Raw genomic sequence first — 71479 nt, forward strand, 5'->3', positions numbered from 1 at the left:
AATAAAAGAGATGACAAAAATAAACAGATAAATAACTTTATATTATCTCTATAAGAAGATATCTATGAGATATAGACACAAATTGCTAATATTTGTAGACTAAATTTTGCTTCAGAAGTAACGGCTATCAGTAACATTTCTTTCCAAATTCAACAGCTTATTTGGTCGTTCTTCTGCGCTGGCACTTTAATGAAAATTATGGCTAGTATTTTTTACTTATTGGGAAAATTCTCTATTTATTTATTTTTGAGTATTTTTAAACGACATTTTTCGAACTCTATACAAACTTTTCTTCTTTAGGTTTTCTCTTACGGCATTTCTCATACATCCACACAATTAGATAGAAATACGACAAAAATGCATTTTTTGAAAAAAGAATCAAAATATTTCGCACGACGTCTCGCGCTTTTAACAGTAGCTGAACGAGCTCTTGGGAAGACTTAGTTCTAGAGATATCCTGCTCGTTTGAAGTAGGATCTTTAGTCTGGTCACCCAGCGACACAACCGGAAAGAGTTAAAGAGTCAGGGCTAAATGTGCGACTTGTTTTAGGGGGTTTGACTGCAATTTATTCTCAATCTCATACCTTTACAAGTATTGATAATAGTACAATGAGCAAGATATCGTTATTTTAGCCTTTTTACTGTAGCGTCATATATTCATTGATCATCGTTTAATTCAGTTGGAACGGCTTTTTATAGTTTCAATTGGACAATATTTGCATATTCGTATCTGATGCTGAAGTGGTTTTCCAAAGACATTGACAGAATGTACTTTTTTTGAGAATTGCACTTTTTGGGGGGAGATGTTATCAAAAATAATACCTCGTTGGAAAGGTAATTTTAAGCAGATTGATGTAAGATTTTGAGAATATTTTGAAAACTTTAAAATAAAGATGAAACTTTTTATCGTCCATCTGAACCATCTTTGAGGCCTGTGATTTTTAATCCAAAAAAGATATAAGAATCTGAATACACTTTTGAACTCATTCGAAAAAGCATAAAATGAACATTTGTTATGAATTAGAACAAATCTTCACTTTTTTCATCTTCATTTTTCATTTTCATTTTCAATTTTTTTAGAAGATTCTTCAAAGCTTCCATTAATTCACAAAAATTAAATTCTAACGAGAATACTTTTCATTATATTTTTCCCTCGAGAGAACTATTCGAAAAAGTACAGACTGTCAATTCTCTTGGAGCAGACAACTTTAGTTTGTCGAATATTAGTCGGATAGTTATCTTTGCATTAAAAGAATATTATTAATTTATTTTTTTAAACTTTCAACGCATTCACACTCTAGTTACAAGTTTACATTTGTTTCATCAACAGAGCATAAAAAGAAAACGAGTGCTAGGCTACGTCATATTTTCTTTCGGTTCGAGCATGAAACTCCTACACATCGGGATACGCGCATTGCTCTTGTTTTTAATATTGAAATTCTACATTTACAACGCATGCGCACTGAAGAAAAAGTATTCTACTAATGTATTGGCATTTTGCATTACTCATACCTTTTTCCTCCAAGGGACCCTGGGAACAAAACTTTTTTACACCAAATACTTTGATGCGAATTTTTAGAAACTTTCTTTTAATCTCCTATTCCTTAGTTCCATAAATATAAATTGAAAAAAAACCCCAATGGAAAATTAGATGTAAAAATTTATTTAAAAAGACTTGCACCTCAACCAAAAAAATGTTACTACGTTGCGTTGGCGGAATCCCGAAAAAATTAAATTAAGAAAAAATCAAATTAATGTGGGCACAAATATTTGAACCATGTAAATAACAAAAATTTGTTTTGAAAACGTTCAGAAAGCCTCAATCAAAGATGTGTTTTTTTACTGAAAAGTAACGTCATGTGCCAAAATTCGAATAGACCTTTTCATAAATTACGTCACGAACATTGCTTGCCTCGTATTCAAACAATTACCATGGTGATTATCCCAGTAAGTAGTTTTAATAAAATCTGCTGGTAGTTAATCAGCATGGCAATAATTTCAAAACAAGGCAAGTGATGTTCATGGCGTAATTTATAAAGGGGTATTCTAGTGAAATTATGGACTAGGAGTAGGAAATAACAAATGATAAACACATCTATCGGCGTATTTAGGTGATTTACGTCTAAACAGTGGAAGATAGAACAACTGAACTTTCTCGTTCCCAGGACGGAAATCTTTGGCCATTAAGATCATGTTCAGACGTTACTTCTTCGCATCGTTTCGGTATGGCTTTCGTTACGGATCGAGTGTCGAAACGTTTCGGAGCAAAAAAACAGAGAAGTTTTGTCCCGATGAAAATAGTGGAGCGAAACCGTTTCAATCTGTTTTTCTTCGTAACGTCTTCTTTTTTGACGTGTCGAATTTTGTTGTTCACACAATAAAACGATACTGAACAGTAATGTCTGAAGTCCTTGGTATGAACATAGTCTAATACTCTGCGTCGTTATAGAAAATGCCAGTACATCCAATCATTGGTGAGATGCCGGGAATGAACACGGAAAGTTTTAGCTAGGAAAAAAATCTTAGTTGCTCTTTATCTATCGAGTGAAAAATATTCACATACTGTATCTTTAAAGAAAATATCCTTTACAAATGTATCAAACTATTCAGTGCTTTATCTATCCTTTAGGAGACAGTCGGGATTTATAAAATACCACACCATACCAATCGAACATCAAATGGCTTGAGTCACAGGATGTTCTAACTCACTTTATTATAGCACCACACTTTGTCTACTCTAGACGTGCAAGCGTGTGCCTTTTTCCTGCCTTCGTCACATGAAAGCGGGAATAGTGCTTACAAAGAGTTCTTATAAAAAAGATAAATTATCCCGCTTCCTCCATTATGTCACGTGATTTCTCTTAAAGCGAAACTATTGAATTGCGTTGTGGAGCAAGGTTTAACATAATGGCATCGCAGCTGTCAGAGCAGCATGACTAAAAAAGATGGCTGCTTTTTTCGAGAACATTATGTTATTTTCTTTTCTTACATTTCTTTATGTTGTAACGACCAGTTTTTCAATAAGCCATTCAAGAAGCTGTTTGATTAAAAGACAGATAATGGATAAGGTTAAGTAAAGACAGTGATTTGGCATTAGATTCCACTTCCTGGACGAATTTTCCAGAAAATTTAAGCTGTTTTTCCCTGGATGGCGCGGCATGCCATGAGATTGGAAAGGGTTTTTTTCTAACAAAGGGATAAAAGGTATCGAAAATCTTGTGAAGGAAACTTGTACCTAGCTTCTGAAGCTCATTTTTCCAGTCTGGAATGTTTGGTGACTTCCTGTATGCTGTCGCCAGTCAGGAGGATAATTAAAAACATACCTGATCAACACAACCAAACACCAAACCTTCTGTCTTGTGTTTACTTTGCTTTCCTCTCCAACAACTTTCGCTTTTGCTTCTTTAAGTTTTCATATCCATATGTACCGTGAGTGGTCCTATATCCGATAGCCCTGCCTAATTCTGACCCCCAAATAACTGTTATTAAAAAAAATTCTATGTTTACAAACATTCCCTGCTCTCCAAGTTGAAAAATAAACTACGGTGAGATTGGGTAACTTGCATCAGTGGAGGCTAGTTCTAGTTCTAGTTTTATATTTGCATAAGACAAATAAATGCCTAATCTCGCAAATTCTACGTAAAAATACAAAAATGAAAAGGTTTAATAGCTAAGATAAAGATATAAAAAATTAGAATAAATAGGTAGTTTATACAATTTTAAATTAGATTTATTAGATTAAAATTCATAAAAATTTAGAAAAGTTAAAAACAGTACAGTAATAAAAAGTGTGTTAAAAATAGTACACTAATAGGGGACGCACAATTAGCAGGGTCACATGAGAAAGGTGTTCAAAGCTGACATGCATAGCCCTCAAATGAATGACCTGGCTGGTTATTAAAATACAAAGTTAAATCAAAACAAAAATGGTATATAGAGTAGAGCTGCGAGCAGTTCTACGTAGTTGTATTTTAATGTAGTTAAATTTTTCAAGTTTCTAATGCTCTTTGGCATTGCATTGAAAAGTTTTGCTCCTTGTATAGTCAGGGTACTGTCACGTAATTTTGAATTGTTTGGACCGGCGTATTTGCTAAAACACATTCGTCCTAATCTTGGATGTTCTTTATATTTGAAGCAATCATTGATATTTGGCACAAGATTTTCCAATATTTTCCAGGTGTATATGATCCTGTAGCGTTCTCTCCTTCTTTGAAGTGAGTATATTCTAAGCTTCTTTAGACTTTCCCAATAATTTTGGTGTGTTCCTTTTATTTGTTTTAAGAATGATTTCTGGATCTCTTCAAGTCTTTGAATAAGACTAATAGTACTGGGGCTCCATAACGCTGAGCAATATTCCAGTATAGGGATCACAAGTGATTTATAGAGAGTGATCATGGTATGTGTAGAGCGGGAAGTGAAGGTACGTAATATCCAAGAAATGATGTTTTTGGCTTTTTTCAATTATTGATTCAATTTGATGTTTAAGGGGTCTTCGACAAAAAACTTTCGAATTTTTTATCGGCATTGGGCCGATAAGGGGGTAGGGGGGGTCCAACTACATACCGATAAAAAAACAAGTATTGAGACGGAAATCCTTTCAGCCAAGGAGGGGGTCTGAAGCTTATCGGCCCAATGCCGATAAAAAATTCGAAAGTTTTTTGTCGAAGATCCCTAAATAGACAATCATTGGACATAAGAACTCCCAGGTCTTTAATACATATATTCCTTTCCTTCAATTTTATCTCCTGATGGTGAGGTATAGTGAGATTCATTTTTGATTTCTGTATTTGAGCCATAATGTAGCAATTCAAATTTTGCATCATTCAATTTCATATTGTTTGCGATTGTCCATTGATATAAAATCTGAAGGTCTTGCTGCAATATTTTTACATCTTCAGTATTCTTTATTGACTTTATAAACTAAAATAATTTAGCGCACACTGTCGTTTGCGTAATATCAATAATGTGAAAGAAAGTCCTGACTGGCTGTTGCAATCAAAAATAATATAAGGTCACAATCGCAAGTAACTTGTATCAGCGGGTCGTTTATTTTAAAGTTCCGATAGATTTGATTTCTGCTCGACTCATATTTTTTTTTGCCAACCGACTGACAGACTCATTTTTTAACTCAAAAACGACACAAACACAAGTTATTTGTGAATGTGGCCTAACCAAACTCACAAAAAAATTATGTTTGCATCTTTTTTTACCGTTTTTTGTCTAGATGATATACCGTCAACTGTTCTAACTTGGGACGATTGGTCAAAACATGGGATTGTTAATATCTGGCCTGTATTTTCACTTACTATTAAATCTCTTGGACAACAAATTTGTTTTGATAACTTCACCAAGTTTATCAATCATACTTTCTGTCATAACTTGTCACAATAACTTTCACTGATAGCACACTCTTTTTTAACTTTTTTGTTTTCATTCAAAATGACCAGATGCCGATCAGAGAATTAGAGAACGCCCGCCGCCTGACCGCCTATTGCCCGATGGGATTAACAAATAATGAGTGTGTAACTTGTTGCACAGGTGACGTCAAACGCTCCATCGTTTTGCCACTAATATGGTCTTCTTCATTCCAGACATTCGTGTGTGTCCCACTACGGATTTTTTTCATATTTCGATTTAAAAGCCTACTTGGTGCGAAAGAGAAATCTTGTATTTTTCAATACGCCATTCATTAACTCAAATCAAATGACTTTGGAGGTTCGGTGAAATAGTGGCCGAATTGCAGTCCCATGTTTTGTCAGATAGTCCCAAGTTAGAGCAGTTGACGGTACAAGGTACTAATTTTTTTATAGTCAAATTAGGCACCATCACCCAGATATGGTTTAGTAACCTCACTTATTATTTATTAGTGGTAGAGTGATTAGTTGTAATTTGTTATTGTCTTTAGAAAAATACATCTTATGAAAAAAGCTCTTGTAGTGTTGACTTGGTTTTCCACAAGTATGATTTCATGTTCTCTAAAAATTTCACTTTATTTTTAGATTCTGAAAAATAATTGTTTTATTCTATCTGACTTCATAAACAAGTTTCACAAAGTTCACATGTAATAGAATGGGTTTAAAAAGGTAAATGTATAAATTCATACAACTTAAATTTTATTATAGAGTTAAAGATAATGCAATCATCAACAATATTTCAAAAATTGAAGCCAATCTGTGTTCCTTTGGTGAAAAACCCGTCTTATGGAAACTTGCAGCGGTTTATTGAAGCAATCACATTTTTAGATAATGACTGCATCGGTGAAGAGTCGTTATTTGAGTATGCTTTGTTTCCGTTCAAACTAACTTTCCGGCAAGCAAAACTATGTGGGAACGAAGAGATTTTATTCTTCCAATGTTTATCAGCTTTGTGCTGTAAAGCAGCTGATAAATCGATTGGAGTTGAAACTGTGATATGGATGCTGAATACATTCTCAATTTACTTCACGCCAAAACAAATGTGGGATGGCAATGTCACAGTTGACAATATTCTAGCCTCGAAATCACTGGTAAAATCAGAAGAGCATATAATAGCAGCATTAGAAATGATCAAACAACTATTGAATAAAACAAATCTTGAAGTTCTGCAAACCATATACAATAAAGAGGATAATTTACCGCTCCTTGGTCATGTGTTGTCGATTATTTTAAAATTTCTAGAGAAACAAAGAAATAAAGACTTATTGGTGACAGCTCTTGATGACATTCAACTTCTAAGTGGCGGAAAGTTTACCACTTCATCCCTTGCTAATACCGTTGCATCATTTTATCCAGGAATCGCTTTAGCATTGAATACATTCTTCACCTCAAATACTAACCAATCAACAAAATTATTGATCCCAGCTTTGCAAATGTTTGGTAAAGTTACTAGCTTGGTATTGAATGATAATGACTTGCCAAAACCTCCAAAACTGTCTTTGGATAATATACAGCAATTGCTTTTGGTCAAAGTTGATGATACCAACGATGCAGATTCCTTAAATAAATCCAGCAAAGACGAAGACTCTCAAAGTATACAAAAACAACGCGATAAAAATTGGTACAAAACAACTTCAGCACACGTCAAAACTATTTTACAAAACGTTCTTCCAGTGTTGATATTACATAACAACCCCAAAACAAGGTTAGCATTGGTTGATTTTGTTGGAACACTGCTGAACAAATGTTTATTGGCATTGAAAGATTCGATTCTCATTCTTATGGATTCGCTTGCCAAATTTCTTAGTGATGATATAGATGAAGTGAAAATGAAGAGTCAACATTTGTTGGAACAAGTCAAAGATGATTTCAAAACTAAAGGTATTAGCTTTTGATGAAAAAGCCTGCTTTTTTAAATGATATTTTTTTTATTCTTTCTTTTGGGTTTGATATTGTTTATTCAGCACCAATTTAGCCTTAATTAAACTTATTAAACATATGTTTTAAGGTTATAATTGACAAAAGTTGCCTTTAAATGATAAATAATAATAGGAAAACATCCACTCAACCACATACTGATTAGGAATTGCTTTGCAAAGGGTAAAAATATTCTGATAAGAACTAATTTCAGAATTGAAACACCAATTTTTTAAAGAATGTTTCCTTCCGTTTTAAAAGCAAGCTAGGTGTACAAATTTCAACATTATTGGTTTAGTTGTACAATCTATACCTATACACGTTTTATTAAACTAAGACAAAATCTTTGAATACCTCAGGTATACCTCTTTGCATTTTAAGGCAAGCTTAGAAATTTTCTTAAAAAATGTTCTTCTTTTCAGCATTTTGTATTGAGTATCTTAGTGCAATTATTTCAAAACAAATATTTCAAAAATCTCAAGCCCTAAAATGTGCTTGAATATTCTTAAATTTTGGATCTGAAAGTCTAGCGTTCTTAAAGATGAAAAACGACATAATTGTTTGAATGTACTTCAATTTTTGGCCTCGAAGTCTGAAGTGTTCTTATAGTATGTTAATTAAGAAAGTTGAAAATAATTTTCAACAATAACAAAGTGCTCTACCAGAAGGAGCCTTGTATGTTACTTAAAAACACGTACTCTTTACCCGTTTTTAGGTAGCCTTGATATGACTGGTATTCTACAAAACAAACTCCATTCCATGTTTCTATCTCTGCCACGGATAATGCATTCTGGGAACGATGACGTCAAAGAAGCCCATCTGAACATCATCAAAGGATATTTAATAATCTTTGGTGACTCATTCGAAGATTTCTTATCGTCCTCCTCGCACTTGAAAACATTCTTCTCTGCTCTGCTGCAGGTATTATTTACGTTAAGTTTTTTTCAATTATTCAATTTCAAAGTCTGTCTAATGATTGGGCTAATTTGAAATTGGGAGTACCCTTCTACGTCAAAGGGACGTAGCTTAATTCATGATATGCACCAATGGAGAGTCTTCTGAGAACTTCTAAAATTTTCCACCCAATACGTCGCTTGAAAAATAGAAAAAGTGACGTATGGGGTGGAAATTTTTGAAAATTCTTGGAAGGCTCTCCAGTGGTGCATATCATGAATTTGTAGGCCGTCATTGCAATGAAGTTTAAAATCGTCAAGCTATCTGACGTTATTGAAAACTCTCAAGAGATCGTTTGAACAAAGAAAGGTTTAATCATATTTATCGTATTTCCTTTTCTCTTAGCCATGCTTAAATAATCATTTTCTTCCGTACTTTTAAACATCGCATACTCAAAGAATTGTGTGATAATCTTTGCGCAAACACGTTGAGATGAATAGATGATAATATCATTGCCAGGCTTCAATTTCAAAAATCATGAAAGCTATTCAAAGCAAGGAAATTCTGACTGGCTTAATTATATTTTTTCTGATCTCTCTTCAGCGTTTCGAAATAAGATGTGGTTCATTCCAAATACGCCGTGTTTTGTTTCAATTTTCAACTTTTTGTGAAGCGAATTATAAGTGAAGCAGTTTTGCTATAGAGTGTGCACTACCGATCGAGAAAAAATTGGAACCTGGGTAGATTCGATGTTTTATACTTATAGACTATACTTTCCAAAAATGTATGACAAGTGTTTGACTAAAAATATTGAGCGACCTTCTAAAAACTGGATTTTATAACAGGTCTGCACAAAAAAACCTAGTGATTGGATCGAGTGGATGCATCATTGTAAAATTTGGTATACATGTTGCTAATAAGATTATGGTAAAAGTCAAAATGTTTCAGAATGTCACAAAATGAGCTATTAGCAAAAAAAGCAGCACGGCGGTGGAAAACACCTTTAATAAACATAGCGTTAATGCATTATAACTCAATCAAACGAAAATTATGAATTTTTTTTTCCGAAAATAATGATATATTTCGAGTATGAGTAGCAAGATAAAGTTTTCCTAACATTACAAAAAAATAAGTTCTCAAACACCATTCCCCTTGAGAATTACAATATCAATGTCATGTCGTGAGATGAATTATTTTCCATAACGTTTGTTGTGAGGGTATGGACGTCCGTCAGGTCCGTAAGGGTATCCGCCGTATGGGTAACCCCCTCCGTATGGATATCCACCTGGGTAATAAGGGCGACGTCTTCGGAAACCAAGTCGTCTTCGGAAACCGTGTCGTCTTCGACGTCTTCGTCGGCGACGTCGCCAAAATAGCAATGGTTTCGGATCGTTCAGGTCTGCTGTATTGAAATAATTTCAACAAATTTGTGAAGTCAGATCTCACAATAATCAACAAATAAATTCTCTCGCAAAACTTGTGATGGGCACCGATCAGTAAAAAGATCATCAGTATAATCACTTCCAAGAAAGAAGAACGATGTAAGATTCAGATTCTATAGAAGACAAAAGCCAAGCTGATCCTTAAGTTGTAATCTAAGTCTCATCTACGTAGAGAAAGCAAGTGAACATGTGAAGAGGCCTGGAAACCAGGGAAAATAGAATAAGATATGAAACGGAGCAAAAAACTCCATCAAGTGGATTATAGGATTTGCAACATACCTTCTTCATCTTTGATTTCGTCCAATGAGCTTTCATCTTGCTCCAAGATATCTTCTTCATCTTGTGATGACGTCATCATGTCTTGTGATTGGTCGTCTTCTTCATCTTGTTGTTGTTGATCGTCGAGAGCATTGTCTTGTTGTTCGCTCTCTTCGGTACCTGAACACAGAAATAGAAAAATTAAATTAAATAAGAAATATAATTATTACGACAAACATGATATATTCATTGTCTTCGCCTTGAAATGGTATCTGGTCTGTTAACGACAAGTTACAAAGATTCGACATTGTAAAACTTACAATGCACTGCGTAGACACAAAGTGCCAAAATCAGCAAAACTTTCCAAATCTTCATTCTGTTGATTGCCTTGCTTGCTTGAGCAAGTTGAATGATTTTCCAACTCAATAATTCTGACTTTTTATACTGCAATGAGACAAGGAAGTCTCGACTTTAATATGCAAAAATAAGACTTCTCAGTGTCTCTCATTTCCGTACTACATGCCATTGGGAGGATATACAAGAACTCATTTTAAAGATTACTAATTACTGCTTCCTTGTACAAAGATTTCATAATTTTATCACTTTGTAACGCTTAGCCTGAATATTCAAGCTGTGAAATATTTTCTCTTTTGATATTTCTGCTATTTACAGCCTAGTCTACCTTAAAAATGCTTGTAAATAATGGGAGCTTATTAAAAAATGTTTTTATAATGTTAGCAAAACTTTTTTAGTCACTCATACTCGATATTATGTATCATTATTTTCGAGCAAAAGATTTCTTCATAATTTTCTTTTGATTGAGCTACAATGACTTATACCCTATTATTATCAGGGCGATCTTTTCCATCACCCAGCTGTTTTTCTTTCTGAAACATTTTGACTTTTACCATAATCTTATTAACAACATGTATATCAAATTTTACAATCATGCATCCACTCGATCAAATCACTAGATCAGGTTTTTTTGTGCAGACCTGTTATAAAATCCAGTTTTTTGAAGGTCGCTCAATATTTTTAGTCAAACATTTGTCATACATTTTTGGAAAGCATAGTCAATAAAAAATCGAATCTACTCATTTTTTTCTCGATCGGTAGTGTATTTTACAGACCAAATTAAAAATTGGTGAAAATCACTAAAACATCTGAAAAATGTATTGGACGTAGACAAAATTTTTCACCCATGTAAAGGCTAATAAAGTACACAAATTTGCAAATTTTATTCCCATACCTCAAACGGAGACTATTTTACGGACCAAAATCAAAATATACGTTTTTAGTCTGTAAAATCGCCATTTTTCAAAAATTTTCTTTTTAATTTTAGAATTCACAATGTAAATCTTAATTTTAGAATTCAAAAGAAAATCATAATTTGTAACTTTTGTGAAAATTTGGCATAATTTGCTTCATTAGATCAAAAATTTTGAGTCGCTCGGTCTAAATTATATTTCCAGATAATTAAAAATGGAAAGAAATGATTGATCTGGAAAAGTATTAAATTGTGAGCCACAAACACTCAAAGAAAAGTACCTCCATATCATTTTGACGTCAAATCTTGTCTACATCGTACTGACGTAGACAGGCTACAGTTTTTCTTCTTTGTGAATTCGAGTAAAAGAACTGTTTGTTATCATACATTTTTTTAGCTCGAAGCTTCACGCTCTTCGACATGATATCAATCATTTTGATTTTGTTTTGACTTTAGAAAACGAGATATTTTTCTAGCCCTCATTCCCTTGCATTTTTCGCATGCGTCACTTTTTTGGTCATAAAAATATTCTCCAGGCTTATCTATTTCGCAAAACATTGTACTTTCGTCTTGGCTAAACCTATAAAATATGTTACGAGACCCCGGTGCTGAGCCCCCTGCCTGCTACTGCTACAGTTTCTTCATTGTTACGCGTAAAGATGAAGTTGTGTGTACAATCCAAAATTGGTATGCCTGTTCATCGGTCAATCTTTTTACTGTTCAAAAGGTGGCAAAAAAGCTTTTCGAGATAGAGGGAATTTAAAGCATAGTTTTTAAAGCACTTGTTATATATTTAGCTATTTTTGTTATTTTGTTATTTAAGACCAACCAGTTCTACTGTGTTTTGACTTCAAATCTTGTCTTGATCGTACTGACGTCGCTATGTTTTTGAACTTCAAGCGGCTGTATTTCTTTGTGTGTTTTAGTCAGAGAGTTGTTGTAGTACATTTTTTTTGCTCAGAATTGATCTTTCAAATGATGATTTTCGTTTATTTTAACTTTTAAAAATAAACTATTTCTCTACCTCTTATTTTCCCTTGCAGTTTTGCCTATGGCGTCACTATTTTTGTCATAAAAAGTTTTCCCGGGCCAAATCTGTGTCCTCCCTCAAAAATATCTTTTAATATACTGTTTTTTAGAATAGACTAAAATGGAGGTCGTAAAAAGGATGTCACGGGACCCCAGGCTTGGCCCCCTACTATGAGAAAAGAAGTTGTTGCATATTTTTGGAAAGCTCTCAAAAAATTAAAAAACCCCCCTACCATTTTCAGAACTTCGAAAATGACGGCTTGTTGTTCCGACTATATGATTAACATTCTGCTTGCTTTCATTCACCATTTATTTTTCCATCGGTGCACTGAATAATGTATCTTGGTTTATCTATATATTGTGTTAAAACGTGTTCTAATTATATTATAGATATTTACATAATCATCTGATTATTGATGTGATAAATATTCTGACAGTTCCTTAAGACAAGGAAGTTTTAATCACCTTTATGGTATTTTCCTTGTCTCTTTTCCGTGCTTCAAGCTTCCCTTCGTCCTAAAATAAATCACATTCTATTCTAAATTCCAATTTCAATTTTCGTTAACCATTGCACAAAAATGAAACTTGACATCGGATGCAATTAAAATCCTGAGAGCTAATTATAACAAGGAAATTTCGATCAGGATTATTATATTTCCTCTAATTGTTATCTGCGTTATTTTACTAATTGCCTGCTTAGGGGTAAGTTTTGTTTCTTCTTCGTCGAGCTTTGTCTATATCACTGTATTTCAGGGATGAAAGAAATTCGACTCAGTTAGAGGGAAGGAGCACATTGGATTGCTAGTCATTTAAACTTTGCTGGTGATAAGCTTATTCAATTCTTAAAATTCTTTGCACAAATATGTGTCACAGACCCTCGAATGTGATTGGGCCCGATTTTTGAGAAACAAATTCTGGTAGATTTCAGCCAGAAAACGGCTAAAAAAAGGATGTTTGGGCTTTGTGAAAAATTGCATAGTTCACTTTTTCTGATTCTTTCCAAAAAATAGGGATATACCATTATAGGTAGAAGGCTGACGCAGATTTTTGAAATCAAAATTTTCGCGGCTCAACACATGAATCTTTAGCTATAAGAATCATCATTTTTAAGCATAGGTAAATGTTCTTCATCCTAGTCACGCAATTCTTTACTAACTAAACACATGGTCTCAGCTTGTGAAGTTGCCATTTTGGATAACATTTATATTTGCGCATGAGATTTGGGTTGATAAATATTTGATAAGCTTTTAAAGAAAAGTAACAAGTAAAGGGGAACCCTAAATATAACCGGAACCCGACTTAAGGAACAAATTTTGGGTCCTAATAATCGCTGAGATAAATTTGTCTCGAAAATTATTTTTAAGTCCAAAATTAATCTCTGGCAAAAAGGCCCCAAAAATTCACAATGTATTTGAAAATATATTTGATTACCGAATTACTAAATCTTTTGAGAATCGATTTGAATCCTTCCCAAAGTTTTGTAAAGTTCAATTAAAGTCTGTTCCAAAAAATAGCATCCACACATTTTGATTTTAATACATTGCTCTTGAAGGAGAAAACATAAAATGTAATAAAGTAATACCTCGTTGAAAAACTAATTTTAAGCGGATGATTCTAAGCCTTCAAAATTCGAAATCACTAATAGACCAGCTCCTGGAGTGCGGGGTAGCACCACCTAGAGGCGTCCTAAATTACAATACGATTTTCGTGTTGCTTAACATCTTTAGTTTATGGAATGGAAAGGTAAATAGCGTTTAAAGGGGGCTTTTGGTCTCCAGAGGGTCTGAAGTAGGGGGTCCTTAAGCGCCAGTGTAAGGAATTACGATGGAATAGCCGTTTTCCTGTCAACAACATCATCCTATATCTTTTGAACTAGCCAAGGAAATGACTTGAAATTTTGCAGAAATACTCAAATTAAGTAGTACAACTATTTGAAAAAAATATTTTCAAAAAAAATTTTCCAGGGGTTTGCCTGAAGAAAAATAGGCAAAAAACAGCCATTTTTACCTATTTTTGGCCTGTTTTGACCATTTGAACCAAATTGAAAACTTCAAAATGTTAAAAAACTCCATAAAAAATATGGATAACGTTGGACTTTATCAAAATCATGAAAAGATTTCAGTTTATGACGTCGTTATTGGCACTTTTTAGGGTTTCAGGGGGTAAAAATTGCTATTTTTCCTCATTTTTCACCTATTTTGATCATTTAAACCCATTGAGGGGCACATAAAATACTCAAAAAGTGTTCAAATATAGAAAACGTTCGACTCTATCAAAACCATGAAATAATTTCAGTTTGTGACGTCATCATTGGCCCTTTTTAGGGTTTCAGGGGGTAAAAATTGCTATTTTTCCTCATTTTTCACCTATTTTGATCATTTAAACCCATTGAGGGGCACATAAAATACTCAAAAAGTGTTCAAATATAGAAAACGTTCGAATCTATCAAAACCATGAAATAATTTCAGTTTGTGACGTCATCATTTCGTCATCAAAATCGTCAACCTTTTAGGGTTTCAGGGAGTAAAAATTGCTATTTTTGCTCATTTTTCACCTATTTTGATTATTTAAACCCATTGAGGAGCACATAAATCGTCAAAAAGTGTTCAAATAAGTGGAAGATTTTGGACTTCATCTATATCATGAAAAGGTTCAGTTTGTAACGTCATCACAAGCATTTCAGGGGGTAAAAATTGCTGTTTTTGTCTATGATTAACAATCCATATAGAAATAACTAACAAAAATAACAAGAAGGATGGTACTAATTAATCTAAAATTCATCGTCATCATCGTCAGATGGTTCATAACTGTCCTCCTCAGGGTTGTCACATCTTCTGTGTATACTTCATGAAGGAGTATTTTCTAGACATCATTTGGAAATACTTCGTCTACCCATTTAATACTACCATCCTCATTCCAACCATGAAAGGCGATATCTGGATAATCTTTCATATTCTCCAACGAACATTTCCATACTTTAGCCACATAGTCAGCTCTTAGTATGTGGAGCTTGAGAACAGATTTGCAGGGTGGTAAGTTTGCTAGGTCGACAATTTTTCCTTTTTTTATTTCTTTTCGAAGATCTTCTTTCACACGTTGTTAATATTTGATTCCTTGTAACATTATACAGCTTACATACGAAACTTTCAAGTTGGTCGCCGACATCCTCCAATAAAGACCAGCTTTCACCGAGTGCTGCAAAAGCGTCAAGAAACTCGCTGTTTTCTTTTATCACATTGAAACATGTTGCCTTGCCCTTTCGGAAAAACGACGGGACATAGTCATTCCCCGTAAAAGAATGGAATCCGAACTTTTGATTGGTTGAGAGATGGGGATCTTGTTGAGATTAATCGTATTGCAGTTTTTCCCAACTCCATAATCCAAACACAATCTCGGAGATGAAGATACAAGGGCAACGGCGATTACAAATATATCTGTATCACCGGAAGGTGACCGAATCAGGACGGAAACCTTTGTCGATTTGATAGCATCGTGATCATGCATGACTACCTAGAAATATGAAAAATAACTTTATCTAATCTAGTTTAAAGTCCCCTTTTTCACCCTATACGTTTGCTTTTCTAACCACGATGATATATGATATTCAAATTTAGTAAAAGTAGTAGTAGTAGAAGTACCTTTGTGTCTGCTTCTTCCTGGTTTGAGGACAAGTGTGTAGTTAACGACGGTGGTGAATTTTTTTTCATCTTGTAAGTAGAATTTTCCTTAGAGAAGTAAATCGTGGAACATTTCATTGAGTTGCAAGCCGTTTTGCTGTTGTCTTGAATGTGCTGAATGTTTTGTTTTCGCCATTTTTCAAAAAGTTGTTGAAATTGCTTGCTATTCTTGTTTTTGACGACTTGTACGTGTCTGCGACTATGTCAACTCGTTTAAAATTCTTCGGAAAAGTGGCTAATAATTTGTTGAATAAATCTTCCTACGTTTCGGGGATGGGACTAAAAGATCGAATAGCTGTCATTAGATCGACAATGTAAGTTAAATCAGGCTTCGGGTTGTTGTTTTGCTTCGGATCGTCGTGAGTAATCTTGTATTGGGCAAAAATCGCTTCTACAAGCTTACTTTTGTTGGATTTTCTCCGTATACCATTAGCCGAGCAAATACTCAGTGGGACAGGCGACAATGGATAAGTAAGAGCAGTATCCCAATCAATAGCTTTTTCATACTTCGCAGAGAAGGAAAGAAGTGATCCAATGATGTCACTGTTGTTGATTTGTCATCTTTTTTTGACTTCTCGAGTTGCTGAAGCTGTTTTGAATGACTTGATTTTGTTCCTGGTAATTGGGTCGTGAAACTTGGGGTCTTTTTTCTTCTTGGATTTCTTTTGGTTCGACTCAGTTTCTTCTGCTTCGCTGACATCTTGACCAGATTCCACGGAGCTCTCATCTGATTCTTCTTCATTATCTGTATGTGCTTCTTTTGATGAATTTTCGGTCGATAATATCAAAGTAAATTTCTTGTAACAGTGTCATTTGAACTCCATGATTTTCTGCTATTACTTCAGGTATACTGTCACACTGAGCTTTATGGTGGTTTTCGCCTTTCAACTCCTCTCTTTTTGACTTTGCCTCCAAAATACGTTTCTCATTCTGTTCATTAACTGTTTTTATTTCTGAGTATTCACCCAAACCACTGTAATGTACTATGCATTTTCTTTTCTTTCTATTATTCATTTTTACTTATCTAAAAAAGAAATCACAAGAGTTAATACTCTATAACTTGAAAAATTTAAAATTATATTCTTTTAAAACTGTTACACCATGGAATTCATCGAATTTAAGTCACTTCTAATTACTATCATCTGCATTTTGAATTATCAATCTTGAAACATCTCTGAAAAATCTGCAACAGTTAAAAACAAAAGTCTTCTTGATCGAAAAAAGCTCTCTGATTTGTTTTTGTGTGAATATTTTCGGCGGGAACTTATCGAATGTTTTTGTTCCAATCTAACGTTCGGATAAGATTTTCGAATAAAAAGATTCAAAACTACATAGAAAAAAATACGGAAAAATCTCGGAACGCATGAAATATTACTCGTATTGCACTCGAAGTCATGCGACTTTTTCTTGGGCTTTTGAGCATTTATGGGCTCTTCCATGAGTTTTTATGGTCAAATAGTTGAAAAATAGACAAAAACAGCAATTTTTTTACCCCCTGAAACCCTAAAAAGTGCCAATTATGACGTCACAAACTGAAATTATTTCATGGTTTTGATAGAGTCAAACGTTTTTTATATTTAAATGGAGTTTTTGACGATTTATGAGCACTTCAGTGGGTTTAAAAGATCAAAATAGGTGAAAAATGAGCAAAAATAGCCATTTTTACCCCCTGAAACCCTAAAAAGGAGCAATGATGACGTCACAAACTGAAATTATTTCATGGTTTTGATAGAGTCCAATGTTTTCTATATTTAAATGGAGTTTTTGACGATTTATGAGCACTTCAATGGGTTTAAAAGATCAAAATAGGTGAAAAATGGGCAAAAATAGCCATTTTTACCCCCTGAAACCCTAAAAAGTGCCAATAATGACGTCAGAAACTGAAATCTTTTCATGATTTTGATAGAGTCCAACGTTTTCCATATTTTTATATGGAGTTTTTTAACATTTTGTAGTTTTCAATTTGGTTCAAATGGTCAAAACAGGTCAAAAATAGGTAAAAATGGCTGTTTTTTTGCCTATTTTTCTTCAGGCAAACCGCCGGAAATTTTTTTTTGAAAATATTTTTTTTTCAAATAGTTGTACTACTTATTTTGAGTATTTCTGCAAAATTTCAAGTCATTTCCTTGGCTAGTTCAAAAGATATAGGCTGATGTTGTTGACAGGAAAACGGCTTCTCCATAGTAATTCCTTACCCTGGCGCTTTAGGACCCCCTACTTCAGACCCTCTGGAGACCAAAAGCCCCCTTAAAACGCTATTTACCTTTCAATTCCATAAACTAAAGATGTTAAGCAACACGAAAATCGTATTGTAATTTAGGACGCCTCTAGCTGGTGCTACCCCGCACTCAGGAGCTGGTCTAGTTCATTCTATATTTTATGTTTTGTAAGCATATATTGTTGTATTGTTATTTATGTATAACAGTGCTTTTAGTCCTTTTACAACTTTCATGAGTGTCATCCTTGTCAAATATTTCATATTTTGTGTCAAATGTTCAATGTTCTATAGATTAACCAGGTGGGTCCATAAAAGTATTTCTTGTTTATGAATTTCGCCTTGCGAAGTTATTACGATAGCCTTTTGTGGCGGCGGTGGTGTCTAATAAGATTTAGAAAACGAAAGTACTCGATACGGTGGACGAACTTACTAAATTTAATTTTTATTTACTAGTTAATATAACCACGCACGCTATTTTAGATTATCAAACTCTTGTTGGTGATATACGTTTAATTGTTCTTAATAGGACCTTAATATGACATTTTCGAGCTGAAAGAGGTTTCAGTTTCAATTTTGTAATATTCATTTCTATAATCGATACATAAAAATATTTCAAGGTATTTTTACAAGGAAGCAGCAATTAAAAAAGTTCAAAGTTAGCTCATGTATATCCGGCTATAATAGATGGGCCGGATGTGATATGAGGAGAGATTCTCATTTTAAAGATGGACACTTCCTTGTCTCATTGCTGTATAAAAAGTCAGAGTTTCAACTTCCAGAATCATCCAACTTGCTCCAGCAAGCAAGACAGTCAACAGAATGAAGATTTGGAAAGCTTTGCTGCTTTTGGCACTTTGTGTCTACGCAGTGCATTGTAAGTTTTACAATTTATTTCACCTTCCAAATCCAATCTTTATAACTTGTCGTTAACAGAACAAATACTATTCCAAGGCGAAGAGAATAAATGTTTTTAGTCATTTCGAATCTCTTTGTTTACATTTGATAAATCAAAAATCATGTTTGTCGTATTAACTATATTTCTTAACAATTTCTGTGTTCAGGTACCGAAGAGATCGAACAACAAGACAATGCTCTCGACGATCAACAACAACAAGATGAAGAAGACGACCAATCGCAAGACATGATGACGTCATCGCAAGATGAAGAAGATATCGTGGAGCAAGATGAGAGCTCATTGGACGAAGTCAAAGATGAAGAAGGTACATATGTGGCAAATTCTGTAATCCATTTGATGGAGTTTCTTTGCTCCGTTTCATCTCTTATTCTATTTTTCCCTGGTATTTAGGCCTCTTTACATGTTCACTTGCTTTCTCCACTTAGATGAGACTTAGATTACAGCTTAAGGATCAGCTTGGCTTTTGCCTTCTATAGAATCTGAATCTTACATCGTTCTTCTTTCTTGGAAGTGATTATACTGATGATCTTTTTACTGATCGGTGTCCAGCACAAGTTATACAAGAGAATTTATTTGTTGATTATTGTGAAATCTGACTTCAACAATTTGTTGAAATTATTTCAATACAGCAGACCTGAACGATCCGAAACCGTTGCTATGGTGGCGACGTCGCCGACGAAGACGTCGAAGACGACACGGTTTCCGAAGACGACTTGGTTTCCGAAGACGTCGCCCTTATTACCCAGGTGGATATCCATACGGAGGGGGTTACCCATACGGCGGATACCCTTACGGACCTGACGGACGTCCATACCCTCACAACAAACGCTATGGAAAATAATTCATCTCACGACATGACATTGATATTGTAATTCTCACGGGGAATGGTGTTTGAGAACTTATTTTTGTAATGTTAGGAAAACTTTATCTTGCTACTCATACTCGAAATATATCATTATTTTCGAAAAAAAATTCATAATTTTCGTTATGTTTATTAGGGGATGTTTCCACCACCTTGGTGCTTTTTTGCTAATAGCTCATTTTTGACACTCTGAACCATTTTGACTTTTACTTTAATCTCTTTAGCAACGTGTTTACTAAATTTTTGAAATAAAAAATTCTTTGAAAAAATTCACTCATCAATTTTATTGGTATTTTAAAAACCGGCAAGTATGTTAAAATATCCTTTTTGGTCTTTTGCATTGGTCAGCGGTAGGGGATAGCTTTACGATGGCGTCATTACCTTTATGATGACGTCATCAACCCAAATATTTTTAACTATTAATTTCTTTCATGGACTGGAACATTTCTGCCAAGTTTCAAACCATAGCACCTCTAGATCAAAAGTTATCGAGGCTGGTGGAAACCAGGGAGTTTATCCTTGATATTAGGAACCCCAAAAAAGATTGATAATAATAAGGTTAACGATACTTTTTTAATTATGAAGGATCTAGAGAAGCCACCCCACTCGTATCTCAGGATTGAGGGCCGCTATGAAGTTGAGTTTTTGTCCGGTAATAGATATTAAACAAAATGTTATCTCAGAAAATGATTTACAGCAGCATAATTTTTTGATCCAACGGAATGAATTTGGTTAAATACTAATCACATTTTAAGAATTTTAGTCTTTTACTATTTTAAAGATTCATGATATAACTTGTATATTCGTGACAAGAAAGACTTCCTCGTTCGAATGTTTTGATTTTAGACTCAAAAAGGAAAATTTATCAAAATTTCTCAAAATTTCTCACTGTATTTGATCAATAAAAACACTCAAGAATAGTTTTAAACTCGACAATTTTGATTTCCTCAGTACTTTTATAGGTGCCTAATAAACGACCCCACCCCTTGTTTTTTATAATTTTTAGGACCCGTTTAGTAATATTTGAAAATATTTTTAGCTGTCAAAAGGCGGCTGGCCCGGCTAGGTAAAATGGGATAGATTTTCGAACGTCACGTGTTCTATTTTTAGCCATTTGATTCGTCAAAGCTGTGACGTAACGTTCGAAAATCCCTTATACCTCACTTAGCCGGGCCAGCCTACACCCATATAAACAGTTCCTAACAACCCTCTAGACTCGAACATCCAACTAACCATGTCATTCCTTGCCATTCGTGACCTTAAAAAGATTTCATAAATTTCATGAATTATCTTCCGTCTCCTTCTTCTGATTAAACTACTCAACCAGAATTAATGACGCTTCAATCCTTAATCCTCATACAATTCTTCGTCTTCATCTTCAATCTCTTGTGATGACGTCATCATCATGTCACGTGATCTGTCCCTTTCTTTATTTGATTCAATCTTGTGTTGATGAGAGTCGATGAAAGTGCCTGAACATGAATAGAATAGTAGGTTATGATCACTGACCTTTATATCCCTGGACCAAGCTATATCCGCCATCTTTGATCGAAGTTTTTTGGAAGTTGGTAACCGTAAAGAAGCCATTGTAGTGAAACTTTGCCTACCGACAAACGGCGCTACATCACTAGTGGGCGAGCGAAATAAGAACTAGCGCTCTCTCCGCGGGTACCAATTTCAAAAAAACTCCGATCATAATATTTTGCTTGGTCGGCATTGAGTAACTTGGTCTAGGGATATATGAAGGTCAGTGGTTATGATATACACCTTTCGACTTTTAAAGCGTGAGTAGACTGGGTTAAAGTGAAAAAAACGTCAAATGTGTCTGAAGTTGTATGTATCGTCGATGGATGTTTTTCTTGTGTGCCTTACTTAAAAGACGCCACAGGTGGTTTGCGTGATGGTGTGATTGGATCTTTATTTTAAAGGGGATGGCGTGGTCTTTGATTTTTAAAAACGTGATACGTTATAGATGAAATGAAATGAAATTTAACCTTTGTTCACCAAATTTGGACCAAAAAGTGTCTAAAGGTTGTGTGTGAAATTGCTTCAATAGTTGATTTTTTTGCATAAAGATAAAGTAAGGTTTAACAAGGGATATCTTAATAACGGGTTTCAAAAAAGTTTTTTCATTCCTTCAACAGATCTTGGAATTCGATACAAATGACGTCACACTTGTGGAAGAGAAGACCCAATTTTCACACCTTTCTCTAACCAACCAATCATACGACGGCAAACAGAACAATGATTTCACCGAATCTAAAAAATATTTCAAATACTTCAGCAGTAAAAACATACGGTTAGCAGGTAAGTCTTTATTAAGGCCGTCCTAATAAGCGGGCCCAAGGTTGTTAGTAAGTCTGCGACCGCAATCTGAGGCGACCCGACAGCTCCTCTTTCCATAGCTATCTACCCAAAGGTAGGGAGGGCGCCACTCTTTCTCTCTGGATTTCTCCACTTACCCTTGATCCTTCTCTTAATTGCTGAGCATCAATCAGAGAGGCATGAAGTACCATTTTGAGAATCTTTGGTATGACCCGGCTGGGCAGCCGCGTGGTTGTTAATCTTTCGATTTTCTCCATCCCCCAGACCTTACTAGGATCCCCCGTCTATTAATTTTTGAAAGTATTTTCAGCTGTCAAAGGAAGAGTCCCTTATTTTGCTCTATATGACCAAGGTTTAGTCCTTATTCGTGGGGGCACATTTTCCAACCCCCCCTGTAATTTGGTCTCTCCTTTTATTTAATTTTTTTGAAGATTCTCCAACCCGGTTGTTAGGGCACTTGAGGGTAACATCGAAAAAATCTTCAATTTATGCAATTTTCGGGTAAAAAGTTTTCCTTGAAGGTACATAAGTAAGTTAAGAACTAAGTATAAGAAAATCCGAAGGCTTCAAAAATTTTGGGAAAATTTTACGAAGAAAAAAAACGATCTTATAGTTCGCTATGTTTTATTTCTTTCATCTCTCAAAGTGAACGATATCATCCACCAAATGGTGAAAAATTGTAGTATTGACGTCATCATCGACCATTTAATTGGCGAATGTATTGAGGATCACAGATGGAAACTACAAACTATTTTCGTTTTGAATGAAGTCATCAAATCTAGCCAGCAATTAAAAGGTTAATACGTTTTTTATAACAACAACATAGAAAATAGTCTCTTTAACTCGAACCTCTTTTACTCGAATGCCTCCTTAAGTTGAACAAGTTTTCTAGTGCCTTCAGTTAGCACGACCTTACTGGATATATCGAAATTCCCTTGACTTGGACAAATTTGTGTTCGAGTTATGGAGACTCCACTGGAGCTGTAGCTGTATGAATTCTGACCCTTTTTTGTATGAGGTTCACATTTCAGAAATAGTTTTGACTAAAATGATATAGATTTTTATTCCTTTTTCAGTATCTTGGTATAAAAAAGTAATTTTGGAAATTTCTTTTGGAATTTCAAAGAGGTTCGGTTGATAGATGGAATTTCTGGAACTGGGACTGAAGAATAAGTTCGAATTATAGAAAATTGAATTAATTTAGGCTCGAATTAGCAAGTCACACTTTCTTTGTTATAAAGGGTGGCAGAAAAATAGTTTGACTAAGTAGGAATTTAACTATCATTTTCATCAATATTATTTCATACTTCTCTGTTCAATCAAATTATGTTACATAGCTTTCTAAGGTTAACTAGACAACAAGAACACGTTAGATGAACTTAATTATACCCCTGTCTCGCCAGAACACATTATTTTTAGCTGATTGATTTTCGAAGTTCTGGTCAGAATAAATTAAAATTTCTAGCTGAAACATATGCTCTCAGAACACAACGGAAAAAAAGGTCGCCTCGCCGGCTGCTTTCGCGGACTGTTTCTCTGAAAACCCCTCTGATTTTCGTTATCTGGAACAATTTTCAGAGTGATTTTCATATTTTACAGGAAAAAGTTGGGGGGGGGGCGAAAACCCTCTCTTTGAGGGTATTTCAGAGCTTTCGAATAATTTTGAGTTTCATTTTCGTAAAATTTCGTAAAATTTCGAAAAATTGGATAAAAGTGGAAAGTTTCATCGAAATTGGAGAAACTTGATTTTTGGGTCATATTTTGCCCCAAAAGCCCAGATTTGCCCCCCTAAACCCCCCTTTTTGAGGGTATTTCGGGACTTTTGAAGAATTTTAAGTTTCATTTTCGTATTCTACATGAAAAATTGGATAAAGGTGGAAAGTTTCATCGAAATTGGAGAAACTTCATTTTTGGGTCATTTTTTGCCCCAAAAGCCCAGAATTGGGCCCAAAATCCCCAATATTTTACCCCCTATAAGACCCAAATACACAAAAAACAATATTGCCATTCAATTCTACACCATTTAATTGTGTTATATCCGTAATTTCATTAGAGTTGGACAACATCGACTTTTTTTTTGCTTTTTTGCCCTGGGGACACTCATCGGGGACGCAAAGTCTTAAAGGGTTAATGTTTTAATTATAATTCCTAGACTGGATTCATTACCAGTATCTCAAATCCAAATTTGAGAGTAATTGGTGTAATATTTACTTATTATAAATATCTTTGTGCCATTTCCTACTTTTAGATTTCAACGCTGAGCCTTACATCGACCAAATCTCTTCCATTTATTTACAAGACCACTTATGGAGGGTTCCCATCTCAAACCAGTACCTTCAATTTATCGAAACTCGACAAGAACAAAAAGATGAGGCTAAAAACTCTGTAACTTTTGAGAGTTTATCACTTACCGACATCGACAAGCCTCAAAATGAACCCTTTTCGTATAAAAACAGCCTGACCTTACCCTTTGAAACCATTAATCATAACATTCAATTGATATGCTTACTGTTGGAAGGCTTTTCTACACACTCGTATATTTTAAGGACCAACTATAACATACACCTTATCAAAACGCTATATCCTATCCTGGAGAAGGTTGGGTCTACCAATGCAACTATCAACAAAACAGCTTTAAGAACTTTAAACAATCTTTCGATGTATTGTAACTATGATTCGCTATCAGATTTGATCCTATTCAACTCTGATTATCTCATCAATGCAGTGACCCTCCAGTTCCGTCACATGATGATCGACTCCGCCGCGCCGGCTGTTTTAGCCGTCATCCTGAGACTCTGTGATAAAGACATTATGCCGATAGTATGTGATTCTGCCGCTGACGTGTTTCGTCTACTTGATGAATACCAAGAAGAAATTGCTATTCAAATGTTGGAGGTTTTAAAGCAGTTTGCTTTAGCTGTCAACAAATGGTTTTGCTCTGAGCAAAATGAAACTGGTTCAAATGTGGACTCCGATATGAAGGTATTAATCCTTTGGCTGCCGTGCGTTTTTTTAAGATTCGACCTCTGTGCCACGGGAAAAATGAAGGTTCGACCTATTTGCCACGAAATAAATTGAAGTTTCGAGCTGTTTGCCAGATGTCGGGATATGTCGACTTGAGTGGCTGCAGTGTACACCCATCACATTTAGCTTTAAGTGATATGGTGTTTTCTTTTGAGAAAAATGTATCATGATCATGAAATCTTTCAAATATATTTTGATTATTGAACTTGGGCATTCAATGAACTTCCAATTAAAAACCGTGGCAAATAGGGTGTCAAGTCGGCTATGCCGTCATTGGCAAGTAATTGGAAAGTGCTCATGTCGGCAGATGCCGACAACTGCAGTTAAAAGGTTAAGGTCCACTCCTTATGACTCGAACCTTCATAACACGAACCTTGAGTCATCCTTTTGCCCTTATCTTATTTTCCCCCATATCTCAAACTATGTATAAATTCAAACTAGGTGTGTCAAACACAGAGAGCCATTGGCCCCGCCGAGCCGAGCCGTTTGAAGAGAGCGGGAAGGAGTCCACTTTCTAAACACCATAAAACGCTGTTTAACTGCATAAAAAATAGGATTTTGACTTATGAGTGAAGGTAGAGAGTCTATCACCATATTTCCCTATCACCCTCCCTGGAAGTGCTTGGGATTGGAACACAGTCCATTGTGGTGCAAGTCTGTCATAGAAACCTTCACACTACCAATCGACAGAATGTTAGTGAGACATGGTGATAGCCTTATCCAGATGGTGAATGAATGTATACCGACTTTATCGTTCTACATCTGCAATTTGAGCCTTACTAAGTTCATTTGGATTTCGACTTTTCAAAAATTTTAGTATGTAAAAGAGTGAAGGGTCCATCAGAGCTAGTAATTTAAGATTCTTCATTTTCATTTCCAGCAGAAGAACTTCGAACCAACGGACGTGCGCAATGACGACACCAGTGCAGTAGATTTCTTCACACAATACACAAAAGTTTTACAACAAGCTCACGGGAATATTGAAGATATTGACGAAGAAGCAATCAATGGAAATGATGATGTTGATGATGATGGTGGTGAAGGTAAAGAAAAACAGGAAGAAGAAAAAGAACAACAGATTCCTCTTCATTTTGATATTCTGATCAAGGTTTGTATTATTCTAACGTCCCGGATTAGTCGGTCGGTCGGTCCAAAATATTACAAACAGGGAGACTTAATTGCCAGAGGGAGGGTTGGAATTTGTACCCCTAAAAACCACAGAATAAGATGATTATGGAATAAATCCAGGTTATTAAGAGCAATTCAGCTTTTGATAGTTTAAGATTTTCAAAAAATAAATCGAAAATTAATAACCGGGGTCGACGTTTATTCGGGAACTTACTATACCTCAGAATTTTAAACCATACCAGCGTAGTTACCAGACTGGTTGTGGCTTCCACGTGATACAAAGACGCATTATGTGATTTCATATGATGTAACCTCTAAATGTTCTTTAATTAAAACTGTTCTGAAATAATTTGTAAATATGATTTCCATTCTACAGGCTTTGGAGAGATGCACCTATTTCAACTCAGCCCATCACCGTGAGATACAATTGAAATCGCTAGACGTCACTCAACACTGCGTCATCGCGTTAAGACAGCGTGAAAATGATTTGCTGCCGGCTCTCCACAAAATCTGGCCAAGCGTCGTTACAAAGCTTCATTCAAAAGATATGGTGAGTGACGTCAATCTCTGGGAAAAAAAGCTTTGACGAAGAAAACACCATCTTGATTTACGTGACACAGAAACAGGGTAGACCTCTCAGAGTCACTGAGGGAGTGTCTATGATCTGTTCATAGCCCCCCTTTCGTGGAAACAATAGCTCGGTTGTCTAAATGCTGTATGTGTATGTCTATAATTGTGTACAGTTGACTCTCTCTAATTCGATCTTCAAGGGACCAAAAATTTTCTTCGAATTATAGAAAGAATCTAATCATAAAGAGTAATTTAAACCACCTCCAAGCTGAGGGGACCAATATTGTTGTTCGAATTACAGAATAATAGAGGTTCGAATTAGAGAGAGTTGTTTGTCTAAAAATAATCTTTATGACGCGGTCTTTGAGCTAAACTTTATTCTGTTCTTCTCAGGTCATTGTGCTTAAGAGCCTGGATATTGTTTCGTGCATGGTCACACACTCTGGAGATTTCCTACGTAAGCGTTTGACCACGGAGTTCCTTTCAAGGGCAATGCAATTCTTAGAAGAACACAACCAAAGTTTTTCCAAAAACAAATCTAGGTTCACGCAAATTCATAAAGCCTTGATCAAGATGATAAGTTTTCTTGCTGACACTGCAGTTTCCTTAGATGTTGGATTAAAAGATTTTTGTAACGTTGTCCAAATATGTGCCAAATATTTGAACTGTCATCTACACGAAGCTGTTCAAAAGGTATCATTAGCTTTTTATATCCTTTTGGGTCTCTCAAAAGCTAAGAAAACCATGAACATTAAAAAAAGTATGGGTTGTAGGTTTATGTTAAGGCTCAATTTATGTTTTTTACTCCGGGGGGAGTGTTAAATTTTCACCCTATTAGACCTCTCCTGTGAAAACCAAAAAAGTCACCCGAAGGGTAGAAAGTTTTTATGAGGCTAACTTTTTCGTCAAAGTCTCCAATGGTGTCAGTGTTTGAGTTTCGTTCTGAAGATTGCCGTCATTCTCCTACCTGTCTCATATCATAGATTGTTTGACCTACCTGGAGGTCCTATAAATTAACCTGTGTGCGTCCGTCCGTCCGTCTGTTACCAACTTTTCTCGGGATTGAATAATAGGAATCTTTTGATTTTTGGTACAAAGGTGCAAAATGGTGGTGGGCAAAATGTGACGGAGCCCGATTTTCTAAAAAAAAAATTTTTGGGCAAATTTGGGCCAAAAAACGGCTAAAAAACGGGGTTTTTTGGACTTTGTGAAAAATTGGATCATTAATTTTTTCTGATTTTTTGCATGAAAGTAGGGTACCATCATAGGTAAAAGATGGCTGAAGCAGATTTTTGCAAAAAAATTTTGTTGGCTCAAAATACGCATGTTTATCTATAAGAATCACTTGTAATAAGCATACATCAATGTTCTTAGTCAAATTACTCAATTTTTATATGAGAAAGATGTTTTTTTTGCTCATGAGGCCTTACTGTTGAAGAGTATGTGTGTTTAGACAGGAAATTTGGGTTGCTTGGCGTGTTTTTATAAAAAAAATGGCCAAATTCGATATTTTTTTATAAGCACATTATCAATTCCTTAGGTATTAGCTTTTCTCGAGATTGGCTCTTTCATTCTTTATGATTTATTGCACAAACATGCATAACTATAAACCCTCGAATGTAACGGAGCCCGATTTCCGAAAGAAAATGTTTTGGGGCAAATTTGGGCCAAAAAACGGCTGAAAAAAGGGTTCATTAATTAATTGGATCATTAATTTTTTCTGATTCTTTGCATGAAAGTAGGTAAAAGATGGCTGAAGCAGATTTTTGTAAAAGAAGAATTTTTCAGCTCAAAAAAACGCATCTTTATCTATAAGAATCACTATTAATAAGCATACATCAATGTTCTTAGCCAAATTACTCAATTTTTTGATGAGATAGATGTTTGTTTTTGCTCACGAAGTCTTGAATATGAAAGAATATTTCAAGAGCATGAAATTTTGGTTTCTAAACGTTTTTTTACAAGAAACAAACGACTAATTTTAATAGATCGTCACTATTAGTGTTCTGAATGATTGTTTATTGGTCACGTCACGTAGATATCAATTATAAATGTGTTAAATGCATAACCAGGTAGGTCCATAAAAGTATCACTTGTTTTTTCTTTAAAATGCTGTATTTTTCTCTACACTTTACTAGACTAGCAAAGGATCTCAAATCAAAAGCGAATTAGAAATAAATTTTCTTATCAAAAGTAAATTTAGTAAGATCTAACGTGGACATAGGAAACATAGTTAGCGTCCGTATTTGAGACTTAGACGGTTGGGTTTACGAAGTTTTCACGGGGAAGTTAAAGACGCCCATTTCGAAAAAAATGGTGATAGTGGTCTGGGAAAATTAACTGAAACTTTTTTCTGATAATTAAAATTCATATAATTTCAGAGTGCAGTTGAAGCAATTAGGAAATTACACACGTACAAACCGGAAGCTACATGGCTATTATTAAACTCATTTGCAACACAACCAGAGATGATTGAACCACCGAAGCTGATATTCCCAAAGATTAAATTCTCAGAAGATGCAATGAAAAGGAATGTTTATTCAGACAATGTCAGCAGAATTCTTATGGGTAAAGGTGATTAACTTTTGTATAGCTTTTATAAGTAAATATTTTATTTTTAATTACAACTATGATCGCACAAATATGGAATCAGTTTTACAGTCTGTCCTTAAAGAAAAAAATAAAACTTAACTTATGCCGATTTTTACGGCAAACATTGTTATTCAATTTTTACGAAAACCTTCCAAATCCGAATACTTTTTGATTGATTGAGATAGCGAGTGGAGCATCCTTTGCCTAGATCCGCACATGCAAGACGTAAAAATTTGGTTGTATATGCTTGAGATCCGATTGAAAAGTCAATTAGGTTACCGCGTGAAATGTCGTCACTTTGCTAAACGAAAGCCAAAAGTCATGAATCGAAACAACCATTTCAAACTCTCTCCGTGTCCCTTCCAATGAAACTAGCCAACCGTGTTTGCATGAATTCCAGATTTCTTTAAAGTATAGTTTCCAGTCACCAAACCACCACTCTCCTGTGTAATGACGAGCACAGTTGCTACTCTTCTCTCTTTTCTTGTTAAGAAAAAAAAAATTCATCCCCCGGCTAATTAAATTCGAATAATTCAATATTTTATTACAGTGTAGAAATAGACCTTAAACTTGTTAAAAATTGATATCAGTTTAAAAAAATTCTGTCTTTAAATTACCCCCCCCCCTCTATTCCACCCCCCCCCCCCGGTCTATTCGGGAGACGTGGACGATAAACCACTGTGTTGAATAAAATCCTGCTGAAATTCACCCTCTCTTGCTGTGTCCGATGTTAATTTATATTATATTTAGTAGATTCGTGCTCGACACGAAATCCTTCAAATCGTGCGAAATTTTCTTCACCACCAAACGTTTTGCGCCCCAAATCAACAAAATCAGCTCCTTGTTCTCTTGTTGTCAATGAATGTATCAAATCAAGATCTACCCAGTATTCGCCTCTAACCTTTTTTGGAGTCGGATTTTCTTATTTGGGAAAATTCCCTTTTGTCATTTTTAGGGATATTTAGAATTTCTCGCGTTTGACTTGTTAATTTTTTATGATTTTTTGCACACTGATGTAAAATGGTATTGTTTAAAATATCTGGTACAGCCCGATTTTGAAAAACATTTTTGGCCTTAGTTTTAGTAGTCAAATTTTGGGCCAAATTTTGGATTTGTGGAAGCTGCTTCATTAAGTTTTGTCTTTAAAGATTTATCTTTACATGAAAGAAAGGATTATTTTTGTTTGTGCCCAAAACTTAGCATGGCTTCTTACCTCTAAAACATCGGAAATCCAGTTTCATCAGTTTTTTCAAGCTTATCTATCTAATGCTATGCTGTTATCTTTTCTTTTTCGTTCAAACATTTTCATCTTCATTCAGCATGTTTCCCACTATCCATCTCAGGTAGGTCCATTTAGCATGTTGCTTGTTTTACCCTGACTGAGTTTTGTGTGCCATATTTTTCGACGAGTGCTTCATATCAAGGTCCCAAAAAAAAGCAATGTATACTTGAGCCTAATTTCGGTTTTAGTCACAGAGTATGACTTCTTTTATAAGAATCAAAAAGTTCTTATTGAGGCCCGACGGTTCTTATCATTTAGCGAAAAATTGTTGTTTATGTCCTGGTCTTATTTTCAGGGCAAAATTGGTGTATTTTAGGCTTCAGTGCCCTTTATTTCCCCTACTAATTTGCCCCTTTTGCTTTTCTTTCTTTTGCATACCGTATCTAAGCCTCTATATAATTGTTCTGATAAAAAAATGTGTGTTGAAAAATAAATCATATTTTCATTTCAAAAGAATGCTATATAACCTGATGAGATGACGATGTCAGCTGGTAGACACGACGGAGTTTGCGAGAAAACGTAAGATTTCCTTTGCCGGGCCTTTTTAAAAACACTGAAAATCTTCTAACCGATCAACTGTAAAGTAAGAACTTGAAAGTGGTTCTTTAAATCGGTTTCGACGACAGCTATGTAGCCGTTGCTTAAATTTTCTAAAACATAATGTTGAACCAACGATGTAAAAATAATAGATAACCAACTACCTCTAGACGGCACTTCTCCCAAGAGAACAACCATTGTTTTCCTATTGAAATGAGCACTCCTTTAAAAAGCTCTGTGTGCAGTGCGTGTTATGCTTTTAGCTAGATTTTGACACACTTTTTGATATCCACTGAATTGATAGAAAATATGAATTGTTATTTACTGCAAATTTTGGAATTGTTTTCAAAAGATAAAGGTACCAATCTTTAGACAAATTGACTACGGATCGGCCTGATACCACTTAATCTTCATCTGGATAAATAAACGCTCATAAAATGATGTTATCTGAAAAATATATGTGTGATTTGAAGTGTGATATCTCACGAATGAAAAGTGCATGAAGGTTGCATGATACAAAATAAACAGATGAATGTTTATAGAACAATAATATCTAATTAAAAAATTCCTTCTGTGAGGCTGCCTATAGGAAAATACACTTTTTCTAACCCAAATTTTGGAAAAATATACATCACGTGATCGATTCTGTCCAATAGAAGGTTGCAAATGAAGCAAGTTTTTATTTAATTGCACTTTTTACGATGCAAAATGTCATTAATATTTTTACAACCGTAACACGGATGTTTTTTGAGAATCAAGGCAACATTTTGGCTTAAAACGCAGTGGTTCTGAGCTATTTCGAATTTTTAATGTTTTAATTGCTAAGAAATCATCAATTCCAGACTCATTGTTCTGAAAATTGTTCTTTTTTCTCAACGATTTTGAGCCTCATTGTTCTTATTAAGCGCAATAACAATGAACGTTTTATCTCATCTGTCACAGCCAGCCCAACTCATCAAATATCATGTTTATAATCCTCATCATAATATTCTTGAACAAAAGGTGAGATTTCTCTTTTAATGACATGGAATTATTGTCGATTATGGCTACAATTTTGGATATTATATATCGTCATACTGCGATGAGTTTAATCTTTGTTTTGTAAATAAGGTATGTTATATTCACTTTCCATCATCTTTGTTTTAAGGCTTGGGACACGAGAAGTTTTTTTCGCGCTGGTACAATGCAACATGTTCCATCCCACCAACACAAGAAAAAAGTGCGTGTCTCCTGGTTTCTTTTTTTGTTTCATGGGACAAAAAGTGAGGGAAATGCCCAAAAGACACGCTGATTTTGTCCCTGGGACAATGGAGCAAAATTGATTCAAAATCATGCCATGACAGTTGTCCTTTGCGGACAAAGCATGTATATCGATTGTTTTTTGAAACAATGGAAAGATAATACTTCGCTCTCCACCTTTTCATTCGATGTTTATCCAGAGTTTCTATAATAATTCATATGATGTTATCAATCAAAACAGTTTATAATTAATTGATATACCATTATTTAGAGCGATTGGTTAAATTCCAATGAAACAATGAATTATTCTAATCGATAAAGAAAAGTTTCTTGAAACAAATTTTCTTTGAATTTGCACTATAAACAGAATTCTAAATCGGTATACTTAGATATTGTTGGAAGGCGTACGGGTTCGACGGTGTGACGGTATTATACTTTCTTTCTGTCGGTGTTTCGGTGTTTGAAGAAATGAATGACGGTATTTTGGTGTCAAGTGCTATGCATTGTGGTCACAAAATTAGGATTTTAGCAATTTAGATCTCGTTCTGGATCGTGATTCAAGAAAAAAGTGTCGGTATTTCGGTGTTGATCTGTTGAGCAAAATATTCCGATTTTGAGACGATCCTGCTTGAAACTCCACAAGGTGTTTTTATCAAAACTTTTCTGTGATGGCACTGGCTGCACAAGTTGTGTGAATGATTTTCAAAGTAGAATTTTATAATTGCCTCAGTCAATTAAGTTTAAAGGTATTTATGTTACATTTGTAACGTATGAGATTCAAAGAGTTACAGTGAAAGCAAGCGGTGCTCGAACTCCAAAGGCTATTTTGAAGAGACTTTGATATAGGTTAGATTCCTACTTTTAATTGTTTACAGGCTTAAGAAGAGTATCAATATTTCTGATACCCACTTTGTGAAGTCTTCTATGCTATATCCCCGGGGGGGGGGCAGCTGGGCAAAAGGACCGACGGGTATGTGCGGGTCCTAAGGGTACGTTTTCCAATATGTTTAAAATGCACTGTAAGGGTCGGAAAAACTAAAGATGCACTGTAAGGGTAGAAATTTCAGAAAATTCTTGAAAAACAGAGATATTTTGACCAAAAATGCTAGAATTCTGACCACTTTTTGCACGAAAGGGATCGAAAATTTGGGGGAAAATGCACTCTAAGGGTATGATTTTCACTGATTTTTGCTGCACTGTAAGGGTGCAATTTTTAAAGCCAATTTTTGGCCCGCACATACCGTCAGTCCGCAAAGCCAGTGCCCCCCCCGGGGCTATATCCCTGTAAGATTTTTCTAGTATACGTTTTTTTATTAGAACATCCAAAAGTTCTTGAAGCCTTCGGATGGTCTTATTAGCTTCTTAAAATGCTCTTAAATTCACCAGTATTTTTGGACAATTTAATAAAAATTTGCCCGCAAAGCCTTAGTTTTTCTCATCAATTTATTCTTGTGTACCTGCTGACATACAACGTTGTTTTTAATGTTTCTTAAGATTATTGCTTGCAGCTTGAAAGATTCAACCAGTTATAATCCTTGGTGGTGAGAGTTTTTAATCAGATCGGAAGAGCTGGAGATTCGGAAGCTTTTTAATATATTTTTGTGAGGATGCATTCTGATAATTAAAATAATTAGGATCAAACTTGCCCCGTTTTCAATAACTCAATTGTGAAGCTTCAAAGTCTTCTTGTGGAGATAACTTCGCTCTTTTTTTATAAGAAACAGTTAATCTTTTTTTAGGCTCGGTTGCTTATTTCTTGCAATTTTGATCCTGAAATTATTCTTATCTTGCTCTAACAACAGCCCTTTCTCGGCTCATTTTTGAATTTTGGAGCCTACTTTCTTTTCCATTTTTATTACAGGAACAAGGAAGAGAGACAAAAGGTGAGTGATTACTTTTGATTTGAATCTAAAGTACACGTTTCTATATAAGAACAAACTATATAAGAACACAAGGCTTATAAGGCCAAAATATTACAAAGGACAAGTTGAGAACATTTTAAGGGTTTGCGGACTCGAAAACTAGATTTTTTAGGAAAATGGGTAAAAATGGTCACAAAATGCAGAAAATAAGAACAATTTAAGAACATTTTTAGGCTTAAAACCCAAAAAGTTAAAACATCCGAAGGAAAGTAATGATTTTGTTGTTTTTACTCTTGAGGGGAGGGGGTAGTATTATGATGTATTAGGTAAACTTGAGATAATGCCTTCGTCAAGCTAAAGAAGTTTTCTTTTACTCTTTAGGTCGAAATTTGGTCTTATGTAGTTTGTTACGCAAACCTTCACCTGCTTTCCGCACTGTAAAACTGATCTACAGATACAAAGAGGTAAATGGAAGTTATTTTTATAGCGATTATGAATTGCCTATTAGCAACACGCATTTTGTCTTTCCTGGATGAGTAGCAACCAGTCACTCAAGCTTTTTTGACAGATTTGGTGAACAGCTAAGTTGAGTCTAATTAAGTGTAAACGAATTTTCGCCAAAAGATAGTTCTTCCACCCTGGCTAGTTCTTCCCTTGAAAGTAAAGAAATTAACACCCCACCAAAATACGTTTTTTTGCAAGACTTAAGGTTTTCATGACTTTCCATAAATCAAGTCAGGTTCACAATCAGCTGCGTCTTGTTTTTGGCGGTACGGCAAGACAGTGGGCGTATCAGAGATTTTGGGCGGGAGCGGGGTATTACAAATAATACCCGCCGTAGTATAAGAGCGTGCAACCTAAATAAAATCAGTCATATAATCATACTAAGAAAAGCCACTTCTTAAAAAAGGAATGATGGTATACCAATAATGCCTGAAGACCATTTTGTTCCTGCGAATAATTTGATTCGGATTTTACTACAGACACCCATTTCATTGCTATAAGGCACCAGAGTAAGGGCTAATCAGGCGAAAACGACAAAAAATAATCAAACCTGGTTGGATTACTAACTCAGACATGGTAGAAAATAACCATAAAATAATAGAAAGAAAAAATAATGTAGTTTATACAAACTGATTACCCTGTAACAATTATCTTATTATCATATAGTAACACTCATTTACTGTACTACACGGATTTTAAACGAATCCAGTGCAGGAAACCCCGGGAATCTTAAGATTACAAGGCATCTATGCCAAGCAATAATAGAGTAATTTTAGAGATCATTGAGCGATCTAGCATAGTTGATCGGTTTTTAATTTTCTCGTTTCTTGTTACAGCTGCTACACCTTCTAATTTACCTCTTCGTCCGTATTTTCTTGGATTATGAAATCTTATTGATGTCAGCATGGAGAAAGATTTAAGACAATTAGTATTTGAAATCGATCTCTTAAATTCTTTATAAGCAATCTTTATCATTATAATTTTGATCAATATCACTTCAACAATAGCAAAAAAAAAAGATGAGTAAATCTCACTCGCTCACTCATTCATCGGGTTAGTCCGAATTTTAGAGTATCCACATATTCAGGGTTTGAGACTGTTTATGATACCTTCGAGTAAAATTCAGCCAATTAGTCTACTACTAACTAAATAGGAGAAATTCCTGTAACCCAAGTTTACAAGAACTCTGCAACTGTACAGAATTTCTTATAAAAGATCATGTCATCTTTATGAAACCCATACACTAAGGATTAGAATGCTAATCTAACGATGTTTAATGCTCTCATAAAGGGTAATTACGTTTGAGGAAAATGTCTTATTTCATATATTTTAAAAGTGGTTATATATCTCTTGAAGGTTGGTTGCATATCCTGACTGACTGACAGACTGACAAAATGGGAAAATTATGGAATCAGTTAAAAAAATGGTCTGGTATAAACGAATTAAGGACATTGAATTTCTATAGAGCTCTCTTAGCTGAGGCTGTGGCGTCTGGCATATACGTCTTCATAGCGGCTGGCCAACTGGTGCCAATGAATGGCGCAGATAAGCAGATATCACGACTCCATGGCGCCTTGACGACCGCGTTGAGTGTGGCGTGTATTGCTTCAGCCTTTTGGGAGATCAGTGGTGGACATTTCAACCCGGCTGTTTCATTGACGTTGATGATTCTAAGGAAGATTTCACCTGTCCGTTTTATCTTCTATGTTGTGGCACAATGTCTTGGCAGTAAGTTTTCTTTACCTTTTCCTTCTTCAAAGGGTGTAATCAGATTGTTTGAGATATTTGAGATATTTGTCCTTAACAAAACCTCAAAATAGTTTTATACCTGAATATTTTCCAAGGTTGAAATATTCAAGTCACACGTTTTTTATTTTTAGCAAGAAAATAATAGAATTTTAACATAGGAACCGTGTGAGAACCTATATGATATCTGGAAATTAGAAAAAAAAATTAGATAAAAATACTTTGAGGTTTTATTTAGGACCACAGAAGGTTTCTGCAGGCCAGATATGTCACCTTTTTTGTTTCCGAGCAAAAACATTGTTTAGTAGAGCCATAATATAAAGTCGCGGATTTTTTATACTATGGTAGAGGTGCATTAATTCTGCTTTCAATAAAAGGTATGGGCATAATTCGGTAGGGAAGTTCTATGGATGTATATCAAATTTCTAAAATTTCTGAGCTCAACAAATGTAACTTAGTCTAGTACAGAATATTTGATAACTTTTGAAAACCCGCTTCAACAAGCTTTACGTATTTTCAAAACTGCTAAACTACATCAAATCATCACACATAATTTTCGAGGCATGTCTTTTATTTTCCTTTATTTTTAAAAAATCGAAAGTATTTTTACCGACTGTGTCGTATTTTCCATAAATTATGAAGGCGTGTCTCTATGGCGTATCATCAAAAAGATGAAAAAGTTTTGACTACAGTTGAGACTTCATAATAGAACCTCCAACTGAAATGTCTCCTCGACTCATTTTTATGGTCCCTCTAGTTAAAAAGACCTCCTATACCTTACTCAATAACTCAGACTCCAGCAGCTGCAATCATACATTGTAGGGAAAGTTTCTGTGAGCTAATTGCCTGTTTCTAATTGCCTGTTCTAAGCGTTGAACAAAAAAACAAAACATAGTAGACTGTGTTTATGGTTGGTAAGCTTTTATAGTGCTCACGTCAAGATTAGCTTTACAACGATGCCTCACTTTGAATAAAAGATAAAATATGTGTAAAATAGTTCTTCAGATTAAATTTTGTTTGTGGTGTGTGTAATGTGCTATTATTGATAATTTTGGAAACCTTTAATGAGGGTATTTATCACTCCTAATGTGAAATGGTGATATCTTCTCATTAAATTCTCTAATCAGCTATTAACATGCCCTTTCTATTAAAAGAAATTACAAATAAATCAAATTATTTTGAAAATAGCTTCGTAGGGATTCTATGTTCTTCCTTAATATATTGGAACAGCGGGGTAGTGTTCCAGGACCTAGTATAGTTGTGTATAGGTCCTGACTTTCAATATAGTGTTGATAAAAGGGCCCGGGGGGGGGGTACTAGGGTTGGTGAATGAGGGGTATGTGCGGACGGGACCTCCGAAAACCGACCCTTAGAGAGACCAAATTTTAGTGAAAAAGTGACCCTTAGAGAGACTTTTTTCGAAAAATTTTCTCTGATTTTCAAAAATTTCCTACCCTTAGTGAGACTTTTTTGTAATTTTTTCTCTCAAAATCAAATTTTTTTCGTGATTTTTCCCACCCTTAGAGAGACTACTTTGAAATTTCCTGATTTTTGTAACCCTTAGAGAGACTTTGAAAGGTGAAAAACCCGACCCTTACCGTCCGCACATACCCAGCACCTATTTTTGACTAAGTACCCCCCCCCCGGGTAAAAGGGACTTGATTTTTTCTGTTCGCTGAAATGGATTTTCAACGATCGCGATCAAATACTTTCAGTTTTGCATTCACAGTGATCAAATCAAATTAAGTCGAATTGAAATACCAAAATATTGGCCAGGATATATTGTTAGCTATCTTTTAAGAAACCTGATTGATTATAAAAGTACTTTTAAATATCTAATATACAGCTGGGGTGGGAGTTGATTGTTTGGAGTAAAGGGAGAGGTCGAATTATGTTTCAAACTTACATAATCGGGAATGTTATGTGTAATGACTAATATAGAGCATTGTGAGTGGAAAAAGGCGGAACAGGTTTTGTATTAAGTAACATCCTGAAAACTCATCATATCACTGAAGTTTAGATTTCTTGTCTAATATCTTTGCATTATTTCAAATATTGTATTATGTGGGCCATACGAAGTTTTGTGTTAGTTTTTTAAACCTTGTTGGATTGTTGAGATGTTTTAAAATGAAAAGAAGTCCTTAGATTGTCAAAGCAAGAACCAACAAGAGTAAATTTATTCGTTCAACAGCTAGATGTCGATTGAATCGTTGTTTCTCCTCCGCTTTTATTGTTATTGTTGTTGACGTTGTCGGTGTTGTTGTTGTTGTTGCCTTGGAAACAGTTGTTGTCTTCTTTGTAGTTGTCAATTCAGGAGGAGTAGTTGATAAAGTTTCAGGCTCTCTTGTTACTTTGCCAAAAAGAGATGGCATCGTGGTGCCAGTGCCTTCTCTAAGATCTATCACTCCGCCGATAAGAGACGACCCCAGCCAGTACCCAGCCCTGTAGTCGAGCCAAAAAGACATTCATGTGAAAAGAAAACATGAAAACATGTTGAGGAATCGCAACAACGCATTTGTATATTTGTCCATCATATTGAAATTTTGTTCCACGCATTTTCATCATATCATGTTCAGCAGAAACACATCCTTTTGCCTCCGCATTGCTTTCGTTACAGTTGATTGTTTACATGCATTTATTCAGAAACTTCGTAAACCTTCCTTCAAATACAGGGTCTAAAAATGGAAGCGGAGAAGGAAGTGTGACAAGCAGGAACAACAGCAGTCTCGTTTTCTTAAGGATATCTGAATTTATCAACCGGGGGTATAATTAGATATTTTGATTATTTTTTTGACGTTTTGGGGATAAATATGTCAGCTGTCTACATAAGCTGTAAACAAAGTGATGCCAATGTCCTCAATCATCGGATGATTATCATCTGTAAGCTTGTTCTGGGTTGATCCTACCCATATTCACGGATTTGATATGGATTGTGTTTTGGTGGATTTAGATCTGAGAATTTTCTCCAATTTGAAAGTATACTGTTAGGATAATTAACTCTCTTGGTAATTTACCTTTGAACCTTCAACTACAGTCTTGAGTTGTATCAATAGATGCGTATCCAGCAATTATACGACCTGGTCCCATAAAATAAGTGACTTGGAGCATGTGTGTGCCTTGATCAATTACAACAACAAAAAATAGAAAAACCTACAGTATATGGCCCCCAAAACGGAGACGGCCCCCAAAACGTAGGTTGTCATTAAAATGAGGATTCTGACCTGTAGACTTATCAAAATTAGACTATTTTTGTTTATTTTGAAAGAATGATGGGCATACTTTAAAACGAGCGTGTTTTTGATGGTTTGAGACAGATTCAAACTAACATATTTGCGTCTGAAGATAATATTTCAACACCAAAATTAGATAAAAATTGCATATAACTCTCACTCTAGCTCCTTGGATATTAAAAATAAGTTATGAAAATGGGGTATAGAAAACTTTCTACACCTAATTCCGTTCAGAAAATGCAGATACATCTGTGACTTTAGAGGACGGGTAAAAGATATAGCATCTTAAAGGTCAACCAGTATTTTGGGGCCCTAGAATCAGCATTGATAAAACCGAAAGTTATAAATATGAGAAACAGCAAAAAATCTTGGAATTCCATTCCTATCAGCTTGAGTTAATAGTTTATAACAAAAAATTAACATTAAAAAATTTTTTCGCTGAATCAGCAAAAACGGCAAATTCTGTCATTCTTTTGCAACATATAGGAGAAAAATACCTTTAAAGCTTAATATTTTCAGTTTCAGTTAAGCTGTTTTTCTAAAGTTTTCACAGCATATTCCGTACATAATTGGAACTATTTTCAAAAGAGATTGGTTTTCAGAAACTTGATTAGGACGTTGTTCAATGAAAGTTGTCATTTTGAAAATTTCTAAATTTTCAGCTTGGACTTTGCATCATCGAAAATCTTGAAATATTTTATAAAAATCATAAATTTTAAATCCATCGGGTCGTAGATTTAAGGAAAAACACAAATATGTTCATAGTTTCTCCCCCTATTACCACTGGGCTTAATAATTTGATTTTAACTACACCTACGTTTTGGGGGCCCCAAAATCCTGCGTTTTTACAACCAGGGGTATACTGTAAAAATTTTATCAAACACATTTATGCCCAAAACCCTCTAAATCACATTTCAAAATTATGGTCAAAATTTTGTATCAATATCTTAAAGATATCTCGAGAAATCGCTAAAATTGCAAACCTCCGTTTTGGGGGCCATTAGTAAAAGCTACCTATATTGAACCGATTGAAAAATATTGTTGAAATTGAAAATTTTGAAAAAGTCTTTCACTTTATTATAGTTTTGTTTCGTAATCTATTGTTGGGTAGTTGTTTTGAGTGATGACATGGCTTTTTTCTTTAGTGATGACGTAATCAAAACTTTGGTCTGAGGTGTAAAAGGGAAAGATTGAGGTGGGATGCCGCGGTTTGGGCTTTTTTCCACTTTTCTTGTGTGATTAATTCGATTTCGTCGATTTTTCGTTTTCGTGATGAGAGGAGCGAGGCGATGGTGGCCATTAAGGGGGGGGGCTCATTGATATAAATGGGTACAGTATTTTCTACCTGGAGATCTTTTTGGGCGTTTGTTCCATAGGGAAGGGACAGACAGTTCAGTACCATGGGCTGTACACGATTGAGAGAATTACTCGAGCTAAAATAATTTTTGTATTTATTGGTTTATGCTTATTTTACATTATAGATGCTAGAGTTACAAAATAAAAAATGAATACAATAAACCTAACTAACTCTCCACAAGTTTTGGAAGCTAGCTTTAAAGCTCCAAATTTCAATCTGTTGAGTTTTTGAAATCGTATAAGGAGCCTCGACAAATTTAAACGACTTTAATTTTACATTTCAAACCTAGCCTTTAAACGTATGAAGTAATAAAAGTGCACTTTTTTCCAAAAAACAAAAGCATTCCGCTTCATTGCTATCCATCAAAGAACCAATTTACTTTTCCAGTTTTCTTATCCTTCTTATGCTCACGACTTGGGTCTTATGCTCACGACTTGGATGCTTCATAAAAATGTTCTAAATATTCACAATTACATGTTTTTGCTATATGACTAGATCGTAGTCATTGGTCCAGGTTCTGTTGATATATGACGATTGTTTTCGTTCAATTTAAGACATTAAAGCGTAAAAGATAACACTGAGAGCTAAGATGATGCAACTGACTTTTTCAGTAGAAGCAGATCCTGGAGAGTAGTCTGCGTCTGCTTGCATTCGTGTGGTTGTTTCTTTGGCAGTGGGCTCCTGCGTTGGTGCGGTGGTCTGCGGTGCGGCGGCTGTGGTACCGACGACTAAGGGTGGGTTACCAGCATCATTTTCACCCAAACATTTCGCAGCGAAAGTGTCATCATTACAATTTGAACCATCACAACAACACGAAATCATTTGTTGACCACCTGCAAATGTTAAAAAAAATAAAGGTTCAGCTGGCTGATCTGGTTGAGTTATCTTTGACCATTGAAAGGTAACTTTGATACTCTCCCCGCAGAGGTTCGCGTGATAGCGAGAGCGGGCCTTTTTTGGCGTGATGGCGTGATCCATTATCTCAAAAGCGTAAAACGTGAATGATAATAAAAGAATTATTTTTGATGGCGTGATGGTGTGATTAGAGACTCTACTGGGGTGTCCAAATAGAAAGTGTCTATACAGTACTTAAACTTGCGCCTAGATTTTCGAGATCACAAGAGTAATCCCCCAATAATGTAAATTAGATTTTCGACGAATGCAATAAGAAATTACCCATATTCATTTTCTGTCCACATTGGTTGATAGCTGCTCCATCATCTGGCACACAACTTTTACGGATCACGGTTTGATTATTAGTCACTACCTTCATGTACATGCATTTATTCAACATTGGTTCGTTTGACGCTGGAAATAAATAATTTGAATGCTCTCTAATACAGGGCGTCTTTTAACGTTAAGAAGTTAATAAACAGCATCATTGAAATCGACCTGGGCAGGATGGGACTAGGAGCACTTCAACCAATGCCATCCTTTTCTTTGGCACCGCCCAAAAAAGTCATTATTGGATGTGAACGCACATTTAAAATTAAAGAACACATGATTGTTTTTAAAGTTACATAGTGATGATGGCTTTTAATGGTACAAAACTTACTACTGCAGGCCATGGATCCACTGACCGGTTCATCATCAGTGTTGACTCCCATTTGTACGCTCATATAACATGAAAATGCAGGTGGATGAGATGTTGGGGCTGTCCCTTCCCGGCATGCTTTAATAAATGCATCATCATTACATTGATCTGACTTGCAACAACATAACTGAGAAATTAGAAAGATATTTTATATTGAAGTTCGCATCGAGTTTCAAATCTCATTGACTAGGTCACAGTGTGGATGTAAACCACACTGAAACGACCGCCTTCCATCACGCATCACGCTCGCGAAAGAGCGCACGCACATTATTAACGCCTACATGTCATCTCCAGTACATTTTAGATTATTCATTGAAAACAGATTACAATATAGTCTCGATTATTCAATTCCGAGACAATAAAAGACATTCAGGGGAAAGAAAAGAGAAACACCTGGGTAATCTAGTTAAAAAAACCGAAAGTAAATGGCAGACAAAGTAATGAGCCAAGGTAAAACGAGATTAGCGTACCACTATGAAAGAAACCACCTCCGGCGGTCGATTACGTTGACATGGTCTCCAACAGCAAATAAGAGTGTACTCTAAGGTCCCGAATAATAGGGGGTTTTGAATAAAAGGGTGGTCCGAAATTTTTGCAAAATATAATAAACGGGAGAGTCTGAATAAACGGGGGGGGGGGGCTGAAAATCGTATTTGACCTGGTTTGTAGTACTCTAAGGTCGTTCGAAATAGATTAATTGCTTAAGCCAAAGCCGAGAAAATTGTCGAAATCGATTTTTGGAATTTGCGAAAGTTTCTGTTTGTGAAAGTGTGAATACTAACCTTGATGTTTTTATCACCAACATTCATATTGGTACCACAGGATGATAAAGGAGCTTGTTTACCCATACATCCTGAAGTGACTTGACTTGCATTACTTGTACCCATGACTTGTACCATGCACACATCTTCGTGAAAAGTTCCCATCTCTTTGTCTAAAAGTAAATAATACCTTTATAGGTCGTGGCCAGTGGGAAATTCCCTGTTTTTAATCATTGACCACAAAAACGTCTATAACTTTTGATCAAGAATTACCATGCGGTAAGTAAAGGGATGACATCGAAATAAGGGTAATGCCCATTAAGGTAAAACCGGTAAGATTCAAACATTTACCCCTAGAATTCGAAAAATGTCAAACGTAACAAAATGCTATAGTGCATGCGGAAATGCGGCGAAGATTTCAAGATTCCACTTTTTCTTGCTTGGGAAGAGTTAAAGATTCGATTCCAGCCTTTTCAGCTTAAAACTTAATTGGTAATGCTTTACGATAATAGAATGTAGCATACCTGCGCAATCCATAGCCATCCCAGGAACTTGGGGAACGTTACATTTGATTGCAAAACTGTATCGACATGTTACTGCAATCAACATAAAACAAACCAACACTTTCACTCCCATTTTTGTGCTTTTAAATGTGTTGTTCTAGAATGGAATTAGTTGAAATATGAAATGTATGATCGATTTCTGTCCAATCTCTCAATCGCGTCTTTTACCAAAGACTTCAGGTCATCTTTATCTACCTTAAGTGGATAAATTTTGGCGGAGATTAAATTTGGCGAATTTGGTAAATTTAATCCCCGCCAAATTTAACAAAAAGAGAATTATGTGAAAAATCACAACTTTTTAGTATATTTTTGAGTAATTTTCACCCAGTTCAGTGTGACAAAATTTCAAATTCGCCAAATTAAATCCCCACCAAATTTTACGAAATTGATCTATCGCTAAATTAAATCCCCGCCAAAAATCGTATTTTGGCCAATCGCCAAATTAAATCCACGCTAAAATTTATCCACTTAAGGTAGTAAATCCAATTATATTCACTTCATTATTTGCTCGTAAATTAGACTGTCTTTACTATAGATCTTTAGAAATTAATTACTCCCATAGTCTTAGAGACTCTTGATTTTAACTCAAATTCATTAATGATTAATTAAGCTACACACCCTTAGAAACTTTCAACGGTTTCGTTTGTAGAGTTCAAAAGTTTGGTTTCAAAACAACTTCTCACCAAATAAGATCATCGGATCATCCCTGATTGTCTGATTAATATTATTTGTCACAATAATATCTCATTTAGATTTTTCTTTCGGATTAGACGAATGTCACACAGCCCTGTTATCTGATATTCCGATGGCGGATTGGCGGCCGCCCACGCTAAAGCTCTAAAGGAGCGAGCCAATTTCCCCATCGGAGAGGAATGATAGTCGGCCTTTGATGTACCGCACCCTCAGTCGGGTTCAACAGCCCTTGAGTGTGAACCTATAAATATTTCGGTTGGACCCGCCAATCCCCGAAAACGAGGGCTGGGTTACCAGACCTCCCGCAGCAAAATTCTTGACGCGGTCTCGCAAAATTCCGTAATGTAAACCTTCCAGATGTTGAAAATCTTCCCGACCTTCAGAGCTTTAGCGTGTCGTATGAAAATTTCACCATCTGGGTGCCAGATAAACAGCCCTGCAACCCTACGCAAAACAAGGTTTCTTATATTATTTGAAGATTTTAGATTTTAGATCTTACATTCTTCTAATACAACGGTAGTAACACCCCTGCTTCAAAGTCCCGGTGGAGCTTTCTCCCACAACGATCGGACAAAGATTTCTATCAAAATCACAATAGGGATAGAAATTCTATTGTTCCAAGCTAAAAAATCCAGAAGGGGATGGTTTTATAGTGCAATTCTTTACATTGAATTTTAAATAGGGATGAATGAAAGTCAATTTTCCAGTGGGGTTGAAATTGTTGGGTGTTTTTTTCACCGGGGACAAGATTTTAGCCAAATCTTCCAGTAGAACAGTCTTGTTCTGCCGACCGGTCTGTGATACAGGTGTGTGTAATGGATATTATACTGGCCTGTATTGGGGGGGGGGGCGTACGGGGTTGGCGATTTCCGAAATACCGAATAATTTTACCGAAATTTCCGAAATGCCGTAAAAAAATACTTGCAATTCCGATACCGATTTTTTGGGGCATTTTTCCTCGTTTTCACTAATTTTTCATTAAATTTGATTTTTCATGTATGAATTCCGAAAAAGAGGAATAGGAACTTTATGATACCGAAATTTCGAAGCAAAAAATTCATGGATTTCCGATACCGAAACAATTTCAGAATTCCGAAATACCGAAGGAATTTTGCCCGATTTCCGAAATACCGAAGGAATTTTGCCCGATTTCCGAAATTCCGAAATACCGTACGCCCCCACTGTATTTAAACCTTGAACCCTTGGAGTTTTCATAAAATTGGTGATCTTATCGTAGCACATCTTGAATCAATCGAAAACACAATAAAATATGCAAACCGAATATTATCTTCATCCCATCCGACTGAAAACTCGGCAAATACCTTACGATTTCAGCCTCCTGGAGAATTGTTTGTAATTGTATTTACTGTAAGTTTTTCAGCTCAAACAAGTTAAACCCTTACCACCTACTTTCGATAGCAAAACCTTCAGTACTTCTCATTCATCGTATTAGAATTACTCCAAAATGAGTTAAGATAAATGATTACAGTATTGTGAATTTTACTTATGTTAAATCTGTCCCGTTTTTTTCCTGGACACACTGTAAAATTACAAGCAAGAACCAACTTAAACCAACAACACTTTAAAACAGCTTCCGATGAACCAACTCAAACATGGCCAAATCTTCACTAACTAAAACAGTCGCTTCATTTTATATCTATTCTGTCTTACAGCTTCTAAATTTTTTAATTTTCTAAAGCAACTCCAATATAACTTAAACGTCGACGTCTATGTAACACATTTCTATAATTCATAAAGTTTGATAGGTGAAAATAGAATATTGTGTTGTAAGATGAAACACCTTAAATACTTTATAGCCATTCATGTAAAAGACAAAGGACTCGCAAAAGGGAAATTGGAGCGATTGTGGTTTGATCTGGTGAGAGACGTCTCTCATGAAACCCATTTAATATAAGAAACTAAATGTCACCTCTAATGACAGATAAAGCCTTTTTAGAATCTGATTATGACATTTTAGTATCAAATCTAAATTAAACTAAAGATTTTGTGCTTTCCTTATTTTGCTTCACAACAAAACATCTCTTTTTTTTTTTTTTTTTTTTTTTCTTGTTCTCTTTTGCCACCAATAATCTGGTATATATCAGTATATATAATAAGTCTCTGAAGGTAAATATTTACATTTAAAAAAAAAGAAGACAAAAATCCTAAATATATCTAGAAAAAAAAAATAAGTTTTCGTTTTTTTTTTTTTTTAGTGCGTGCAAACAGAATAGTGATCAGTAGACCACTAAGGGCGAAAAGCGGGCTCTGGGAAGAAACAACACTCCGTTGCGGGGCCTATCCGCAGGTGAGGGTTGTTTCTCCCGAGATTACGTTCCGTCCGGACTGTAGGAATCTCCCTCTTGATAAACAAAAACAAAGTAGAACCTAACCGATTGAGATACTATATTCAGCCGGAGATTCCCCGAAATGTAAACATAGGACAAAACAGGCAGAAACAGGACGATAGAGGTCCTGAAGAATTCTGTCCTGGAGCTATGGAAAATGCAAATGGATTAGTTGGGAGTGAAAGCTCACAAGGAGTATGTAGTGACCTTAAGTGATATAAACCTAACATTGTATAATTATATATTCAGTAGACCAATATATCATAAAATAAACTAGATTCATCTTTGAATTTTTGCCTCTAGGAGGGCCTTGAATGCAACTCTATGTTCGTATACGTGCCAGTTTTCTAAGTGAGTTTTGCAGCTGGTGATTTCAAGTTTTTGAGTCTTCGGGTAGCTTCATAAACTGTATATTTGGTTTGTTTCCTATTAGGGTAGAGACAATGGACAAGTCATTTTGAGCATACAATTGAAAGACTGTATCGATTGAAGAGTAGGATCTTTGAGCGCTATCCAGGGTTGCTAGGTGTAGAAGATAGTTTCGTAACATGTTGCATTTGAGTAGTCGATGTGGTAGTAGCATTGCACGTTTCTCGATTAACGCTGAAGTGTCTGGTATTTTGTAGATCTGACTGATAAGATTTCGACTGTGCTTGGAGACTCCCATAAGTGCTTTGAGGCTTGACCTAGCTTGGGCTTCTAGTTGTGCGATGTCGGAGTTGGACAGTTTAACAATTTCTAATCCGTAGAGCAGCTTTGGTATAACAACGGTGTTGAAGACATGTACTATGGTGTTTGGGTGAGTGTTTCTGATTCCTGCTGAGATCAAGGAGGAAGTAACGGCCCAAAGTTCAGATAAACGTACATCTTTGTGATGGTTAAGTTTGAGGATATTTCTTTCGGTTTTCCATTTAAAACCCAAGTGTTCGAGTTGTTGTTTCGGAAGGATTTGTGTGTTGTACATAGTTAAGGTGGGTTTAGGTAGTTGACACTTTCCTGAAATGCAGAATTGTGTTTTCGAATGGTTGAATTTGAGCCCATGTTCCTGGCCGTACTCAATGCATTTGTCTATCATAACTTGAAGGGATCTTAGCGTTGGGCTGAGCAGAATTAGGTCATCAGCATATGCAATTATTGAAGTATTCAGTCCATTTCCCAAGGTTGCTCCAATTTTTAAATCTTTGATCTTTGCAAGCAGATCTTCTGTGTAAAAGTTATACAGGTAGGGGGAGAGTAGTGAGCCCTGCCTAACTCCTTGACTGAGATTGAAAGATTTTGTTTTATGACCGTTGTACAAGATTGCTGATTCACTGTTCAAGTAGAGTTTTATCAAAAATTTGAGGATTTCATTTGGGATGTCTTCTCTGACTGATAACTTTTCAAATAACACCTGCCAATTGCAACAGTCAAAAGCTTTCTCTGCATCGAGACTACAAACGTACACAGGAGAATCATTCTTATTGTAATAATGGATCGTATCTTGGATGAGGATTTCTGCGTGGATTGTTGAAGACCCGTTAACGAAGCCGAACTGAGATGGATTATTGTTCTTTATGTTTGGACATTTCTTTATTATGACTAGTTCAGCAATCTTAGTTATAATCTGTTTCAAACACTTTATTCGTATAAGAAAATGACCTAAAGAAGGTCATGACCAATCAAAGATAATGAAATTAGATGCACCATGGATAATCTCTCTCTTATAAATAAATACGATATAGTTACGGTAGTTAAGACGTCATTCGATGAAGAAAAATCAACTGGGTCAGCGTACTGTACTGATTGCTACGAATTGCATGATCTCTAAAAAATAGGTTAGTCTGCAAATACATTGTCAAATTTATTCTTTCGTCTCGACAAATTTTCACCTTCCGCTTACACGGAAAGTTCTTTTTATAAGGACATCCAAAATTTCGGCACCCTGTGGATGTTTTCGAGTTTTAAGCCTAAAAATCTTCTTATATAAGTAACATATTCGTATTTTCACCTTTTTTTCAGTATTTTTTGTGCAATTTCCTTAAAAATACCATACCATACCATAATAGATGTCGTAAACACTCAAGCAAAACCAAAGCGCTTAACTTATTCATTCTTTGTCGTCATAACATATATAAGAAAGACATAAAAAACATTGTTTAAAATGTCTGTTATTTAAAAGTTTTGTTTTTATATAAGAGTGATATTGTTTGCTTACTCATCAATTTTAATTACAAGCTTTTTCACATTCGATTGACACGGATGTGAGCAAGATTGGTCAGAAAGAGGAAAAGAAAAACATTTTTTGCTTATATCAGCATAATATGTGTCTGATATGGAACGGGAACACTTATGTAAAAATGAAACCTTTAACAACCCAAATGTTACTGTTCTGATAGTACAATTGTTTCTGGTCCTACTTAAGTTTCAACGGTAAATGGGTCCTATTTAAGTTTCAACGGTAAGTGGGAAAGAAAAACGTTGAAATCTGAATTGATTTCAATCAGTGAATCAACGCCAGAATTTTAGTTTCCCATAAAAAAATTAAAACTGACTATGGGCTCATTGTAATGAAGAAATTTTAGGGCGTTTTCCGGGGGGGGGGGGGCACTCATATGATCTGGCCTACGTTATGTGCCGCGCTTAAGGGTGGGGTTTTTCAGTATCCCAAAATGCACTGTAAGGGTGTGTTTCTATGAGATTGCACTGCAAAGGTCGAATTTTAATACAAATTCAAAATAATTGTTAAAAAGAAAAAAAGTTTTTATTCTGGTTTGTTTGAAAAAGTTTCTTTTGTCTGATAATTACAGCTGACAAGAATAATTTTCTCAGTTTTTCTTTGAAACAGAAAATTTCCCAAGCTTCTTCTTTCACGCAGATTTACAGCTGAGAAATATAGTGCACTATAAGGGTTGGGTAAATCAAGAGAAAATGCACTGAAAGGGTACCTTTTCAGCCTTTTCAGCCATATTGAACTGCACTGTAAGGGTACAATTTTGAAAAGCAGATTTTGCGCGGCACATACCGTCGTTTCGAAATCGAGTGCCCCCCCCCCCCCCCGGCGGCGTTGTTTCTAACGAAAGGGGTGGCAAGGAGAATCTTTAATCTTTTTATAAGATTCTATATACAAATTGTCTTTTAAGTATTTGATAAATATTTTCCTAACACCTTATAAAGGTGATGAAAGTCTTCTGACCTGATGACTCTATATTCTGATGTATTTTCACAACCTTCATGAACAAGTATAAAAATTAAACTGACCATTAAGGATTTATCAGATTTCGGGCCAGAACTATACGACTGCAATCATTTTCTCTGTTTAGGCGGGACGGGGGCGGGACAAATCCGCCACAATCTATATAGTTATTATTGGAAAATTAAAAATGGATGGAATAAAGTTTGTTTCGAAGTAGCCTATTGCATTATTGGGTGGTTTTAGACTAAATTTGGAATTTCACGCTAAAAAGCTACAAAATAACATGAATTTCAAAATTATTTATTTAATCAGCATTCAGATCTAACATCAGATCAAGTAATTTTTGTTTTACTTTAAAGGTTTTGAATCTTTGCATTAACCCTAACCAATAACCCTAACCACGGAATTTATTCCCGTTAAAAATAGACTTACGTACATGCCAGATCTGTTGCACTCAATCAATGTAAAGTGACGAAAGAAAAAAACCCCTGGTTTTATCCCTGAAACTTTCTCACGAAGTAAACAATTAAAATCATTAACCACGGTTTAAAATCTTAACTTTACGTCTTTCTCAAAAGTTGTAAATGTGAGCGCTGAGTTTCTCATCCATATAACTCGATTTTCTTTCCTTTTCGAATTTTCAGAGATTTGGAAAATTTGGATACAAAGAAAACCTTTAAATGAATAAAATTTCCAATTGATGAGATTTCATATAGCTAGTTATAGTTTTCTCTAAATATCTAATTTGATTGGCTTCAAAAAGGTTGAAAAGGGAGTTTTTCACCTTCAAAGTTTTCCCTAATATTTATTTCTGATTATTCTAATAAGACGAAAGACGAGATTAAAAGAAATCCAATCTTAACATCTGCATCTACTCTTCCCCATTTCAGATCGAAGAAATTTAAGATGAAAACAAGAAGCCCAAGGGCATGAAGGCCCAGCATTAAAAGTTTTGTTTCTAAATAAGAGTGAAATCGTTTGCTTACTCATCAATTTTAATTTACAAGCTTTTTTATATTGAATTGGCACGAATGTGGAGCAAGATTGGTCAGAAAGAGGAAGAGAAAAACATTTTTTGTTTATATTAGCACATGATATTAGCACAACTGATATGAAACATGTGTCTGATTATGTAAATATAAAACTTGTGTTAAAGCTCTAAAGGGAGCAAAAACAAATGATAAAAAGTAAAATTAAAAAGAAACCAGCCTCGAAAAATTTCCCTGCAACCAGAGCGGCTGCAGCCTCAGCAGCACCCAAAAAATGCAAAATTTGTATATAAAAATGTCCATAAAAACTGAACAATTTAGAGTTATTGGCTGAAATTTTGTACAGTAACTCACTTTCAGATGCAGATCATAATTCAGTAAGTGTTTTTCCCAAACTGAGGCTATTTCAAGATGGTGCCTGGCAGGGTGGCGACGATAAGCCCTTTCAACCGTTTTGGACTGAAATGGCTTAATTTTCATAGATAAATGTACTGAAATGTCCTTATATTTTATATTTTTTTAATCATTATGATATTCTGAAATTGTGTACAAAATTTGAGTTTTTTAGGTAAATTTTACCAGGAGAAACAGGCAAAAGAAAATTGCAAAATCTGACAAAACCCAGATACAAGCTGCAACATGGAGAATGCTCAAAATGCCTTGCGACAACTTTTTCAAAACAGTAGATTTGAGCCCGGTTTGAACCACCAAAGTTATTTGTCAGTGATTCTGAGCCCGGCATGTGCTACCAAGCCGCTGCAAAAATTTGAAATTACAAACGCCTACCCTTACCATGAGATCGGGTAACTTGCATCAGTGGAGGCTAACATGCATAGCACTCAAATGACTGACCAATTAAAGCAGCAAAATTTCAAAACAAATGTACTACACAGCTTCGCTCGCAGCTCTACTCTACCATTTTAGTTTTGATTTAACTTTGTATTTTAAGGACCAGACAGGTCATTCATTGGAGGGCTATGCATGTTAACCTCCACTGATGCAAGTTACCAGACTTCACGGTATATTGAACAAAAAATTTACAGTGGAAAATTCAAATTTATCGCTGTCCTCACTTACTAAAATAATAAATCTGAACTTGCGTTTTCTCTCGTGACCGTTGAAAGAATTGGTTTTGTTTTCAACTGTCGAACTTTGTTGAATGGAATTATTGTCGAATTTGTCAAACATTTCTTGTTGTCAAACTTTGTTGAACAGAGTTTTGGTCGAATTTGTTGAACATTTCCTGTTTTCAAAGTTTGTCGAACTTAATCGAATACTCACAATTTTAGTGCAGCAACCTTTGAAAAGTTTGATTATTAATTATGTCTGGTATAAACTAAAAAAACTGAGCATGATCGAGACTCCTTTAAAAAAGCTCAACAAATTTAAAATTAGACCATAATTTTATCCAGAAAAAGTATCAAAATACCCAACAATACAAATAAAGGCTAATCTAGTCAACCTCTTGCTGTTTGAATAAATTTTTTTGTCGAATAAAAAGCCTGAAAACATTTCGCACACGTTAAGTTATAAATATTCTGATAAAATGCCTGATTCCTCTTAATCATCAAGGAGATAGCAAGAGAGTAGTAAACATTACATAAGAGAACATACCTGTAATAATCTGGTTGGTGTTTGAACCTTCATTTTGAACAATAATGAGAAAACATCGATGAAAAAATCAAGCAAAATCAGTGTAAAAAATACAACTTTCAAAATAGTCTTTTAAAGCTTTTAGGTCAATAAGTATGAGCATCCACTTCTGTGGGTGCAAGTCAGAGCTACACTAATTGAAAAACATTTGAAACAGTAAACTTTCCTTTATAAGTCTCAAGATCCATAAAGAAATCAAAACATTGACCGACAACCAAAACGTGGATCTCAGGCGCCATCTTGGATTCGATTCGGAGCATATAAACCCACGGCCGCAGTAGAATCGATATTCTTTACATCATGCAGCCTAAGACGACCCGAGCAAATCGATTAAATTTTATGCGAATGCCCCCGATTGAATCGCACAAGAAAAGCAACCAGGCACGGACAGGAATGAGAGAGGACAGAAAAACAGAACACGGCACGGACTGCGGACAGACAGGACAGACGGAAAGTTCCTCTTGAAAGGCCCATTTGCTAGCGCTGGGCCAAAAACGATTTACTTGTTTTCCGGGGGGGGGGTGGCAGTGGGTTTACCAACTGATGGTATGTGCGGCGAAAAAATGGCTTTTAGAATCGCACCCTTACAGTGCAGAAAAAAATAGGTGAAATTCATACACTTACAGTGCATTTTTTCTAGAGCAAAAAAAAACAAGATTTTCGAGCAAAAATCTTCAATTTTTTCCTAGATTTGCTGAAATTTCCACCCATACAGTCCATCCCGGACTGGAATCCCGGAATGTCTTCATCGTTGTCTTCTTTAGAGCGATTTATTTCACGAAACTCTTAAAAAACTCTTACAAAACTGAAGATATTGAATAAACGAGAAACGAATTGCCGTCTCCTGTTTCATGTTCAAGTGACTTGGCAAATAACTTAATTTTGTTTGCTTACGCGGCTTAATCTAAACATGTATTATCAATAGAAATGAATGTGGAGCAATTTGAGATAAAAGACAAAATTGATCAAATATTTCATCGCTCAGAACACAATATTGAGCAGTCATAAAACCTGCAGAGGTCTTATTTAGGTACGGCGAACGGCGGATTTCTAAGGCACGAAAAGAACCGTAATTCGTGTTTTGAAAAGTTCTTTTGCCACCTCAAGTACATATTTACGCTAATCAAGAATTCGCCGGCCTAGAATCAAGAAATCGCCAGAGTTAATTTTTCATTCGCCTACCAAAAACAAAGAAAAACCCCTGAACCTAATATATTACAAGTCGCTAGTTAAATAAAAGCTTTTTAGCTTTTATACTACATAGCCTTTTTCTACACAAGGCCTCGTTTTTCAAAAAATCGTCAAAGTGAAAATCCTTGTTTTTGGTGAGGTACTCGCTACCTGTACACCATTTGACGTAGTTATCTCCAACTGGTCTTTCAGCAACAAAAAAATCGTTTGAACCTGTTTCCCATTCGTTTTCGTTTTTTCGGATTCGTTTCTCAGACAATAGACAATAGACAACGGGCACAATGACACCATCATAGTTCTGTGTTTTTTTGTCAAATCAACTTGAAAAAGATTATGAATACTCCACGAGGCTTTCTAATTGCTTCCATTACTCAATTATTATAATTTTTCTTTTTGTCATCTATCTTGTAGGTGCAGGAGGTGCCGCCCTATTATATGCTGTTACACCACCCAAATTCCGCCCATCAGACGCCCAAGGCGTGTTAGGGTCTATATTTGTACATGAAGAAGTGGGTAGTGGGATGGCAGTGGTCATTGAAGTGGTATTAACATATCAATTCATCTTTGTCGTTATTTCAAGCACTGATCCGATTCGGAATATGAACGGATTTCAAGCGCCCTTCGCTATCGGATTATCTGTTGGTATCGGATTACTCATGGGTGTAAGTGAATAGATTTTATCATGATATTAATACCGACAAAATAATCTGCGAACTTTATCTCATAAGCTTGTCCCGTGTTTGGTGATAGCTGTCATGATATCTATATTTTTATTGTACATTCAATACCATAGTTTACAACCTTGCTTTTCTGTAATATGTTAGTTAGGGCTGTCAGGGTTAAGCTATCTGGTTATTATGGGTTTATACCTTAGCTTAGTATAATCAAGGATTTAAAAGGTAGGGTAAAAGAACAAGTGAAGAAATCGATGTGCCCTATCCTAATAGCTGAATGCCCTTGACTGCATCCGTAATACTACTTACTCGCTACTTCTTTCATTGCAATAGCGAACGAACTTTATTCTTTTTAATCGCACATTATGAAAACTTATTTTTGGACCTACACCGATGTCCGTTCGTCTATCCGTTCGTCCGTCCGTTCGTCCGTCCGTCTGTTACCAGCTTTTCTCAGGATTGGCTCATTAGTTTTTTTCTGATTTTTGGCACAATGATGCAAAATGGCAATGCCCAATATGTGACGGAGCCCAATTTTGGAAAAAAAAAATTTTCCGCCCGAAAATGCCGGAAATATGCCGGAAAAACTGGTTTTTTGGCATTTTCTCGAGATTTTATCATTTGTTTTTTCAGATTTTCTGCTCAAAGATGCGTATTAACAATGCCCAAAACATGGCCGAGTCCGATTTTTAAGAAAATTTTTTTCCGGCCGAAAATACCGGAAATATGCCGGAAAAACTGTTTATTGGCATTTTCTTGAGATTTTATCATTAGTTTTTTCTGATTTTTTGCTCAAAGATGCGTATTAACAATGCCCAAATCATTGCCGAGTCCGATTTTTGAGAAAAATTTTGTTCCGGCCGAAAATGCCGGAAATATGCCGGAAATCGCCGTTTTTGCAGATTTTGATTGGACTTTTTCCTGATATTTCTTTGCTTTTTCACGCAAAATCATTATTGATATCAATGCCAACCATCAAGTATGGTTCAATTGTCAATAAAACTGATTTTTGATGCCGGGACTTTCTAAAAATCGCCGGAACAGCCCAATATCGCTGGAAGAACGGTTTTTTCTTGAATTTCTCGAGCTGTACTTTATATTTTTTCATGAAATTTTGCACACTGAAGCAAAATAGCAATACCTAAAATGTGACGTGGCCTAATTTTTGAAGATAAAAAATTTCGGCCAAAAATGCCGATAATATGCCGTCAAAACCGGTTTGTTGCCATTTTGTCGAGATTTCATTAATCGTTTTTCTAGATTTTTGCACAAAGATGTGTATCAGCAATGCCCTAAGTGTGGCCGATTCGGATTTTTGAGAATCGCGTTTTTCCGGCCAAAATGCCGGAAGTTTGCCGGAAATCGCCGTTTTTGCAGATTTGAATTGGGCTTTTTTCATATATTTCTTAGTTTTTTCACTTAAAAAAATTATTGATAACAATGCCACCATCAAGCATGATTCAATTGTCAATAAAACTTTTGCAATTTTGCAACCGGAACTTTCTATTTCTTTTTTCCCTAAACCCCTCCCCCCCCCCCCCATCAACAATCAATGATGAAATTTAATGCATTTTCGCTAAGCGCTATATTTTCTTAATGATTGATTTTCTCCTTATTCCTATCTAAGTTTCATCATCAGGTAGGTCCATTCAGCATGTTGCTTGTTGTTATTGTAATTTTCAGGTACCCTTTAGTGGCGGTGCATTAAATCCTATTCGTGTGTTTGGTCCAGCTGTTGTGATGGGAAAACTTGAACACCACTGGGTAAATCTCTTTTTCTAAGTGTATATCCTTTGTTATTGAGCTTCAACTGTTCTTAGTTTTCGCACTTCGAGCCTCAAATTGTTCTAACTCTGCTTCTCTTATATTAAGGGTAGAATTTTCTACTTTTTTGCTTTCATCGTTAATATGCTCAAAATTTGTGCCTCATATTTTTCTTATGAGAAATATTGTACTTTAGGATTTACTTATACTTTTGGGTAACTTTCTAGGAGCACACCATACCGGATTTTAAACTATTCAAAGTAAAGACCTTTCTATTGAAGTTGGAAGTAATTCTGAGACAGAGCAAGCTATAATTTAAAACCTCTTAAGCATCCCTACTTTATTTAACTAACCTTTGATGAAAATGAACTCGAACGAAAAGATTTCGAAAGATATATTTCTTTTTCAATTTTCTGTTCAGGTTTATTGGGTAGGAGACATGTTAGGGGCAGCATTAGCAGCTCTTACATACGAATTCGTGTTTACTTTAAAAATTGATGATCAAGATAAAGAAGAAGATGTAAACAAAAGCAGAAAACACCGACGACACCATCGTGACTTGGAGTACAGCGTACGATCGGAAAGTGCAGAACTTGAAAATTATGAAGATTCTGTTATTGGCAATAAAATGACAGCCATGACTTGATTGTTTGCTGCTGGTGACTACTTTCTGAGAGTTTGATACAAAATGCTATACAGTGTGTCCCACAAAAGCGGACAATTTTTTCATCAGTAAAATCCTCAAAAAATTGGGCTTGATTAATTAATTCTCTGTTCAATCAATACATATTCAACTAACAAAGATGATTAAATCGGTTTTTGAGATATACCTTATCGGGGAAAACTTCGTCGGGGAAAAGTGACAAAATTTCGGCCAAGTGACGAATATTTTTCCCCGACGAAAATTTTCCCCGTCCTTAATGCGTTTACCAAAACCAGCAAGTGACGAATACTTTTCCCCGACGAAAATTTTCCCCGACGAAGTTTTCCCCGATAAGGCATTAAGTATCTATGAACGAAATTTGGCATATTGTGAGGATTTTACTATTTGAAAATAAAATTTGTCCGCTGCTTTGACATCTTTGTGACAGACTGTATTCCTTAACATTGGCTTCCTGTCTTTTTGGTTACGCTCGCAAATTACCGCTCAGCGTCGCATTTCGAAAAGCCATCAAGACTTTATTGTCTAGAAATGACATTTGGGTCCATTCGAAGAATTATCATTCCGACATTGGTCGGACCTAGTGTATTAATGTATTAGAAATTGTTTTAAAATTTATAACATTATTTGTAGAAAAATATGATTTCTAAAGGTCAAAGAATCTCTCCGATGAAAATGAAAGTTATAGCACTTTTCTACAAGATCTTCATTTTTTCTTCTTCATTTTCAGAATTTTTTTGAAGATTTTTTTATTTTAAATTGTTCCACTCACTAATATCTTTCCAATGACACCAAATTTATAAAGATTGAATAATTCCTTCAAAAGTTATAGGTAAAAGAAAAAAGAGTGCACACTTATCGTGAATAGACTTTAAAATTCATTATCACTTTTTTCGATGATTAATTTCAATTATTTTGAGGCTAAATACTTTAGGTGGTACCTGCCCCTTGCTATCTTCACTGGTTACTCTTTTCGTCTCTGAATTTTCAAGATTTTTCATTATTCAAAGCATTTTGGGGCGTGGGGCGTGGGGCACAGGATTTACAAAGTACTGAAAAAGGATTCTTGCATGTCAAGATGGCCGAAAGTGGAAGCAGTGAATTCGGTTGAGATCTTCAATTACTAAGAAATGCTTAAGTCGGTAGTGTCTTTTCAGGACGGAACATCCAGGGACTGCAGATGTCATTCTACCTCTCTCGACTTTGAGACTCTTTGTCTTTGTAGTATATATACTTTATATTTATAAAAAGCAAAAAATGTAAAGCGTGGCACGTGTTTCGGGTTATTGTTCGTTTTTTTTGCGTGCTGAAACAAATTCGGTTATTTTCCCTATGAACAAAATATTTGAGACAAAGGGGATTTCCCTGCGGAATTTCAAAAATGATTTTAAGCGCGAATGCTGTTTTTTCCTCTTTATGACCAATTTTGCTCCACATCCATGGATGGATTGACACGGATGCGAAGCAAGATTGGTCAGAAAGAAGAAAAGAAGAACATTTTTTGCTTATATCAGCATAATACAACAATACGCAGACACTGTTCTGATATGAAATATGTGACTGATATGAAGTGGGAACACTTATGTAAAAATACAACCTTTATTAAAGAACCTTAGGATCTCAGGATTTATAGAAGCCACCAAAACCCTTCAAAATCGAAATATTCAGTGAAAGAAAGTTGAAGTGTCAAAATAGCAATTCTTGCCCGAAATGAACAAGAGCAGCCGCCGGCAGATTTTTTTGAAATATCTGTTTTTTTTTCCAGGAGAGTAAATTTTATGGATAAATCTAGGAGAGACTTCCCTCAAAACATACCCAGGTAAAATCCAGGGGTCGCCTTAAAGACATCTGTTTTTAAAATCCAGGAGCACATTTTAAGGAAAAACACATACAATTTTCCAGCGGACAATCTGTTCAAAAAATCCATGAGCTAAATTGTGAAAAACACAACCGGACGGATGCCAATTTTTTTTCCAGGGAGCTTCATAATTTTCTTAAAAGGATTTTAACTTTCTTAGAGAATAGCTATTATTTTTTTCCAGGAGCATAATAATATTTCTAGAGAACAGATATATACATTTTCCAGGAGTCCCATTTTTTCCCAGAACAGATGATATAATCCAGGATACCATAGGCGAAGCGAGATACCCTGCAAAATTTATGAGGGAGTGCAGACGTTTATGACATATTCATTATCTTTTGATAAAACAAAGGAAAGACAATAATTACAGTGTCGTAAAAACCGCTCTCATCCATAAATTTTGCAGGGTATCTCGCCGATCTCGCTACGCCTATGCAGAACAGACGATAGAACAGATAGTTTTTTCCAGGAGAAAGGGACCTCAAGAACAGATATTTCATTTCCGATCATGATTGTTTATAGCCAGTACCTTCCCACAAACCAAACTTTTTCTTTGTTTTATGGTCAGTTACACTTTGAAGCGTTTGTCGAAAGTTATCGCACTGTGGTGGAGGGTGACGTCGATTCCGTGTGGAGTGCATAAAGGCGGGGAAAACACGGAACTCGAAAGCAAAGACTGGAATGGACGACCGAATAGAATTTCTTGGTTGAGAGGTTGCGCGTCGATGTCAAATCTAGTCTTAATTTTAGAGTTCCGTGCATAAAATCAAAACAAAAGAATCCTCGGGATCGGGGTAAAGTTTTGGCGAGCTAAAAATGCTTGTTTTTCAAAACGAGAATATTTTGATACACCCCTTTATAACGAAAGAACTATAGAAGCAAAAAAGTCTCCAAGCAGCTCCAATTAATGGTATTGTCAATAGGCTCTTAATTTAATGAAAAAGGAAACCCCCTTCTTCAAAAGGTTTTCTTCCTTGCAGAGAAACCACCAACATAAAAAAACTCTCAACACTAGCCATAGCCAGTCTTTGAAACAGGAATGTAAAATAATGAGGATTCCAAGACTAGTATTTGATGGAATAAGTCGATCTCGTACATTTCCAAGATACAGAGGTACAAAATAAAAATAAATATTTGCTACATCATTATTTACTTAAAAAAATTATCAAAGTTTTTATAAAAGTTGTAATAAAATTATGACCATGACTGTAAAATCTTAAAAGGAAAGTCAGATAAAAATAGCAAAATTTAGGTAGATTCCTCCCACAGTTCGAAGCAAAACCTCCAAATTTTACTGGCTATCTAGTTTCCAAAGTTGAGGAATTTGAAAGTTTTTAAAATCTTCACTCGAAATTAATTGGTAGTAAACCTTTAAACTCTAATTATACAGAACAAAACTTTTCATATAAAAATATAGAAAATCTGCCATTGTATCAACTTCAGCGCATAAGTTTTAAATCAAAATCAAAAAAATAGTGTCAAGATTTGCCAATGACAATGGTCACTGGTGCTGAGAGCTGAAGAAAATCATTTCCACACGACCCAGCAACATTCATTAAATTCTTTCGAATCGAATACAATCAAATTTCAGTTTACTTTCAATCGTATGTCAATTTACATTCTACAATTCAATTTATGTCAAATTTTCAAACAAGCGATCACAAACCACGTCTATGGTGGCCGAGCTTTGTCAAGTACAAAAATAAAAAAAAAACAATAAAAAAAGTTTAAAAAAAGTAAAAAAAAGAAACTTTATTTTTTTTGGAAAACGAAATTTTGTTTTGTCTCAGCCGAGCGTTGTCACATAGAAAAACAAAAAAACTCACGCCGCCCTCCTTCACCACCCTCCGTGAAAACACGATTTTTCTCGTGGCCGAGAACATTCACGCCAACTTAGAACTCAAATCTCCTCAGGCATTTCCTCCAAGGCCGCCTCCGCCCCTACATAGTGCAATGGCCGAGCATCTTCAAAATACTTCGAACCCAGACCTCCGTCATTTTCCCGCAAAAACATTATACATGGTTCCTTTCACGTCCGAAAATAACCTTTTCCTGAAAATATAGGCCCTGGAATGGTAGGAAAGGCCAGATGTCAGTCTCATTTTTTTACATATTCTGTACTTAAAAATAAAGAAACAGTCGTAAAATGTCATCTGTTGATGGAAATGACCTGAAATCTTTTACAGTTGTTCCCTTAATGCCAATGATTAGTTGGCTAGAGAAGATCAACCAATATTTTGACAAAAATTAACCTTTAGAGCCCTTAAGTGGGCCTGATTTAGCATTTTAAGAGGGAAAAAACAACCAAGTTAAGCAAATTTTGAATCGATCATATCTTTAAGAGACTTCAAAAACCCACTGAGATTTTTTGAGGCTATAAACTAGACCTACTAAGGAAGCCTTGCTGAAAGTTTCAAAAAAATTTGTTGTTGCAGCAAAAAGATACGCCATCTTGAATTTCGCTCCAGATCTGCCAAAATAGCAATTTTTTCGGCCATTTTTGACGGTTACGCAAAGATGGAAATCCTGAAAATGTTATTTTTGTGGCAAAACCCACCAGTAACCACTCCAGGTCAAATGTTTTTCAAAAAGTCTCAAGGACCATCAGCAGACAGCTAAAAGTGCTTCCAAACCCAGATTACGCAAAGTCTGAAGCCCTCTACAGGAGGTGCTAAAGATTTTTGGGGAAAATTTTGGAGACTCAATTTGATTTTTTCTGATTCCCTACAAAAAGTTCTTGAAATCCACTGTAAATCAGCTTTCTAATGTACTTGAATAAAAATTCGTTGGCTTTCAAAATCTGCTCCTCACCAGAGCTCATGAAATTTAGGGGTCAATTTTCGCTTAGTAGCCTATCTTTGAGACGCTGTATCTTCAAAACTACGTGAGATATCAAGGTGAAATTTTCAGGGTCTTATTTTCTTGTGTGATAGATCATTTGGTCAAAATTTCATCAAAATCCAAGAGGATGAGGTATCACACTTTCTTTATTCTGAAGATTTTTAAAAAAAATGGCTCTTAAGCTCAAAATTTCCCAATTTTTAACTATAAATTCAGTGAATTTTGAGTATTAGTATAGCTAGACCATTTTAATAATTATCCAGGCTCGACTAATCGAGCTCCTAGTTCTGTTAGATTAGTTTCCATTACCGAACTTATAATCGAATTTTAATTGATCGATTGGTTTGATTTTAGTCGGGCCTGGAATTATTGACTCCAGAATCAGAAAAACAACAATATGAACAATGATACAGCCATGCATCACACAGTAATTATACATGACTGTGCATCATTGGGCCATTCCAGTTTTTATTCGTTACCCCCCAATGGACGACATGGAATTTCCGTAGCAAATTGCTTTCAAGAAAGTCCGGAATTTCCGTAACAAATTTACAAAATACCTATCAAAACAGTGGAATTCCGTTACTGTAACCTAAAAAAATCATGGAATTCCAATACTTTAATGCAAAATTAAGTAAAATTCATGGAATTCCGATACTTTCTCTTTAAAGTTTGCCTGGAATTCCGTGCCAAAATTTATTTCAAAAATTGATGTCATCCATTACATTAGGGGGTAATTTTTTTTTTCTGGAATGGCCCATTGTTTTTCTGCTGGAGTCCATGATTATTCACAACACAACAGGGTGTCAGGATGTCCCCTTTAAAAAAATGGTCTATTTGGCTGGAGGGCAGGTTTTCAAATATCCAAAAGTTCCTTCGGCGGGGGCAGCCATGACAAGTTCTGAAACCTTATAGAAGAATAATTAGGTTTATTTTCTGACCTTTGTAAAATCTCTTGTATATAAAGAGCAATATCTAGTTCGATTGTCAAACTAATAATGTTGCCTGGTTTAAGTTTCCTTTTTAGGATTTATTTTTAAAATGAGCAAACGTAATAATAACAAAGCTGTATTCAAGAACTACCAAAAAGACATGTCTGCTAAAAGACAAAGGAATCATATTGTTGAAAGTGATGTTCCAAGTGAATTGACAGTTCAGAACTGTGATCCTATTGCAACAGGCAAAAAAAGAAAAGTTTTTGAACCTTTAGATGCGAGGGTTTATGTATCATTTGCTGAATACGATGAACTGAGCATAAAAAACATCAAATCTGCATGCGAAAAGCATTTTAATAAGCGCCGGGTACTTGTGACGTTCTTGTTGATACTGAAGGGCCATCTGCCCAAAGGTATGATCAAATCAAGAAAAAGGTATATATAACCGCTTTTTAAGCAATGGAAAATCTTCTTCAGATTCGATAACACCACAGAGAGTTCAAGCCCCACCTCCCAAAGTTAAGCACGAAATGGCACAACCTGGAGACAACTCTATTCCTCATTCTGAGTTTGCTAAATCGATTTGTATTAGCGATTTGATGAAAGCAGGAAAGCTACAAAAACTTGAAAAGCCAAGCAAATTGGAACTGCAAGAATTTGATTTAGAAATTGGAAATTGGAAATTGTACAAAGACATTGAGTTGTATGTCGACAAAGAACCGTTTGCTTATGGTGGTTTCAGAGCTGCTCACAAAGCCCAAGAACGTCTTACAAAGAAGACCTATGTTGTTAAAAAGTATTTGAAAACTGCTGCCAAAAAGATGGAAACACTAGACATTGAGATAACCAATCACGCGAAAAAACAGTGCCAAATGCACACCGTGGCACGTAATGGACAATCTCAAATCAATGTCGCCTAAGAAAAAGTTAATTTTTTTGAGGAAAAAGTGGAAAATTTACATAAATGGCCATATAATCTTCATTTTTTATCTAAAAAGGTTGAAATTTTGAGGGTTGGTCATAATTGATGGCTTATACCCAAAAATGAAAAAAAAACTTGAAAAAGGTTTTTTATTTGAGGTTAATATGACAATTTATAGGCTTTTGTTAACCTCAAAATATAGAGACTCTTATTGAATTATTGGGGAAAAAATTATTAGGAAGTCATCAAAAAGGCTTCAAATATCAAGCTTGTTTAAAAAAGGTTAGAGATTTCCCACAAGAAAAGTGCAATTCATGAGGTTAAAAAAATGGTAACAAGTAACCTCACATTCTTAACCATATCTTCTGCTAGCCAGTGTATTAAGTTATGGGACAAAAGTAAAATGATACTAGAAGCTTAGATCAATAGGGTTTTTATGAAATCGACAATCTTTGCTCTAACGTAGGGTTAAAAATTGAGGTTAAAATTAAAACTCTATGTTAAGGAATGTGAGAAATTTGCTTCTCTAATTGACCTAAATAGTTCTATTCTATTAAAGCTAAAGGAACAAAATTACTTTTTAAAAGTTTTCATAAAGTAACTAAGCTAAAAAAATATGAAATAGACCAAAAAGGTTCTTAAAATGAGGTTAAACAACCTGAAAAAGTAGGATGTTTTAGCTTATACCTTCAAACTTAAACAACTGAACGAAAAACGTTTAAGGTATACTACGATAAAAAGTTAACCTCAAAGATTTTTAATTCAGACTTAATTAAGACTTAAGCTTTACTTTTAAGCTCAGTATTGATATCAAAAACAGATTTATAAGTCGTTAAAGTATACAACAAAGAATTAAAAAACCCTATAAGCCCAATTTACAAATAACCTCACTTTTGGTACCCAAACTAAGATATTAACCTCATTTTTTCTATCTAACCTTGTTCCTCAACCATTGAATAATGGATCCCACTTTTTTTATCACACAATTTTCCCTTTTTATGAGGTTAGCTGAAAGCTTAAAATCAACCCCTTTCTCAGGTGCTTGTGTCTCTCAAGTTAATATAGTTAACCTCACTTTTTATACCAAAATATAATTTTTCATGTTTAGTTGTTTTTGATAATAGGCTACTGTTTGTCTGATATCCAAAATTAGACTGAAATATCATTGTTAACCTCACAATTAGGGTGTTTTTGTGAAATAACCTCAAATTTTACACCCTACTTGAAATATTAACCTCATTTTTTCTAGCCTACCTTGTTGCCCAATCATTAAATAGTAAAACCCAATCATTTATTTTTACTTTAACCTCACATTTCATACCAATTTTGGTCTATCTTTAAGGACCATTAGGTTAACCTCAGTGCAAGTTAACCTCATATTTTTAACCCTACTTTGACCAAGAATATCTCTTTAAATTCAACACTTAACCTCTATAATGTATATATCATTGTGAACCTGAATAAATTTTGAGTTAGCATGTAAAGTAGCAAATAAAAATAAGTTAACCTCATTTATTTATCCTTTGTTAATAAAGTCAAAAAAGTTCTTTTGAAAAAGTTAGGCGATTTTTGGGGGTTTTGACTTGAGATGGTCCTAATATAACACAGAGATTTGAAAAATCAGTCCCAGAGGAGTTTGGGGATACCTTTTCTTTCGGAAAAGTCTACTTTGCTCTCATGGGTGACACTGAGCCTGTCACAGTTGAAGAGTATATTGAAGGTCAATTTACAAAATATGTCAACAACAATGGCTACTGTTTTAAAATTCCAAATGAATCCCACTTGAAACCCATTTATGAAAAAGCACAGGCTCTTATTCATTGGTCTTATGAACTATCTAAAGGAAAAATGATGTTAACAGATATCCAAGGTGCAGGGTATCAACTTTACGATCCAGAAATCGCAACTGATAAACCCCACGATGAGCAAGAATTGCTATTTTGTACTGGCAACTTATCATTTGCAGCTATTGGTAGTTTCAAACAAAATCGCACTTGTAATTACTGGTGTAAAATTCTAAAACTGCGTGAGTTCCCTCCACTAGAAACACCCCACAACTCAACTAGTGCAGCAATCAAAAGTAATTGATCTGATTGAAAAAAACATGTTGAAATTTGTTCCAGTATTGAAATTTGTTAAAAGCTTAACCCTTTCCGTGCCGATGTCGTATATATACGACATGCAAATTTTCACTCTACTTGCCAATGTCGGATATATCCGACATCTAATTTTTTTACCTAATTGCCGAGGCCTTTAAAAAAGAGGCAGCTCTATTGCCGAGAAATCAGCTTTTAGGAAAATGGTTTTCTTATTTGCCAATGTCGTATATATCCGACATAAAAAAATCCATAGTAGTAGTGAAAGTATATATTAAGTGCTCAAAAGATTTATTTCAGGTTTATTTTAGTCTATCATAAAATATATATAAAACAAATGTCAAATACAAATGTCAAACATTGGCAAATAGGAATAAAATATCCTTGTCGTATATATACGACATGCGGCAACACGAGTTAAAATTTGCATGTCGTATATATACGACATCGGCAAATCAGGTTACTAAAAAAAATTACCCCTCGGCAAATGGATTGGGGTACAAAAATAAGGTACCGGCACGCAAAGGGTTAAACTTATTTTCATGAGCAAAAACTTGTGCAGATAGGTTAATACCTGTACACGCACTGTTTGTAGATTCAGATTCCTGTTATACTTTTTTGTTTGTATTTTTATCATTTTTTTGTCATACCAGGGGATAATTCGCTGTTGCTCAACCTTTTTGATGATGTCATTTTTGAAATCTACAAACATTTGGTTGATGAATTTTCTATCAGTACATTTTAGTACCCTGGTCAATGTTCGAAATCTTTAACCATTTTGTTTTCAGTAAGAGCTGCCCTATAGCTCATTTTAGTATCTTTTTTTCGTTATTGATATGTTTATTAGAATATTGATATAGTGATTTTATTAATCAGAGCTTTTTGTGTTCAATAATCTACAGCGATCTTTTATTCGACCTGTTGGCTGTAATACATTTATTTTAACACAAAAAAGGAAATATTTATTTGACCTTGGCAGAATGGCAGAAAATGATTTATATATTTTAGTTGAATATTTGTCTTTTTTGTCAACCAACCAACACTTTAAAGCTATTGTAATAGTTATAGGATAGTGCAGTAGAAATGTTCCAATTAGTTTTATTTTTTGAAAAAAAAACCCAAAGTTTTAAAATATGAGTAAAATTAAATTTTGATTTTGATCTAAGGAAATCAGACCCTGTCAGACCTTATTAAAGAGAGCTGCTACTGTCTCAAATTTATGACGTCAGCAAAGAGGCTACCCCTGACCTGTTGTGACGTGTCCATTGCCTCAATAGAAAAACATTTTTCCTTAACTCTAAAATGTTGTATCATTTGATAAAACATCGAAAAAGGTCTTTGACTTGGGAGGAGATGAAAAATAAGTATAGTAAAATTTTGTATCCCAGGGCCCTCCACGAGGAAATTGGAAACCTTAAATCAAAAATTAATTTTCATTTGATCATTTTCATTTAATCTTAATGACTAACCCTTGTTTTTTTTCTTCATTCTTTCAGTATATTATAAAAAGTAATGAATACAGAGTGGAAAGATGATGACCAGCTTGGAAAGGATATTAGATCATATGTTGAAAGGAATCTCCAACGAACGGAAGTTCTTGACTATATGAGAAGGGATTACCCTCAATACCCTTGGAGTCTGTCGAGTTTAGACAGACGTATGAGACATTTTGGTATCAATTACATTGATTATCGTGTACCTATTGACCGTGTCAAAGAAGCTGTGAGGAATGAGTTAGAAGGTCCAGGAAAGCTTTTAGGGTATCGTGCAATGAACCAAAAGCTTCGTACATACCACAATATTCAAGTACCAAGGGACGTTGTCTATGCTGTAATGACGGAGGAACAAATGGAAGCACGCCGACTTGAAAAGAAAAAGAAACCTAAGAAACGCCCTTTTCAATCAAACGGCTCGTGGAACTTGGCTTCACTGGATGGGCATGATAAATTATGTGGCTATCAAAATTGGATGTTTCCACTTGGAATTTACGGATCATTGGATACTTTCTCAAGAAAAATTGTTTTTTTGACCGTAATCTTTTCAAACTCGGATCCAAACGTTATCGGTAGAAAATATTTCGACTTTTTATACACATATAGACACATGCCACGGTACTTAAGAGTGGATAGAGGAAATGAAACAGGAATCATGACTGCCATTCATGCTTATTTGATTGGTCAAGTTGGCGATTTTGATGATCCAATAGATTCTGTTATCTTTGGAAAATCGACTAGCAACAAAATCGAGAGATGGTGGCGAGACCTTCACGAGCGTCTCGAAGGATATTTCAAAGAGCAGCTAAAAGCTCTTTTGGACAACCATCTGTATGATCCAGAAAATGTACAAGATCGTAAGATGCTGGCCTATATTTTCATTCCAGTCATTCAAAGGGAGTGTAACACTTTTGTAAACATCTGGAATGAACATCGAATCCGAGAACAAAAGACTTGCTTTTGCCAGTAGGTATCCCAGACCATATGTTCGACTTTCCGGAAACGTACGGTGCTTTTAAGGATGGGTTTCCTCTTACAGAGGAAAATTTGAGAGATACTGCTGAAGCTTCGGGTGTGCTAGAAGGATCCATAGATTTTCTTGAAGAGGACGAACGAAACTTATTTGGAACTGTTATCCCATTTTCAGAGACCATTAAATGTTCAGACGCGGTCAAGTCCTACCTCACATTGAAACGAAGAATTCCTTGATTCTTTCTGGCACTTGATTTATTGTTTTGATAATTTCGTAATTAGTTATTCAGAACAGGTGCTGAACCGGATTGATTTTTGTAGTCGAATTCTGTTCCTCAGGGTACTAAAGCTCTGTATTTTTCTTGAAACTTTGTATATATTTCATCCTGTTACCCTGTATTATTTAGTACATTATTTTATCAAGAAAGTAAGTGTACGTCAGTTGATATTTTTTATTTACACTCTCTCGATTCACTACTTTCCTCAACCAAATGATCCATTCCCAGAAATTGCTTCTCTTAAAAAATTATCGTTGTTGCCCGATTATTACTACTTTCTTCGAAAATCCTGATTAAAATGTCTTTGATGAATATAAACGTGCTACGATAAAATTTCAATGATCCTACTTATTTAATTTCATGATCATTTTGTTTGATCCCTGTCAGATGTTTCAAGTTGATAATAAATCTTAATGTACTCTTCCGAAACTAATTCTAGAGGCAGCTAGAGGACCCACGGGGGTAGTACCTTTGTCGACCGAGGGGGTGTTCTGCTGAGGTTAAAAAAATGGACCCTAGGAGGGACTCATTTTTTGGGAAAAATAGCCGAAAAAAGTGACACGACTGAAGTTCAATTTTTCACCAAATCTTCCAAAAAAGACACCCTAAGTACGAGGGGCTGGTTTTTCTATCTCGTTGTTTTTGCGACCCTGAGACTCGTGAAGGTGAAAAATGGTACCCTGACCAGCGGCACATCCTGGTACCTCTTTTGGCCCAAGTACCCCCGTAGGGGAACTCTCATTTCCATTTATTACCACTACCTCTTCTGTTAATGACTTTTCTAAAATGCTTCCCTTGTCGTATCATAACGATTTCCCAGTCGTTTTCTATTTTCAATAATTATTTTCGATGTGCTCTATTTCAAGGAAATTATTTTTGTCCACCGTGTGACAATGCTCGGCCATGTCAATTTTTTTTCAGTTATTTCCCGTTGACTTTTTTTTTTTTTTTTTTTTTTTGCAAAAAAAAGTTTTTTTTACAAAATAAAAAAATAAAAAAAATTTCAAGCGATGTTTTTTTTTTCTTTTTTGCTTATTTTTAGCGTGACAATGCTCGGCCACCATAAACGTGTTTATGGAAACTTTTTGGTATCTCTCAGTAAGGAAGGATTGTATCCAGTTCAATACTAGTTGTCCTTTGATTCCATTAATTTTTAGCTTGTGTAGCAAGATGTGATGGTCCACTTTGTCAAAGGCCTTGCTGAAGTCAAGGTAGATTACATCAACATTTTCATTGTTTTGTAGGTGAGGAATCAGTCTTTCTACATGAGCCAATAGTTGACTCAAGCAAGATCGCCCTGGTCTGAAACCGTGTTGTGTTGGATTGTATAGGTTGTTTTCTTCAAGGTGGGTTTGCAATTTCTCTCTGACTATTTTCTCAAATATTTTAGTGGTAATTGATGTCAGGGCAACAGGTCGATAATTCTCTGGTAAACCTTGATCTCCTTTCTTGAAGATTGGTGTAATGTGGCTTGTTTTGAGAATTTCAGGTGTGATTCCTTTGTCAAAGTTGTTTTGCCATATCATCTTAAGTGGCTTAGAAAGTGATTTCTTGCACATTTTGAAAAACTTTGCTGGCAAGCCATCTGGTCCGGCTGACGAGTTGATTGGAATAGTGTCAATTTGTTGGATGAAATCATCTTCTGTGAAAGTAATGTGCTCATGGGTTGAGGAGTCTTTTGTCTCATTTGAATTCAGAAAACTGTAGTCTGTTTTGGGAGTGGTAAATACTGAACAGTATTGCTTTTGTAAGATGTTTGCTATCTCTTGCGAGTCAGATGTTAATTTGTTGGTGGTTGGATTTTTCAGTGGGCCAACTTTAGGTTTAGTTTTTGTGAGTCTTTTTGCATAGGAGTAGAAGTATTTAGGATTGCTTTTGATTTTCAGTGAGGCATCCAGCTCTGCTTTATCGCGTTCATTTTTGTGGGATTGCTGTAGCATCAGTTCAATGTCAATTAGTTTCTGATTTGTTGTATTGGTTTTGAAATTCTTTTTGGAGAGTCTTTTATGTTTTCTCATAAGAATACGACGATCTCTTGGAATCTTTGAAATTTTTTTTGGAGGTTTTCTCTTTGGCAAATGCTTTTTCACAATCAGAAGACATTTTTCAAGGAAGTTGGCATATTGACGATTTGGGTCATATAGATTTGTGTCCAGTTCTTGAGACCAATTAATGTCTGTTAATTCTTTGTTAATAATTTCCCAGTCAATTTTATCACTTTGGAAGTTGTAGAGGTCAAATTTGCTTATTAAGTTACGTTCTTCAGTTTCTCCGAATTGATTATCAAAATTCAAATGTGTTGTAACATCTACAACAAGATGATCTGAATAAATAGTAGGTGAGCATGTGTAATTAAATATAGTGTCTGTGTGTTTGTGAATAGAAAGTCTAAAATATTACCATCACGGTGTGTTGATTTGTGTATCAGTTGATTAATGTGCAAGTCTGCTTTAAAAACATTTAAAACGTCCAGAAGCTGTTTATTGCGATTTCGTGTTGGGGTTGAAGTCTCGTCATTAATAGGTGTGTGTGGTATGTTAAAATCTCCAAGGATGTATGTGTCAGGTGTACAATCAGTAATACTATCAATTTTTGCTATCATTGCAGAAAGGAGTTCTTGTAATTCAGGTGCTTCAGATTTGTGGTCTGGATTGTTGGGTTGTCTGTAGATAACACAGAGAAGAATATTAAATTTTTTTGATAAAAGCATCAATGCTTCATTTACTCC

The 71479-nt window shown here is 35.2% G+C and overlaps 5 protein-coding genes across 8 annotated transcripts; 3 read left to right on the plus strand and 2 right to left on the minus strand.

Moving 5' to 3' along the window:
* Positions 1-6126: 6126 nt before the first annotated feature.
* On the plus strand, positions 6127-29710 carry LOC136820744 (TELO2-interacting protein 1 homolog). Its single transcript, XM_067076968.1, has 9 exons — positions 6127-7295; positions 8047-8252; positions 22039-22201; positions 22866-23015; positions 24468-25201; positions 26124-26351; positions 26748-26921; positions 27335-27634; positions 29323-29710. The coding sequence occupies exons 1-9, from the start codon at positions 6134-6136 to the stop codon at positions 29521-29523; spliced, it is 3318 nt and encodes a 1105-aa protein (XP_066933069.1). The 5' UTR covers positions 6127-6133; the 3' UTR covers positions 29524-29710.
* On the minus strand, positions 9286-10354 carry LOC136820745 (uncharacterized). The gene is made up of 3 exons (XM_067076969.1): positions 10246-10354; positions 9947-10105; positions 9286-9627 (listed from the first exon to the last, which is right to left on the minus strand). Exons 1-3 carry the CDS (start codon positions 10298-10300, stop codon positions 9416-9418), a joined length of 426 nt encoding a protein of 141 aa, XP_066933070.1. The 5' UTR covers positions 10301-10354; the 3' UTR covers positions 9286-9415.
* LOC136820746 (uncharacterized) lies at positions 18897-19999 on the plus strand. Of its 2 annotated transcripts, none has more exons than XM_067076970.1 (3): positions 18897-18990; positions 19178-19336; positions 19662-19999. In XM_067076970.1, exons 1-3 carry the CDS (start codon positions 18936-18938, stop codon positions 19871-19873), a joined length of 426 nt encoding a protein of 141 aa, XP_066933071.1. In that variant the 5' UTR covers positions 18897-18935; the 3' UTR covers positions 19874-19999. The 2 variants fall into 2 exon arrangements, with proteins under 2 accessions (XP_066933071.1, XP_066933072.1); XM_067076971.1 differs by having other exon boundaries at positions 19665-19999.
* A 1558-nt stretch (positions 29711-31268) lies between the features above and the next one.
* Positions 31269-57399, plus strand: LOC136820739 (lens fiber major intrinsic protein-like). 3 transcript variants are annotated; one of them, XM_067076961.1, is made up of 7 exons: positions 32972-33017; positions 34453-34474; positions 34835-34917; positions 36314-36685; positions 54666-54916; positions 56612-56692; positions 57114-57399. In XM_067076961.1, exons 4-7 carry the CDS (start codon positions 36352-36354, stop codon positions 57336-57338), a joined length of 891 nt encoding a protein of 296 aa, XP_066933062.1. In that variant the 5' UTR covers positions 32972-33017; positions 34453-34474; positions 34835-34917; positions 36314-36351; the 3' UTR covers positions 57339-57399. The 3 variants fall into 3 exon arrangements, with proteins under 3 accessions (XP_066933064.1, XP_066933062.1, XP_066933063.1); XM_067076963.1 differs by lacking the exons at positions 32972-33017; positions 34453-34474 and adding an exon at positions 31269-31334; XM_067076962.1 differs by lacking the exons at positions 32972-33017; positions 34453-34474 and adding an exon at positions 33056-33337.
* On the minus strand, positions 41364-44330 carry LOC136820741 (uncharacterized). The gene is made up of 5 exons (XM_067076964.1): positions 44170-44330; positions 43667-43818; positions 42846-43011; positions 42467-42598; positions 41364-42123 (listed from the first exon to the last, which is right to left on the minus strand). Exons 1-5 carry the CDS (start codon positions 44279-44281, stop codon positions 41840-41842), a joined length of 846 nt encoding a protein of 281 aa, XP_066933065.1. The 5' UTR covers positions 44282-44330; the 3' UTR covers positions 41364-41839.
* Positions 57400-71479: the final 14080 nt, after the last annotated feature.

Source organism: Clytia hemisphaerica, unplaced genomic scaffold, assembly GCF_902728285.1.
Source record: "Clytia hemisphaerica strain Z4C2 unplaced genomic scaffold, Clytia hemisphaerica genome assembly, whole genome shotgun sequence".
Taxonomy (NCBI): Eukaryota; Metazoa; Cnidaria; class Hydrozoa; order Leptothecata; family Clytiidae; genus Clytia; species Clytia hemisphaerica.

Bases quoted from the DNA above. Each gene is read 5' to 3' on its own strand.
- LOC136820746 (XM_067076970.1), top strand. From the start codon at position 18,936: ATGAAGATTTGGAAAGCTTTGCTGCTTTTGGCACTTTGTGTCTACGCA. The intron at 18,991-19,177 runs GTAAGTTTTACA...TTCTGTGTTCAG, and splicing joins TTGTGTCTACGCAGTGCATT to GTACCGAAGAGATCGAACAA. The intron at 19,337-19,661 runs GTACATATGTGG...ATTTCAATACAG, and splicing joins CGAAGTCAAAGATGAAGAAG to CAGACCTGAACGATCCGAAA.
- LOC136820739 (XM_067076963.1), top strand. From the start codon at position 36,352: ATGGGAAAATTATGGAATCAGTTAAAAAAATGGTCTGGTATAAACGAA. The intron at 36,686-54,665 runs GTAAGTTTTCTT...TCTATCTTGTAG, and splicing joins TGTGGCACAATGTCTTGGCA to GTGCAGGAGGTGCCGCCCTA. The intron at 54,917-56,611 runs GTAAGTGAATAG...TGTAATTTTCAG, and splicing joins GTATCGGATTACTCATGGGT to GTACCCTTTAGTGGCGGTGC.
- LOC136820745 (XM_067076969.1), bottom strand. From the start codon at position 10,300: ATGAAGATTTGGAAAGTTTTGCTGATTTTGGCACTTTGTGTCTACGCA. The intron at 10,106-10,245 runs GTAAGTTTTACA...TTCTGTGTTCAG, and splicing joins TTGTGTCTACGCAGTGCATT to GTACCGAAGAGAGCGAACAA. The intron at 9,628-9,946 runs GTATGTTGCAAA...ATTTCAATACAG, and splicing joins CGAAATCAAAGATGAAGAAG to CAGACCTGAACGATCCGAAA.
- LOC136820741 (XM_067076964.1), bottom strand. From the start codon at position 44,281: ATGGGAGTGAAAGTGTTGGTTTGTTTTATGTTGATTGCAGTAACATGT. The intron at 43,012-43,666 runs GTTAGTATTCAC...CTAATTTCTCAG, and splicing joins TTGGTGATAAAAACATCAAG to TTATGTTGTTGCAAGTCAGA. The intron at 42,599-42,845 runs GTAAGTTTTGTA...ATTTATTTCCAG, and splicing joins TGGATCCATGGCCTGCAGTA to CGTCAAACGAACCAATGTTG.
- LOC136820744 (XM_067076968.1), top strand. From the start codon at position 6,134: ATGCAATCATCAACAATATTTCAAAAATTGAAGCCAATCTGTGTTCCT. The intron at 22,202-22,865 runs GTAAGTCTTTAT...CATCTCTCAAAG, and splicing joins TAAAAACATACGGTTAGCAG to TGAACGATATCATCCACCAA. The intron at 27,635-29,322 runs GTATCATTAGCT...ATATAATTTCAG, and splicing joins TACACGAAGCTGTTCAAAAG to AGTGCAGTTGAAGCAATTAG.